We start from the raw sequence: 72,089 nt of genomic DNA, 5'->3' as shown, positions 1-72,089 counted from the left end.
ACCCTTTATATGTGCCTTCTTTCACACTTCCTCTTATAGGAGGTAGTACATTACTTGATAACTGGAATAGAACCACAGTGAGAAAACTGTGGAATGGAGCAGGACTGAACTTACACATATCTGAGGTATGAGAAATGCAATCCACGTCATATCACTTGGACATAACCAGGAAATTAGAGTTGGGAAATGAGGACTAGAAAAAGGAGAAAATAAGAAAGAACAAATTTGGTAAAGAAAGAGCCTCAAATGAGAGCATTTATTGATAATTTTTTTTAAAAGGAAAATATCATCTAGCATTAGTCCTAAATAAAATTTGTAAGAGTGCAAAGATAGTTTCCAGTATCCTTTGAGCTTGCATCGGTGTTACATCCTTTGAGCTTACACAGTTGTTTTGATTTTATTTTGCTTTGTTGTACTTAAATTTCTTTCAATATCTGTTCCAGGCAGCCAAGGATTTCAAGGCATTTCTGTCTATGAATAACTCACTCACTCTTTACCTCACCATTAAGTGATAGACAGTCCAGTCTACTTTCTTAAGTTTTGAGCCATGTTCTTGCATTTTCCCCTGTCCTCTAGCCAATAAGGTATGTGTGTCATTTTTTTTTATTGCAGGGCTCTCCTAGGTAATGTATTAGTTTATTAATTATGAATGCAAGCAAACTAATGGTCATGAGGCAAGGTAAGAGGTCATGTTGGTTAGCACTCTACACACATCTCTGCACTTACTTGCCTCACCATTAAAACAGTCAAATCTTATGGTACTGAGTAATAATATGAACATGTAGTTAGTAAGCAATTTATATTAGATCCTTAAAACAACCTGATGAGATAAGAGCAGTTATTACCTGCATAGTAAGATGAGGAAACTCAGGCTTAGCAAAATCAATGTCATCTGTCAAAACTACAGAGCTTATAAATGGCAGAGCTGTTTGAATGCAAATCCTGGGCTTCGAACCTTCGCATTATTATGTATTTCTATAAGGCATGTGGATTGGAATGCTTCCTGATATCTTTTCATGGATCAGTATGAACAAAGGAAGTTGAAAAAGAGTCCTTGTAAATAATTAGGGAAACATAGATTGAAATAAAATGAAGGTATGAATTTACTTTGGTATAGCAATGTATATTTATCACCTGGAAGAAAATATTACACATTATATTCTCCAAACCCATTTTGGCTATAGAATTTTCTTTATTAAATCATTTGTAGGGTTTGCTTCCCATGGAAGGCACTTTATGAATCATTGCACTGGGAAAAACTTCTGGAGTTTGCTCTAACCCTTCCATTCTGCAGTCTGATTTTTAATAGGCTGAAGAAGCTTACAATGTCACACTTCTTGGATAGCAATTGCATTTTAGTAAGCATGTAAATACTAGGTAATTATGTCAGTCAATGAAGCAAGGCCTGAAAATTTTGTGGTGGATAGGATTTCTGATGTTCTTGAAATCATAGAAATCCAATTCGTAGAGTTTACAGATAATTTACTTTGTAAAACATGTTAAACTAGTCATAGTTGTGGAATGTGAAAGCAGTATAAAACATGATCCTTACACTCAAAGAGATGCACCTGAAATTTTAAAATGCATGCATCTGAAATATGAATCCACATGCTATGAAATCACACATGATACAACTAATAAGTGGAGAAATGAATGAGGCTTTGACTATGAATGATTACTCCTTTATTTCACTTCATACTTTTTTCCTAAAGAAAAATTTCTAGCATTATATTTAGGTTTTATAATAATGTTCTACAATATTGTGTATTTTAGGAATCTGTTTCCCTTGTTGGGCTATTGTTCTTTCAAATATTTTTGCTTTTAGAGTAAGGGTGATTACATGCTGACCGTATTTGCAAGAAATAAAATCTGTGCTTGAATTTTCTTTGATCAGCTCATTTATGTAGGTAATAATCATGTAACTCACACATTTTAAGAAGTTTTCCTAAGCAAGAAAAATAGGTTTTAGGTAAGGAATCAATTTTACCTTGTTTTCCCTCCAAAGCAGGAGTTCTATTCATTATAACAATTGATTGGAAATTCATGAAAAATTTTCTCTTTTTTAAAAGTCATGATTTTTCCTCCATTTAATACAGTTCCAAAGCCTTAGTCAAGCACTAGAGCTTTTTCTATGATCTGGTTTTCAATTCCCACATCCCTATTTCATTTTCAAATTAATGCTCAGAATTCATCTTCTCATACCATGTTTCAGCTCCTCAGTCATTTGCTCTTCCTCATGCAGAGACAATGACACCCAGTCAGGCTGAATGTTCTTTGCCTGTGCTCTAAGTGTTTTTCATTGTATTTCTCAAGTCCAATCATTTCCAGGTGAAAGTGTTCACTATCCCCTAATTTAATCCTCAATGTCTTATAAAAAAGTCCACCATATAGTTATTTAACATAGTAGTCATATACTATGACTTATTGATGACAGAGTGTCTATTTAGTTTCACAAATTCTTTATCACCCAATAAGACTATTAGCTATATAGTGAATGCTACATAAATATTTTAAAAATATTGCACATACAATGAAAAGTCAGTAAGTTTTGTGTGGCTTGTTAAATGGAGCAATTTACTAGTATCATGAAGCCACAAAAGACTGGAAAACATTTATTCTTCATTTGTTAGTATTGTTAAATGAGTGTAATAAAACTAGTGATCTTTAAAAATTATTTCCACACCCTTTTCCTTCACAGATATGAGATGTAGAAATACTCATAATGACGTTGGGAGGTATTCATAAAACAGAAATAAATACTTTAATGGGTTCATTTGCTGGAGCCTGTGTTATTAGTGGATCTTTGATACCTTGTTTTATTTGGTATTTTTTGGTTTGTCTGTTAGCAATTTGATACCTACCTAAGTTATATACATTTGAGCTTTCCAAAGCAGGACTTCAATTAAAGAGAATGGTAAAAAAGAGATTTCATTGTTGCAGTCCTTTAATGTTTTATGAAGAGAATAGTTTTTCTAATATATGAAATTCTTAAAGAATATTCTCCCAAAGAGAAAAGTAAAATATAAACTTGCGTCTTTTGAATGCTTGTCAGGTAACATCCAACCTACAATGTATGCCTTCCAGAACTAATTAAGGGGACACATTGTTATTCATACAAACAGAACAAATACTTTGTGCAAGCTCACATTCAACGTGTGAAAATTCTGTCTGGACCAGCTGTCAATTTCTGGCCTCCCTTTTTTCCTTTGAAGACTATTCATAAACTAGAGATAAACACATTCCCTGCCTGCAATATAGGTGTACCTGCAAATGCTTAATGCATCAGGACATTTGGGAGATTATTTTAATGGATTTTTAACCAAATCATGTTTGACAGTCAATTTAACTACATTTAAGTTCCACTTTCACCTATGCAAAATCCAATGGGAAACAAGAATGTTCTTTTGTGAAAGGTTAGAGGAAGTTGATGATAAAAGGCTCTATTCAAAATAAAAAAAAAATAAGGCTCAATAAAAGAAACATGAGTTAATCAAATTGTCATGGTTGAAAAATACTCTTTCTTATACAAGTACCTGAGCCTAAGTCATGAAGACAGAGGAAGCTGCTCCTACACAGCTTGCATTTTACTCTCTAGCTAACCAGGGAACTCTTGAACCACTGTAGTGCAATTTTGCATAACAACAGTAAATAGAAGATGGTTTTTTTCTCTCTTTCTAGTGCAATGAAACATGGCTGGATTTTGACAAATTCTTCTTAGCTTCAGGAATAGTATTCTTGATTTTCCTTTGTACCCGCCTGAAGTAAGAGTCGAAGGACTTCTTTAGCTTGCTTCCATTCATTAAAACCTCATCCACTTCATACTAAGGTTCAAACAGAACCTTGTGTTGTGAACAGGGAAGGAGCTGACTCTTTCAAGAGTGAAAATTGTTATTGTAAAATGGTGCTTCCTTGGCAAGCTGACGCTGAGACAACAAGAAAAGCAGAAAACAAAGAGAAATGCAAAGAACTGTGGAGTGGGAACAATGCAGTTGTCTCCTTAACGCAAGGAAGATCTAAAAATATTTTATATTGCCTTAAAATATTAAGCAACAAATCTTCACTTTTGGATTGAGTAGCATCACTAATATTTTAATTTATTAGTTGAAGAAATTAAGGAGGTGTTTAAATCACTGAGAGAATATATAGGTATTTGGCCCAGATATAAATCAGGGATCAAAATCATCTTGTGCTTACTGATAACTTTAGAATTGTATGTGTCTATGAGTGTGCATGAATGCATGCGTGTTAATATCAATTTTTCTTATATTTTTCTAATATTATTAGGCAAAGGGATAATTGGAATGTATAACAACAAAATGCTTCTCAGATAAAATATTTTAGGTCTACTAAATAAAGAAATATGCATTGTTCTGATATTTACATGTATAACTTGTTCATGTGCATTTATTAATGTGAAATAATAATATAACACACGCATGAATTAAACTCAATATGTACCATCTTTTATGATAAAAGATTTAGGTACATTATTTGATTTATCTTATGTAATGGTTGTCATAGTTATTTTCACTTTGAACAAGAAGGAAAGATTTATGCCTAAGCTTTGTCTAAGGTCACACTTTCAGTGAGTAGCAGAAGCAAGACTCAGGCTTGAGATTTCCTGGCTCAGGGCTTTTGTACTTCCCCATTAATGCCTGCACGCAATGGACTAAACTTGACTCTTGTTTTGTTTCTTTTAGAAATTGTGCTACTTGTTAGAAAAAAAAATGCATTATCTCAGTATTACTTCTATAATGGTACAATAGGAAGAAATAGACAATGCTTTTCAGATTTCTCTCATGCTCATCCACTTTAGATCAGAATTTATAGCTCCTAAGGTTAAAAAGCTCTACACACGTGCATCTGTATTGCTTTCCAAATATGGACTAACAATGGATTTGCAGTGACCAAGCTTGTTCTCTCGGTCCAGGCCCTTCTTAAATTTTAAGATCCTCTCAGAACTTCTCCATGGGAGACCTTGCTAGCAACTATTCACAATTTAATCCATTTTCCTTTCCCCCAACAGAACCAAAATTTTGTTAGTTTATTTTGTACACAATATGTCTAGTTATCCATGGTCTTTGATGGTTTCTTCCCTTCTTGCTTTGGCCTGCACTAGCAGCTTTACCCTTGAGGCCTCTGTTCCCTGGGGAGTGCTGTTTCCCATTTCAAATTTGCATGAGGCTCTTCCCCTGTAAAATATGTTCCTCCCTCTGTAGTGGTGCAACTGAGGTCTTGCTGTTGCTATTTTGTTATTTCAGAGTTGCAGTGCATCAAAAATATGCTGTCAGTTCTCCACACATTCTATTTTATGGATCGTCTTATTTTCTAAAGACCTGAGAGACATTTAATAGAAAGAGTTTTTCATCTTTTCATCCTGAGCACACTCTCTCCAAGAGTTTAAATGTGACTTCATGATGACCTGGAAATGAGAGAAAAAAAAATCTTCTTTGGTCATCATTGCTTTTGGAAACATTTGAGTGCTTAGCTTTATTCCAATGTTTCTTTCCAGAAAGTTGCTTGATTTCAAAGCAACTTCCTGGTGAGAAGATTTCATATGTCCACTACTTATTCAGGTAAGTTTGAATTTCAGTGGTGGCTTCTAATAGTGATCAGGTTGAGATTTTTATGAGATTGACATTTGGAAAAACTATGACATATACTTTCATAAAAATAACACATCTGAATTTTTAACATTTTTCTGCACTTTAGAATTGCTGTGTGCAATTTATTTTTTGTAGACAGACAGCATTTAGCAAAAGATTTGGAAACTAGATTATGTTGACAACATTTCTCTCCCTGGATGAGATTATTCTGCAATCAGAATAACAGTAAAGAGAGAACTGCAAAATATTGTCATGTCTTATGGTACTTTTTGGGAAAGAATAGTGTGGTGTCAACAAACTAGGGTGAAAACTTGATTTTTTTTAAGTTCAGTCAACATCTGTATGTTCTTGCTTCCTCTTGTTGTTTGTACTTTTGTCTAGATTGGTTAATTTTGCATAAAGGATTCACACAGGCTGGGGGTGTAGCTCAATGTTAGAGAGCTTGCTTAGCGTGTACAGGACCTGGGTTCCAACCCCGGCAGCACCACAATTACTTAAAAAAGTAAAAAAAATAGCTGGGAATGGTGAGGCAACAAACCTTTCATATTTTTATGGAAATGTTTTAATTTTTGACATTACTGGTTTTGAAGGCTATTTGTTCTGGGTATACAATTCTAAACTTGCATTTTTTCCATTGCTTTAAAGATGTCGTTGCACAGTCTTCTAGCATCCACACTTCTTTGAAGAAATCAAGAGTTGGTTTTTATTTTATTTTTTTTCTAGTTTCTTGGAGGTTAACATACGCATTTTTCTTTGGTTATGATAGGCTGGTATATATTGCTCTTCATGGTGGTTCTGCTTGTGGCCTGCTGGTTCTTATAAATTTTAGATTTTAGTTTTTGTGTGATTTATTAATTCTGTCTTTATTTCCTCAAATAGGGTTTTTCTCCTACTTTCCCCTCTTCTCTCTTCTGTCTTGGACACCTCATTAGACTCTGGGAGCAGGCTCCTCTATCTCTCTTGGCTTTTTGGTATTGTTGCTGTTGTTTGTTTTGTTTTTGAAGTACCAGGAATTGAACCTAAAGCCTCATGCTTGCTAGGGAAGCAGTCTACCACTTGGACTACATGTTCAGCTTCTCTCCACCACAACACTTTTTAAAAAACTAATTTGCTTTTGAAATAAGAGTTTTGTTAAATTTTCCCAGACTTGCCTCAAACATGAAATCCCCCTGCCCCTGCCTTCTGAGTAGCTCCTATATGTTTCTTTTATTCTGGGTATACAATTCTAAACTTGTATTTTTTGCTCAAATTTAATAATACCATTTTCCATCATGACTTCATGACCGTTCTGCTGTTAAACTTATCAAATGAATTTTTTATTTTTGGTAATGAGGCTGGGGTTTGAACTCAGAGCTAGAGCCTCAAACTTGCCACTACATACTCTACCACTTGAGCCAAGTTCCCAGTCCAAAGTGAGTTCTTAATTTTGTATTCTTTTTTTTTACTTTCTAAAATATCCATTAATTTTTTATTGTTTCCCATATTGTCTTTCCTGAAATAATTACTTTTTGGAAGCTGTTGTCTCCTGCTAACTCCATTATTTGGAGTAATGCTTAGTCTATTTCTAGTATCTGTTTTATTTATTAATTTAAAGCACTTTTTCCTGAATTTTCACATACTTAGAAATTTCGAATGATACCGAGCATTTGATAGATATAAAGGATCTTGATTATGTTGTCACCCTCTCGTGAGTGTTAATCTTTTTTTGTCAGATATATAAATTATTTGTGGATCTCCTGGATACTAAGAAAGCCTACCTTCAGGTTTTATTAAAGTCAGCTATCCTTTAGAAGGCAATTACTTGTTCTTAATATTCAGTCTTTACATCTTCTAAGGGGTTCTTATCCCTTTGTGTGTTATTCTTGTGATTTCTTGGTGGGAGGCATAAACAGAAAGCTCAAGGCTTAATTGGAACTTTTTTTACTCTGAAATTCTCCAGTACTGCTTAGCCTCTGAGATCTGTGCTAAGCTTTCTAATAGCCCTGTGGCTTTTATTCATTATGCCTCCCCAATTCTCATTTTGTAGTTGAGTCCAAAGAAACATTTTGCCTATACTTTAGGGGCACTTATTCTGTAACTACTCTATGATTACTTTTCTCCAAATCTCAATCATCTAGGCAGCTCCATATTCTGATTTTTATATACTTTTCCCAGGTGACCTCTCTTTGGGCTCTATTTCCCTGCGCTGTGATGAAGAGATGTCAGCAGGGAGAAAGTCAGCATGGATGCAGAGGTCATTTTCTATGTGTCTCTTTTCTCAAAGACTGTATAGCCTTATATTAGCTGTTGCACAATGTCTGTAGGAGTTGTGTTGTATATCTGTTTTAGCTGTTATTATTTTTGCTGAGATGGTAAGTCTGACAGCCACGTGTCATTCACAGTCAGAATCAGAAGACTTCAACTCCTTCATTTTAAATACATTGTGTGTTTCAGTTCATAGCAGTTATTCTCTTTTAATTTTTTCCCTATTATTCTGACTTTAAATGGTGAAGATATTTAAAATTATTTTGGGTTGATTAATGTTACTTTGACTATGGTAGCCTTTTTTTTAGCTGGGATTTTTAGGAAGTCAGACTTCAGACAAGTATATTATTATTCTAAGATTAAGAAACCAAGGCTGTAGAAAATAATCATGCAGGACAACAGAATATGGAATGGTAAAAGCAAGATTCAAACATTTGTACTCATTTGTTTAGAGCATCCTGTTGCTGTTCTTTGATTAGCATACTGTTTGCTACCATTGTATTTTGAAAAGAGTTGCTACAAATTGAGACCAAAAGTTAAATTGAAAGTGAAAAAATAGCAAAGTTTAACAATTTAACATTTCATTCTTGAAAAACATTACCATTTAATAATTTTTTAGTCATATTAAAGCAACCAAACTGATAACTATTTTCATTTTTATTTTTTGCATGAGTTAATATATTTGACATGCACCTGGTGAGCTTAAAGATATAATTTACTAAATAGATCGTGTAAGAGGAAAGTCATGAGAATCATATGAGTTACCTTTTGGTAAAGAGACTGCATCCTTGCTTTTTCTAAGAAAAGAAATAATGTTTACTACTTGTTGGATATTAATTGTATTGGGGTTCTCAGGAAAAATATTTCAGTGTAGTGAGTATCAGAGTGTGAAAGCTTTACCTCAACTACTGTTATTGAAGAAGTTTAGACTCAGTTTGGTTAGCGTGCTTGATATTTTAGAATCAAAGTTCAGCAAGTTTGCCTTTTCAAGTACACAAGAAAGTTCTAAATGCTTAAACTCTGCAACCCTGGGGAAGTTGAGATAATGAATCAAATATTATATAAACCAAAAAATGTAGCTATAACATATTAACATGCTTAAAATGTTTGGTCACTCTATTAGCAACAATGTTTTAATTAGATAATACTATACATTCTCTTTCACTTATCAAATTAGCAAACATTTTCCATGGGATAAAAGTAGTCACTGTTTGGCTGGCAGAGTGGCTCAAGTGATAGAGCACCTGCCTAGCAAGTGTGAAGCCTTGAGTTCAAATCCCAGTAGCACCAAAAATAATTCATTGTTAGCAGATTTCAAGAACACAGAGCTGTAACTTGAGGATTCTAGTGGGTGGGAATGTGAAACTCATTGGGAAACATTTTGCAAATTTTTCATCTTTTTGGATTTAGTTATGAAAATTATGAAACTTCATTATTAAAGATAATATACTTCCAGAAACATAATTATAAACTTCATATGATTATTTATAAAAGCAAAACTTTGCAGATAACCTAACTTCTTAACAATGGAAGACTGGTTAAGCTGGGTGCAGTGGCTCACTTCTGCATTCTCAGTTACTCAGGGGGCAGAGATTGAGATGATCATGGTTACAGGCCAGTGGGGCAAAAAGTTAGTGAGACCCATCTCAACCAATACAGTAGGTGTGGTGTTCATGCCTGTCATCCCAGCCACTTGGGAGGCATAAGTAAGAGTACTGCAGTTCAGGGTGGTCTGGGCAAAATCTCAAGATTCTATTTGAAAGATCACCTAATTAAAAAGCACTATCCTCTACTGGGCTTAAGTGGGTGGAATGCTTCTTTAACAAATGCTAAGCCCTGAGTTCAAACCCCAGTAGTGTCAAAAAAAGAAAAAAAGGCAGGTTAATTAAAATCATGAATAACAAACTGTTCAACAAAATATTGTGTTGTCATTTTAAATGGATTTTCTTTAAAAATGTAAGAATGGAATTTATTAAGGTAATATCAGTTATATGACTGTGGTGAAGAATATACAAGTACACATGAAATATACTAATGATGTCTTTCTTCAATTGATAATGTTGCAAGTGATTTTAAAATGTTCTTTATACTCATATCTTCTAAATTTTCAACACATATTACTTTAATAATCAGGAAAATAATATCATTATATATGTTAATTTGCATTGATTCTTGAGATGGAGGCTGGCTACTGTCATCAAAACCATTTTCTCTTCTTTCTTTGAAAAATGAAAGGAGGTATTTTCCACAAATGCTGTCCCTCTGGTAGGCAGATCCAACAAGAAAGTGGGCCTGTAATCCTCTATGCTCCTTCCTCTTGTGCAAACTGATGAAGCTAAGTCATCAAGGTTTGAATATCCAGGACCCCAAAATGCTCTAAATCTTGACTTGGGGAGACCCACCAGGAGAAGTGAATTTTGAGTACATGAGAGATGAACATTTATCTTATTTGAGCCATCATGCATCTTATAATTTGTGTATTACAACAGCTATTATATTTTTAAAAACCTCTTGCTGCCTCAATTATCTCATTATAATATGAAGATGACAATAATACTAACTCAAAAGATTATTTTGAAGAACACACACCTCGTTACTCCTCCATAACCCTTAAATACTATTATTAACTTATGTACTACTTTATATCACTTTCTGCCATTATGGGTATTGGGATAATGTTTGGATCTATTATGTGAGAAAGTAATTTCCTTAGGGTTGAAACATTGACATTAACAGCAACTTGTTTATTGAGGAATTCACAAACCCAAAACAAAGTCATCAATTTTCAAAAAATAAGAGACATTTAATACCCATACATCTCAATTATCATATAGTATTTTAGAATTTCTCTTAAAATGAGGGTTTTATTTATTTATTTATTTATTTTTTGGTGTTACTGGGGCTTGAACTCAGGGCCTTCACCTTGAGCCACTCCATCAACTCGATTTTTGTGAGGGGTTTTCCAAGATAGTCTTATGAACTATTTGCCTGGGCTGGTTTTAAACCACGATCCTCCTGATCTCTGCCTCCGGAGTAGCTAGGATTACAGGCATAAGCCATTGGTGCCCAGGAAGATATATTTTGGCAGGTTACCAAAATTATATTTAACTATTTTTTGGAGGAATTTTTCAGTAAATTTTGGGCAGAGTGGCTTACATAAAAGGTGAAAATAAGATAAGTGAGCATTGTATTTGATGTTTTCCTCAGAAGATTCAAATGCACAAGAGTAAACCTTGTGATTTCCAGGTATAAATCACGAAGACAAAAGTATTGGAAAAAAGTGAGTTTATGGAAGAAAATCTATTAATCCACTTAAAATATGATCTGGATACATTAAGCAATTGTGTCTTCCATCCTTGAATTATATCTGCTGGAGCCATTGGAAGTTGGCCATATACAGTTAAATTTGGGGCATTATTTTTGTCCAGGAAATATACATTAATGTTGTGGAAGACCTCCTAGTTGGAATGATTCAGGGGTGCTTTTCTAAGAAAGTATCATTTAATTCACATAGAAAAGGCTAGCATACTTCTAATACCCCTTTTGGCTAGGTAACAATATGTATATAATAAGAGGCAAGGTTGGAAGGCTCTGGGTAATATAACTAAAAAAAATGGAAGAAATCTGATTTTAAATGCAAAAGGAAATTTGCAGAAATTTACAAAAAATAGATTGAACTCTAAAGATTTAAGAATGGATTAAATGAAATAGGTCCGTGCCATGCTAACCTTGGAGCAGAAGACTTGGAATGTGATTTATTCATCACTAAAATCTTTGACAGTCCTGGCACTATAATTTATCAGAAAAAAATGGCTATAGAGAGGCAAAATTTGAGAGTTGCTAGGAATAAATTCTCTCTCTCACACACATACAAAATAATCCTTTTATAGTGCTTAAGCTTCATCCAGCAAAAGGCTATGCTTTGAGTCTTTAATATTTTCATAATAAAGGAGTGTCTGACAGACTTGTGGTGGAATTCTAGCAATTTCTTTGTCTGTTATATTTGACTAACTATACCCAACTCCTCAGCTTTGAATGGAGATTAGAAACTGCAGTGAGCATAAGGTACCAAATATCACTCTTAGAAATTAATTGTCTTTCAACAAATTGAGGGAACTTCAGTATTTCATTATTTGAATGATATTTTCCAGCTCACTAATGGATAGAATGGTGTCCTTCTTGATCTTAATGTGAGAGTGACAATAAAAGCTAGTGTATAGAGGAAAGTGAATAGTGTATAGTGTATAGAGAAAAAATGTATATGTATAAAGGAAAAAGGAAATATATATATATATCTATATATTTATGGGCAACTTTTGGAATTTCACAATAGAATTTTTCTTTAAGTCTGATATAATGATTCCCTTATTGAAAATTGGTTACTGTTATAAAATGGAAAAGATGCTGAAATATACATTTACATAGAAATAGAACAATGGGAGAAAATGTAGCAAAATACTATGTAAAGTATAATTATAAGCAAGGAATTATATTCTTTGCATTTTCTTGTTTCTGAAAAAAGCTTTTATTGCTTTTGCAGAAAGCAAGCAAAATAAGACAGTGGATGAAGGGTGAGTTTTCAACAGTGAATGTCAGAACAGCCACCAGGAGGTGATCTGACCTAACAAGAGTGTTTGCAGTAATAGTTTCTAAATTGCAAGAATAAAAATTCACTAAGTAGACATTGGTCAAAGAGCAGGTCTATGGCACTTGCTTTTCATGTGTTTTTATGTATTTTATGTATTTAGTAGACATGAAATCATACTGAAAGAATTCAAGATGTTCACAGCTCAGTATCATTGATTAGCTTGAAGCAAAAAGTCCACTAGATTTGAAAGAAAATTGAAAAAAGTTGAATTAGACCTCATGATATTATTCTTTTTCTGCTTTACAACTTGATGGCTCAATTGAATTTGACTTTGAACTTACCTTGCATTCTCACATAACATTTTGGTGGCTAGAAGTTCCACCAACCAGCACCCAGAATTGCTGACACATGATGCCATTATTGGTACCACCGTCACACTTCTCAATACAGGCTTGGAAAAAGCTGATCAACCAAATATGCTAATGTGAATTTTCTAGAACATCAGCAGAACAGACATCTGAAAATGAAGCATTGCATTTGAACTATGAGCTTCTTTGATTTAATAATATGTACATCAAAATAGTAAGCTACCACGGCAAGGTGATTATGAGCAATTAACACATCCCATGTTACCCTTGAGTTAAGCATGCACCATATATGAGTGAAGTATTCTAGGAGTGATTATACAAATTCTCTTGCTTTTTGTTTTTCTAGTGATGTACTGCTTTTCAAGTTCATCAACATATAAAGAAGATAAACTTCATAGCCTACCTTATAGCTCACACTTTTGAAATATGTAAAATCAGTTGGAAAAGGTGAGTATACTTGCTTGATTCGGTCTATTATCTACTCACGAATCACTTACTAAGTCAAAATTTAATGTTTCTCTCATTATCATGTCAAGGAAGCTATTGCAAGACAATTTTTGTGAGTTTCTCTTGTTTTTGCACATCTTGTGTAAAAAGGTGCTGCCTGTCTTCATTCTAGACTCTTTTCGGGGAGTTTTTATAGCAAGATGGCTTGGTAGGTAAAATGCCTTCTTTGGAGGAGAGAGCAGGTTTGCTTTCAGTCCAGTGTAATAAAGATAATGTATCTCTAGGGGTGAATGTGCGGCAGGTTTCCCTGCTACCTATGATAACATATTTTCTGAGCTTGATAATTTCCTCTACTGCATGAAATCCACTGAAAACTTTCAACTGGTTCACTCTGTGTTAAACCTATGAGACTTAAGAAACAAGAACAGACACAAAAAGAAGCTCGCATTGCTTGTTTTGTCAGGGTCTTTTTCCAGTATCCAATAAGTGACAGAGAATCACTGTGAGAATGTGCATAAAGGAAACAGTGAAAGAATGACAAAGAGACAGAAGGAAAAACCATGAGTGAGATTAGACATTGAATGCTCTCCTTTTTTCCTTCTATGGTTAAACTTTTAACATTCTGACAATAAATTAAAATGTAAATGACTCTTTGCTAAACATCATTCAGAGCAAAAGTTTAAGTGGATTCTTTCCAACCAATAACTTTCTACATTTGATGTTTGCTGACTTACATACACGAATTGTATCTGAAGTTTTCCCAGGAGAAGCACTTTTTGGATAATAGGTTAGAACACACATTGGAGTGTTTGGTTGGACATGAGAAATGAGAAGCCATTTCTAAGGATAAGGAATAGGGGAAACAGTGCTTAGGAATTAGTTAGAAAAAAAAGCATGGTTAATTGACTGGAAGAAGTAGATGATTTGACAAGGACCGAAATAAAAGACTAGAGAAGTTATGTGGAAGGAGTAAATGTAATATTTGGAAAAAATCAAAGTTTGATGAACTTTGATGCTGTTGGCATTAGAGATGGATTTTTTAAAAATTCATAACATCAAAGAGAATCTAGCTATAGGAAGGGAAGACATTAAAGAAAGCATTACAATCATTGATTGATGAGCACATAAATAAGGAAAGTCCAAAGGCTGGAATGATACATTTTGAGGAGAGAGAATGCTTCTTTTTCTTACATAGTTCACACAGAATTTTTCCAAAAGTTGGGATTATTCACATACTACCTGTTTTAGTTTCCCATGGCTGCTGTAACAAATAGCCACAAACTTTGTGACTCTAAACAATACAAATTGTGTCTGCAAGGCTGTGTTCTTTTAGGAGGCCATAGGAAAAAACCCATTCTTTGTGTACACAGATTCTGGTGACTCTGGTATTCCTGGACCACATTTCTGCCTGCGTCTTCATGTGTCTTGTCTTCTGTATGTCTCTCTCTAATCCTCCTCTGCCTTCCTCTTATGAGGATTCATATAATGCCCTTTCTGCAGGCCACAGATAACCCAAAACAATTCCTTCATCTAAAAACCTTTTTTTTACTACGTCTGAAAAAATTTTCCACATAAGATAACACATGTTGCAAGGATTAGAGTGCAATATATTTATTAGCATTTAGAAATTATGCAGAATAATTGGTTTCATTATGACTTTTTTATACATGCATATAATACACTTTGTTCATATTCACCTCTCATGTTACCCTCTCCTGTATCTTCTTTCCTGACTCAATCCCCTTTTTCTTCTGTATTAGTCTTCTTTTTACTTTTATATATTCCACACCCCATATTCCACATTTAAGAGAAAACATGTGATACTTGTTTTCTGAATCTGGTTTATTTTACTGGAACTCCAGCTTCATCCATTTTCTTAGAAACATCATAATTTCATTCTTCTTTATGGTTCATTTATCCACTGGCAGGCACCTATCCTGATTCCACAGTTTGGCTATTGTGAATAATGCTGCAATAAACGTGAGTGTGCTAATGTCTCATTGTGTTCTGACTTTGATTTTTTTGTATATATACACAGGAGTGGTATAGCTAAATCATAAAATAATTCTATTTTTATTATTTTTTTAAGAACTTCCACTATGATTTTCATGTGGCTCCACTAATTTACGTCACCTAGCAAGAGTGTGTAAGGATTCCTTTCCACTCCACATTATACTCAGCATTTGTTGGCTTTTATTTTCTTGATGATAGCTATTCTGACTATCAGGGTGAGATGGAATCTCAATGTAGCTTTGATTTGCATTGCTCTGATTGCTAAAAATGTTGAACTTTTTTCATGTATTATTGGGCCATTTGTACAACTTCTTTTGAAGGGTCTGTTCAGTCACTTGCCTAGTTAATGACTGGAAGGCAGTTATGCTCACTAGTACAACACCAGCACACCCAGTTAATGACTAAATTATTTATTCTTTTGATGCTACATTATTTTGTGTTCTTCGTAGATCTATCCTAGATATGAATCCCCAGTTAGAAAAATAGCTGGCAAAGATTTTCTCTAATTCTATATGCTACCTCTTCACTTTGGTTTCCAACACTGATCAGAAGCTTTTGAACTTGGTATAATCCCTTTTGTCAATTTTTGCTATTATTTCTTGAGCTATTGGAACCCTATTCAGAAAAATCATCATCTATGACTATATGTTGAAGTATTTCCTCTAGTAGTTTTGTAGGTTCAAATCTTACATTAAGGTCTTTTATGATCCACTGTTTTTGAAGCCTAACATTGAGCTGACTATACTGTCCAAGGGTAAGAAGTCAAGGGGAGAGTTGAGGATTAGTTAACCAATCATTCCTGTGTCCAATAAGCAGAGACACTGAGAGAGCAATGCACCTGTTTTCAGTTTGTACAATAGTCATTATTAGAATAGAAGACATTTGGAAGAAAATTAGAAAAGCTGATAAAAAATACTAGAATTTTGTAAGGTAAGGTTTCACCTAAAAGCCAACCTGAAAGAAATTATTTGGTTCTGAAGAGACAATGGATTCCAAAGGAATCCAGTTCATAGAAGATTATAATGAACACTAATTTTCTAAAAAGTCTTTAAGAAAGACAAGAATTTCTTCAGTTTTAACCATTTTCGCACAAAGTAACCTAAATTATTTCCTTTTAAAATATGAACTTTATTGTCTTTATATTCCCCACATGAATATACTTAACTCATTGGTTATTTTTTATAACATTTTTTATTGTCATGCTGGGTGGGGGTACATTGTGGCATTTATAAAGTTCTTACAATATATCAAATATATCATACTTTAATTCACCCCCTCCACCATTCTGCTTCATCTCCCCCTCCCCCATTCATGGAATAGTTTCAACAGATAATCATTTTTCCATTTACATGCATGTGAACACAGAGTTGTACCATATTCACCCTCCTTCACCATTTCCCCACCTCCTCCCCATTCCCACTGTCACCGGCCCCCTCTTTCCCCACAGGACCTGTTCTTCTCTCCTGTTCTTTGTATAAGAAAAGAAGAAGAAAAAATGACATTTTTGGTTGTTTAAGATAGCTACACAAGTGTTTTCCTTGTGGTACTTCCATGTTTACATGCATTTTCGCCAATTTGGTTCATCTCCTCTCTTTTTCTTCTTTATACCTTAGTTCTTTTCTTATGGTGGTTTCAACTGGTTTAAAATTCCATATTCATTCTTATATAAAGAAACTTATTGATTTTTAAGGAAACATCTTTGAATAAAACATATTTAGGGTAAGTATCTGTAGCAATTCATTCCTTCTTGAGTTAATATAGAGGCCCTTAATGTGCAGAACCACGAAAAGCAGTAGAAATATACTTCTCAGTTTTCTAGAAACTGCTCATGGCTTAAAATCAAGAGGACTAGATTTAGAGTCACAGAAAAACAATGTAATTGACTATATCACTAGTTGTGGTTTTGTGCAAGTCATGGAGCTTCTTTGAGCTTCAGTCTTCTTTATGTAGTAGGGATTATATCAACGTCAAAAAGGCCCTTTCAATGAAATAGAATTATATAATGAAAACACTAAACATGGTACCCCAAAACATAAACATATCCTATTCCATTTGTTTAGGGAGAAATGCCTTATGTAACAAAAAGTAGAAACACCCAGAATGACCAGTCAAGGCAAGAATGTTACAAATGGCAATCTAATGTAGCTCTCTTCTGCATTTTTTTCCAAAGGTTAAAAATATCAGTTATTTCAAAGTATATTTAGTGGATGTTAATATGTCCTTTTCCCATCTACAGAGCGGCACCATGGTAATTCTGCACTATGGCAATGCAGGTGGTGCATGAATTGCCTTGTCTGGCCTATAGTCAAGTAATCAAGATATTCAATTAAGGCTAATAGAACATAGGTCTAGATTATAGATACTACTTCAAGGCCTAACTACTAAAATCTTTCACAAAATATTCTGTGCAGTATTTGTTCTCTTACTACTTAGTTGATGTAGAAGAATCAATAGAAGTCTCTGAGGCTCTCAGTAGAGGTTAAAAAACTACAGTTTGTCAGCCAAATCCATCTGGCCACCTTATTTTGTAAATGTTTTATTAGATTTAAATTTGGGATTTTATTGAAGATGTATTTTTATGAGGTTTAATTGGAATAGACTCATGCTCACTCAATAATGCTGGTTTCTTGCTACAATGGCGATTTGTACAGTTTGACTAAGACTGCTTGACCCACATAAATTAAAATACTATCTGGCGTTTTATAGAAAACTTGTTGACCTTTCTCCAAGGAGTAACAGACCTGCAAGCTGGAAGAAGTCTAGGTCACTAAACAATTGCATGGAACAGAGCTGCCTCTGTCTACTTTCCAGCAGCCCTGGTGCTGACTCATGTTGGATTCAATGCAGCTGGCATTGACATTGATACAGAAACGTGCTGGTGATATGATGGTGCTCTAACAAAACCTAAACTTAGTTATGGTGCTGCAAGTTGGACACAAACTGATATCAAAGATTGGCAAAATGTGTTATACTGTGCCAAGATATTTGCTAAAAAGCATTTCCTAAATTAACTTTGAAATCAGATCACATTCCTCCTTGAATGGACAGTTTCTATGAGAAGTAAGTAAAATAATCAGAATATAAATATGTGTTGGCTCCTATTAGCCGACAAGTACAGAAAACAAGTGAGCTCAGACATGATTGTGCCAATTTGTGAGCAGATAGGAAAGGAAAAAAAGTCCAAAAATTTAGTCTTTCAGAATCATAGACGTTTCTGTACCATAGATATTAAGGACTGTAGTTTCTAAAAACAGTAGAATCACACACATGTAAAACTAAAGGTATACATTTTGAGTTTTGTGAATCCTTCAGTCTCTGCTGCAACTACTCAATTCTGCCTTCATACCTAATAGTGAAACAATGTACATACTAAATCCACACAACTTTATTTGTGCAAAACAGCAGCTGACTAAAACTAGTCACTTTCTTTTGCTTGTTACAAATGTGGGCAGATAAGTTCCCAATACTGTTATGAGTAGGTTTCACTTAGATTTGTATTCAGAAGGATGAATGTGTTATCAAAGAGAACTCTGAGAGCTGTTTAAGCTTCAATACATTTCAGCCACTCTCCTGTTAGCTCTTACAAGTGGCTTTGGTAAATTACTTTGCAGGGTCAGTGGCAGAAACTGACAGGCTGAAAATGATTCATCTGAAAGTATGCATAGACAAGGATTGTCACTGGAATTAGGACAAAAAAACTATCCCTAGAATTCGTTGCAGAAATAGAACATTGTCAAATATGTATCTAGAAGGTGCCAAACTTCAGAACAAAAACTGAATACTTTAGTTAAATATTTGGCATTGCCATGACAAAAAAAGCACTGTACTGAAAAAACACTGTAATTCTCCTATCATAAACCAAAAGTTGGATAAGTAAGGCTACCAGATGGTGTAATGTCATTTCTGTATTGAGCTACCGACTAAACTAAAAGTTTATGTATGAAAGAAACAGCTTATACATCTGTTGGTTCATTTCCATTCAGTTTGGGCACGTTGTTTTATTAAAACTACTATGCCAAAATTATTTTAACATCACATATATACAGTAAAGTGCAATAATATTAAGCATGCAACCAGATCAGCTCTATTCAAATAAAGATAATCACTAACTTCCAGAAGTGCTCATATGGATCCTTTTGTGTCACTACTTCCCTAAGATAATCATGATTCTGATTTTTTTCTCCATCAATCAATTTGTCTGAATTTTTACTTTTAAAAACTAGAACCCTAAGTTATACAGTCTTTGTTATTTGGCTTCTCATATGAGAGATACCACCCATGTTATTGTATATAGCACTGGTCATTATTTTTATTTATGTATCTTAAAACTTATGGTGAAACATACATAACCTGAAATCTATCCTCAAATGTAAGTGTACAAGTGGTATTACTACATATATGCACATTGCTATTTAGAAGATGCCTAAAAAATTTTCATCTTTCTTTTTTGTTGAACATATCTCCCATTTGTCCCTCCCACCAGCTTACTTTCTACCGACAGTCTCCATTATATTTTCTGTTTCTGTGGTTTGACTACTTGAGATATCTGACATAACTATAATCATGCAGTATTGGCATTTCACTTACCTTTATCACCTCAGGTTCATCTGCATATTAGCACATGACATGATTTCCTTCTTTCTATGGGTAAATAATATTCTCTTGTTATGTATATTTCACATTTTTTTCTTTCTTTATCTATCAATAGATATTGTTTTTGTTTGTCTTGGCAATTGTGAGTATCCCTGCAATGAAAAGAGAAATGCAACTTATCCTTTTGAGATCCTGATTTCAATTCTTTTCGATAAAGATCCAAATATCTTTTAGAAAAATCTTGATAATTCTGTTTTTTTTTCTTCTGTACTGGAGGTTGAACCCAGGACCTCCCACATGCTAGGTAAGTGATTTACCACTTGAATCACATTCCTGTTTTTGATTTTTTGAGGAACCTCTGTACTGTTTTCCTTAGTGCCTACACCATTGTACATTCTCATCAATAGTGCACAGGTTCCAATTTCTCCATATCCTTGCTACCACTTACTATTTTCTGTTATTCTGATAACAGCCATTCTAACAAGTACAAGATGATAGCTCACTTTGGGCAGTAACTCCTTATTAAGCACGTGGTTTGTAAATGTTTTCTCCCATCCTATAATTTGTCTTTTCAATTTTCTGGTTGTTTTCTTTGCTGTGCAGACACCTTTTAATTTAATATAGTCAAAATGCTCTATCTTTATTTTTGTTGCCTTTACATTGATGTCACATTCAGTAAATCATTGCCAAGACCAATGCTATGATGTTTCCTCTGTATGTCTTCTTCTAAGCATTTTGGCATTTTAATCCTTATGTTTAAATTTCTAATCTATATTTGCTTGATTTTTGTTTGTAGTAGAACATAGGAGCCCAATTCTACTGTTTTTACTTCACCAACATCATTTATTGAAGGGATTTTCCTTTCTCCATTGTGTGGCATTGTTGCCTTTGTGAAAAATCTTTTGATAACATATGGGTGGGTTTATTCCTAGGCTCTTTATTGTCTTTTTTCATTACTTTTATGACTGCATTCATGCCAGTGCTAAACTGTTTTGGTACTGTTTCTTTGTCGTATGTTTTGAGTTAGTAAGTAAAAAGCTCCCTTTTCTTAAGATAATTTTAAATATTTAGGACTTTGTTGTGGTTGCTCCAAATGAATTTTAATAATTGTAAACCTTTCAATCTATGAATATTTAGTATATTTCCCTTTGTTTTTGTTTTTGTTTTTTTTCAACAGTGCTTTGCAATTTTTAGCATACAAGTCTTTGGCCACATTGGTTAAGCATAAGTATTTTTGTTCTCTGTTTGTTACCGTTCAATTGAAGTACATACTTTTTAATACTTCCACTTTCAGTCTACGTGTTTCCTTAAAGCAAAAGTGAGTACTTGTACACAACACATACAAGGCTTTTTTTCTGCTACTCTGTTCAGCAACTCTATTTCTTTCATTCAATAATTTAACTTATTTACAATGAGATAATTACTCATATGGAAGTTCTTGTTATTGCCACTTTACTGTGTTCTGTCTTGTAGACTTTTTTGTCCTTTTTCATTTTACTGTCTTTATTTTTTTCTTTTATTATTCGTATGTGCATACAAGGCTTGGGTCATTTCTCCCCCATGCCCCCACCCCCTCCCTTACCTCCCACTCCGCCCCCTCTCTCTCCTCCCCACCCCCTCAATACCTAGTAGAAACTATTTTGCCCTTATTTCTAATTTTGTTGTAGAGAGAGTATAAGCAATAATAGGAAGGAACAAGGATTTTTGCTGGTTGAGATAAGGACAGCTATACAGGGCATTGACTCACATTGATTTCCTGTGCATGTGTGTTACCTTCTAGGTTAATTCTTTTTGATCTCACCTTTTTTCTAGTTCCTGGTCCTCTTTTCCTATTGGCCTCAGTTGCTTTTAAGGTATCTGCTTTAGTTTCTCTGTGTTAAGGGCAACAAATGCTAGCTAATTTTTTAGGTGTCTTACCTATCCTCACCCCTCCCTTGTGTGCTCTCGCTTTTATCATGTACTCAAAGTCCAATCCCATTGTTGTGTTTGCCCTTGATCTAATGTCCACATATGAGGGAGAACATATGATTTTTGGTCTTTTGGGCCAGGGAACCTCACTCAGAATGATGTTCTCCAATTCCATCCATTTACCAGCGAATGATAACATTTCGTTCTTCTTCATGGCTGCATAAAATTCCATTGTGTATAGATACCATATTTTCTTAATCCTTTCGTCAGTGGTGGGGCATCTTGGCTGTTTCCATAACTTGGCTATTGTGAATAGTGCCACAATAAACATGGGTGTGCAGGTGCCTCTGGAGTAACCTGTGTCACAGAATTTTGGGTATATCCCCAAGAGTGGTATTGCTGGATCAAATGGTATATCAATGTCTAGCTTTTTAAGTAGCCTCCAAATTTTTTTCCAGAGTGGTTGTACTAGTTTACATTCCCACCAACAGTGTATGAGGGTTCCTTTTTCCCCGCATCCTCGCCAACAGCTGTTGTTGGTGGTGTTGCTGATGATGGCTATTCTAACAGGGGTGAGATGGAATATTAACATGGTTTTAATTTGCATTTCCTTCATTGCTAGAGATGGTGAGCATTTTTTCATGTGTTTTTTGGCCATTTGAATTTCTTCTTTTGAGAAAGTTCTGTTTAGTTCACTTGCCCATTTCTTTATTGGTTCATTAGTTTTGGGAGAATTTAGTTTTTTAAGTTCCCTATATATTCTGGTTATCAGTCCTTTGTCTGAAGTATAGTTGGCAAATATTTTCTCCCACTCTGTGGGTGTTTTCTTCAGTTTAGAGACCATTTCTTTTGATGAACAGAAGCTTTTTAGCTTTATGAAGTCCCATTTATCAATGCTATCTCTTAGTTGCTGTGCTGCTGGGGTTTCATTGAGAAAGTTCTTACCTATACCTACTAACTCCAGAGTATTTCCTACTCTTTCCTGTATCAACTTTAGAGTTTGTGGTCTGATATTAAGATCCTTGATCCATTTTGAGTTAATCTTGGTATAGGGTAATATACATGGATCTAGTTTCAGTTTTTGCAGACTGCTAACCAGTTTTCCCAGCAGTTTTTGTTGAAGACGCTGCTATTTCTCCATCATCTATTTTTAGCTCCTTTGTCAAAAACAAGTTGGTTATAGTTGTGTGGCTTCATATCTGGGTCCTCTATTCTGTTCCACTGGTCTTCATGTCTGTTTTTGTGCCAGTACCATGCTGTTTTTATTGTTATTGCTTTGTAATATAGTTTGAAGTCAGGTATTGTGATACCTCCTGCATTGTTCTTTTGACTGAGTATTGCCTTGGCTATTCATGTTCTCTTGTGTTTCCATATAAATTTCACAGTAGATTTTTCAATCTCTTTAATGAATGTCATTGGAATTTTGATGGGAATTGCATTAAACATGTAGATTACTTTTGGGAGTATCGACATTTTTACTATGTTGATTCTACCAATCCATGAGCATGGGAGATCTCTCCACTTTCTATAGTCTTCCTCAATCTCTTTCTTCAGAAGTGTATAGTTTTCCTTGTAGAGGTCTTTCACATCTTTTGTTAGGTTTACACCTAGGTATTTGATTTTGTTTGAGGCTATTGTAAATGGAATTGTTTTCATACATTGTTTTTCCATTTGCTCATTGTTAGTGTATAGAAATGCTAATGATTTTTCTATGTTGATTTTATATCCTGCTACCTTGCTATAGCTATTGATGATGTCTAGAAGCTTCTGAGTAGATTTTTTTTTAGGTCTTTAAGGTATAGGATCATGTCGTCTGCAAATAGGGATATTTTGACAGTTTCTTTACTTATTTATATTCCTTTTATTCCTTCTTCTTGCCTAATTGCTCTGGCTAGGAATTCCAGTACTATGTTGAATAGGAGTGGAGATAGTGGGCATCCTTGTCTGGTTCCTGATTTTAGAGGGAATGGTTTCAGTTTTTCTCCATTAAGTATAATGCTGGCTGTAGGTTTGTTATATATAGCTCTTATAATGGTGGGGTACTTTCCTTCTATTCCTAGTTTTCTTAGAGCTTTTATCATGAAATGATGTTGGATCTTATCAAAGGCTTTTTCTGCATTTATTGAGATGATCAAGTGGTTTTTGTCTTGCTTCTGTTAATGTGGTTTATTACATTTATGGATTTTCATTTGTTGAACTACCCCTGCATCCCTGGGATGAAGCCTACTTGGTCGTGGTGAATAATCTTTTGGATGTGTTGTTGAATTCGGTTTGCCATTATTTTGTTGAGGATTTTTGCATCAATGTTCATTAAGGAGATTGGCCTTTAGTTCTCCTTTTTGGAGGTATCTTTGCCTGGTTTTGGGATAAATGTAATACTGGCTTCATAAAATGTGTTTGGCAGTTTTCCTTCCCTTTCTATTTCATGAAACAGTTTAAGGAGGGTTGGTATCAATTTTTCTTTAAAGGTCTGATAGAATTCAGCAGAGAATCCATCAGGTCCTGGACTTTTCTTTTTGGGGAGACTCTTGATTGCTGCTTCAATTTCATTTTGTGTTATAGGTCTATTCAGGTGATTAATTTCCTCTTGGTTCAGTTTTGGATGATCATATGTATCTAGAAATCTGTCCATTTCTTTTAGATTTTCATATTTATTTGAATATAGGTTCTCAAAGTAGTCTCTGATGATTTCCTGGACTTCCATGGTGTTTATTGTTATCTCCCCTTTTGCATTCCTGATTCTACTAATTTGGGTTTTTTCTCTCCTCATTTTACTCAGGTTTGCCAGAGGTCTATCAATCTTTTTTATTTTTTCAAAGAACCAACTTTTTGTTTCATTAATTCTTTGTATGGTTTTTTTTGGTTTCTATTTCGTTGATTTCAGCTCTTATTTTTATTATTTCTCTCCTTCTATTTGTTTTGTGATTTGCTTGTTCTTGTTTTTCTAGGAGTTTGAGATGTATCATTAGGTCATTGATTTGGGATCTTTCAGTCTTTTTAATATATGCACTCATGGCTATAAACTTTCCTCTCTGGACTGCCTTAGCTGTGTCCCATAGGTTCTGGTAGGTTGTGTTTTCATTTTCATTGACTTCCAGGAACTTTTTAATTTCCTCTTTATTTCATCAATGATCCATTCTTCATTAAGTAATGAGTTATTTAGTTTCCAGCTGTTTGCATGTTTTTTGTGTTTACTTTTGTTGTTGAGTTCTACTTTTACTGCATTGTGATCAGATAGTATGCATGGTATAATTTCTGTTTTCTTATATTTGCTGAGACTTGCTTTGTGCCCTAGGATATGATCTATTTTGGAGAAGGTTCCATGGGCTGCTGAGAAGAATGTATATTGTGTATCGGAATGTTCTGTAGACATCTCCTAGGTCCATTTGATCTATTGCATATTTTAGATCTTGGATTTCTTTATTGATTTTTTGTTTGGATGACCTATCTATTGATGATAATGGGGTGTTAAAGTTTCCCACAACCACTGTGTTGGTGTTTATATATGCTTTTAGGTCTTTCAGGGTATGTTTGATGAAATTGGGTGCGTTGACATTGGGTGCATACAGATTGATGATTATTATTTCCTTTTGGTCTATTTCCCCTTTTATTAATATGGAATGTCCTTCTTCATCTCGTTTGATCAATGTAGGTTTGAAGTCTACTTTGTCAGAGATAAGTATTGCTACTCTTGCCTGTTTTGGGGGGCCACTCCTTGGTAAATCTTCTTCCAGCCTTTCATCCTAAGCCTATGCTTATTTCTTTCAGTGAGATGGGTCTCCTGTAAGCAACAAATTCTTGGATCTTTCTTTTTAATCCATTTCATCAAGAAGTGCCTTTTGATGGGTGAATTAAGTCCGTTAACATTAAGCGTTAGTAGTGATAGGTATGTGGAGATTCCTGTCATTTAGTTGTCTTAGTTGTTTGAAGGTTTGATTGTGTGTACCTAAGTTGAGGTTACTCTCTACTGTCTTGCTTTTTCTTATCCTGTGGTTTGGTGCTGCCTGTCTTTTCATGGTTAAGTTGGGTTTCACTTTCTGTTTGCAGAATCCCTTGCAGAATCTTTTGTAGTGGTGGCTTTGTGGTCACATATTGTTTTAGTTTCTGCTTATCATGGAAGACTTTTATTGTTCCATCTATTTTGAATGATAGCTTTGCTGGGTAGAGTATCCTGGGGTTGAAGTTATTTTCATTCAGTGCCCAGAAGATCTCACCCCATGCTCTTCTTGCTTTTAATGTTTCTGTTGAGAAGTCTGCTGTGATTTTGATGGGTTTACCTTTGTATGTTACTTGCTTTTTCTCTCTTACAGCCTTCAATATTCTTTCCTTAGTTTCTGAACTTGTTGTTTTAATGATGATATGTCGTGGAGTAGTTCTATTTTGATCTGGTCTGTTTGGTGTCCTGGAGGCCTCTTGCATCTGTATGGGAATATCTTTCTCTAGATTTGGGAAATTTTCCGTTATTATTTTGTTGAATAGATTACGCATTCCCTTCGCTTGCTCCTCTTCTCCTTCGATGCCCATGATTCTCAAGTTTGGTCTTTTGATGGAGTCAGTGAGTTCTTGCATTTTCTTTTCAACAGGTCTTGAGTTGTTTAATTAATAGTTCTTCAGTTTTTCCTTTAATTACCATTTCATCTTCAAGTTCTGAGATTCTGTCTTCTGTTTGTTCTATTCTGCTGGATTGGCCTTACATTTTGTTTTGCAGTTCTGTTTCATTCTTTTTTCTGAGGTTTTCCATATCCTGGCTGTTTTCCTCTTTAATGTTGTCTATTTTTGTCCTGAGTTCATTTATCTGTTTATTCATTGTGTTCTCTCTTTCACTTTGGTGTTTATACAGTGCTTCTATGGTTTCCTTTATTTCTTCTTTTACTTTTTCAAATTCTCTATTTTTCTTGTCTTGGAATTTCTTCAGTGTCTCCTGTACATTTTGGTTGACCCTATCCAGTATCATCTCTATAAAATTCTCATTGAGTACTTGTAGTATGTCTTCTTTTAAATTATTCTTGTGGGCTTCATTGGGTCCTTTGGCATAGTTTATCTTCATTTTGTTGGAGTCTCGATCTGAGTACCTGTTTTCTTCATTACCCTCTGGTTTCTGTACTAATTTTTTGCTGTGGGGTAACTGGTTTCCCTGTTTTTTCTGTCTTCCCATCATTGTGTTTGGTGTTGTTACTGTCCCTGTATTGTGTGCAATTAAGTATTTTCTAGCTTGTAATAATAACAATGGTAATATTTAGAATGGAAGGGTGAGCTGAGATGGAAATCAAGAAGTTAAAGAAAAGGGGAAAACAAGTACACAGACAAGAGGGAGAAAGCAGAACAAGGTTGCAGACAAGAAAGTTTCAAAGGTATAAACAGGGAGCATTAGTGTACTAACTGACCGTGAGCTGAACAGACATTAGAGGGACAGAGATAGGATTGAAAATCAAAAATAAAAAAAAATTAAGATAGGAATAAAAATAAAAAATAAGTAAATGAAAGAAATATCTATATATTAAAATGAATTAAAATAAAATGGAAAATAGAAAATAAAAAAAACAAAAACAAAAAACCCTCCAAGTTTAAATGCAATGAAGTTTCCATCTTAATAATTTGGGTGTCCGTCTCAGTCTCCAGTTCTGGAGACGGTGCCTCAGATGTTGTTCTGTAGTTGTCTCATCAAAGGGGACGCATAAAGTAGAACAAAACTATACACACACACACAAACACACACAAAAAACCCCACCTAGTGTCCCAAGTTCAAATGCAATACAGTTTCAGTAAGTTTTTCCGCTTGCAGGTGTAATTCTATTGTTCTCTCATCAAAGGCAGGGAGAAAAAGAAAAAAAAGAGTCTGGAGGCAGTTTTGAGAATGGTATCTGCAGTTGTGGCTTTCCTGCCCGCTGCTGTCAGCCTGCTGTTGCTGGAGGCATTGTTTATGCAGATCTCTGGGGTGAGCTTAGCACTCACCTGGTCCCTCAGGCTTTGTTTGTTCAGAGTTCTCTTGTGCAGGAGCCTCTGCTACAGGCTTTCCCCTTTCCAAGCACTGGGAAAGGTGACACTGCATGCGTGTTGTCAGGCCTGCATGTTTATTTATATTTCATGTGGGAGGTGGGTCTTCCCCCCTCTCCTGTGAAGTTTTCCTCCCATTGCCACTTTCACAAGCTTTTCTGCTCCTGATTACTGGGTGGTGCTGCTGCTCCTCCCAGCCGCCATGTTTGTTTACAGTTTACGTGGGAAGTGGGTTTTCCCTCCTCTCCTGTGGAGTTTTCCTCCCTCCGCCACTCTCACAAGCTTCCCTGCTCCTGGTTGCTGGGTGCGCACCCAGCCCTCGCTCCCGCCAGAGCCTCTCCGGCCCACCTGGCTTGTTTATTTACAGTCCCGGGAAGGATTCCCTTCCCCCATTCTTCAGCACTCAGGGCGCCCCACCCTCTTTCCAGCGTGTCTTTATTGCTCTTATTGCTTATTACTCAATTTCTCTTTTTTCCCCGGGTGGAGGTCAGTCTGTCCACGGGGCTATGCTGCTCTGGCCCAGGCTTGTCTGTGGGAGTACCGCATACCATGAAGCTCACCTGGTCCATGTCTTCCCAAGCCCTCTGGGCGCCGGTGACTGGTGGCTCGGGGGCCCTCCTTGTTTCTCCATTTAACGTGAAGTGGAGATTCTCTGCGCCAGCTGGAGGTGTGGAGGGGTCAAAGTTTTGCCTTTTCTCAGTGATTATGCCTGTAAAGTGTGTCTCTGGCATCTCTCCAAGATTTCACTATAGGAAGCTCGCTTTCTGCTTCCTCCCTCTAGCTGCCATCATGGAATCCCACCACTTTTACTGTCTTTATTGATTTTTTTTTTGTTATGACACGATTTTGCTTGTTTTTTGTCTTCTTTTGTGTATTTCTAAAGGTGATTTCTTTGTGGTTATCATAAGGTTTACACAAAACATCTTATAGTTATAAGAATTCATTTTAAGCTTGTAATAATTTAACTTCAACCACATACAAGAATTACTACATTATTACTTTCCTACCACATGTGCTTTATGATGTTGATAAAATACAATTATAGCCATAATATCATTTTGGTCAGCAATGACCTCATATAGGATGGTTGCTCCATCTTAGTGATGTCATAGTCAGTGTAACAGGGCAAAACCTTACTCACATATTTGTGGTAATATAATGTAAATAAACCAGCTTTGCTGCCAGTCATATAGAGCATAGAAAATTTATGTACATGATACTTGATAGTGATAATAGATGTTTATGTGACCAGTTTATTATTTACTAAAGTATACTTTTTATTGCCTTTTTATAGAGTATGCCTTCAATTTATTTATTTTTATTATTATGCTGATGGGGGTACATTGTTGCATTTACAAAGGTTCTTACAAAGTATCAAATATATCACACTTGAATTCTCCCCTGCTCTCTTCTTCCCTATATCCTGTCCCATATCATTTTTGCACTTACATACATGTGTATACATTGTTTGTATCATATTCTTCCTACTACCCTTTTCCCTGCCACCTCCCTCCTCCCACCAGTACCAACCCTCCCCCTTCAGACCTCCTATTCTCCGATCTTGTAGAAAAAACATAAAAGATAAAACAAGAAACATGCCATTTATGTTTGGGATAAACATAGCTACACAGGGCATTCCCTTGTGTAGGTTCCATGCATATATGTATTACAACCCCAGTTGATTTGCCTCTTCCAGTCCTCTTCACTCTTCCCTAGTCCTCTTCACATGGTGGCCCTTGCCAGTTTAAAATTTCTATATTCATTCCTTTACAGTGAGCACATCAACCTCATTCAAGTTTTTAGTTTTCTTTTCTTGCTCTATCCCTCCTTTGCACAGCCTCTCCTTAGTGTGACCTATGTCCCATAATATTGCTGCATTTGTTTTGGGTCTACAATCTGCATATGAGGGAGAACATGTGGCTTTTGGTCTTCTGAGCCTGGTTAACGTCCCTTAAGATGATGTTCTCCAGCTCCATCCATTTATCTGTGAATGACAAAATGTCATTCTTCTTTGTGGCTGAGTAAAATTCCATTCTTTATAAACACATTTATTAATCCATTCATCAGTAGTGGGACATCTTGGCTGTTACCATAGCTTAGCTATTGTGAATAGTGCTGCAATAAACATAGGTGTGCAGGTGTCTTTGCTGTAACCTGACTCACATTCTTTCAGGTAAATCCCTAGGAGTGGTATTGTGGATTGTATGGCAGACTTATTTCTAGTTTTTAAGGAGCCTCCATATTGTTTTCCTTAATGGTTGTACTAGCTTACATTCCCACCAGCAGTGTATGAGGGTTTCTTTTTTCCTGCATCCTCACCAACATTTGTTGTTGGTGGTGTTTTTGATGGTAGCAATTCTAACAGGAGTGAGATAGAATCTTAGTGTGGTTTTGAGTTGCATTTCCTTTATGGCCAGGGATAGTGAGCATTTTTTCATGTGTTTTTTAGCCATTTGGACTTCTTCCTTTGAAAATGTTCTGTTCAGTTCAATTGCCCATTTCTTTATTGGTTCATTGATTTGGGGGGAGTTTAGTTTTTTGAGTTATGTATAACCTGTATATTCTGGTTATCAGTCCTTTGTCTGATATATAGCTAGCAAAGATTTTTCTCCCATTCTGTGGGTGACTTCTTCAATTCAGAGATCATTTCTTTTGTTGTGCAGAAGTTTTAAATTTTCATTTAGTCCCATTTGTCCATCCTTTCTCTTTGTTGCTGAGCTGCTTGACTTCTACTTAGGAAGTCCTTGCCTATACCTATTACTTCCAGTGTTTTCTCTGCTATTTCCTGTACTAGGTTCAAGGTTTCAGGTCTGATTTTATGGTCCTTAATCCACTTCAAATTGATACTTGTGCAAGATGACAAACATAGATTTAGTTTCAGCTTTCTGCAGGTAGATAGCCACTTTTCCCAGCAACATTTGTTGAAGAGGCTGTCTTTTCTCCATTGTATTTTTTAGCACCTTTGTCAAAAATTAGGTGGGTATAGTTGTGTGCATTCATATCTGGGTCTTCTGTTCCACTGGTCTTCATGGCTGTTTTTGTGCCAGTGCTATGATGTTTTTATATTTTTTTGTATTTATGATTTTATTAGTCAAGAAAACAGATCAAGCAGGATCAGAAGTTACACATCCCAACACAGATTTCTTGACTTCCAAGGTCCCAAAATGGACACATAAATACAGTTGACATTTTGTCAAAACAAGATATCTACAATATATTTTTGCTGTGAATATGCACATAAATTGCATCTATCATATGGTGCCAATGGTCATTTTGAACTCTGAAATTACCTATCTAAGGAGAACTGTTATCAATACTTATGCTCTTCTAATTTATGGGAATACATAAAAGCATAGCTATATTCTGGATGTGACCCTGTCTCAGGATCAACAAAGTGATTCTCTGGGGAGAAGTCAATTTACCATGATTTCTAAGTCATTTTAAACATTGAATAAAAGTAACTATGTATAATCAAGTGTGTCTTAATGTACTTAGGGAATTTCACTACAGGTATTATTATTATTTTTACAAATAAATCCTTTAACTCTGACACCTATACAAATGCTATTTAACATGATTACACTCAACTATTTCATTGGTGGTAATGTTTAAGATACCTGGAACATTTATAAATTTCTCAATGTATACTAAAAGTTTTTATTTTTCTTTTTGTATTTCCTGTATACCTTTTTTCTTTTTTTCTTTTATGTTTTATACATTTATTCATATGTGTATACATTGTTTGGGCCATATCTACTCACTGCCTCCTGCCCGTTCCCCTTTTCCCTGCCCACCTCACTTCCAGGCAGAACCTGTACTGCTGTCTTCTCCAATTTTATTGAAGAGAAAACATAAGAGATAATAAGAAAGACACAGCATTTTTGCTAGTTTGAGATAAAGGTGGATATACTGAGAGATTCCTAACATTGCTTCCATGTACATATGTATTACAACCTGAATGGGTTCATCTCTACCAGACCTCTTCACTACTTCCCAGTCACCTTCCCATAGTGGCCTCTGACAGTTTAAGATTACTATATTAGCTCCTCTACAGTGGGCACATGACACAATTTCAAGATTTAGGTTTCCTACCCTTTCCCTATTCCTCCTGTATGCATTCTCCCCTTAGTGTGTGACCCATGTCCAATAATATTACTGCATTTGTTTTAGGTCTATAATCCACATATAAGGGAGAATGTATGATTTTAGTCTTCTGAGCCTGGCTAAGTTTGCTTAAGATGATGTCCAGTTCCATCCATTTACTTGCAAATGACAAAATTTCACTCTTCTTTATAGTTGAGTAAAATTCCATTATGTATGAATATCATATTTTCTTAATCCATTCATCAGTAATGGGGCATGTTGGCTGCCTCCATAACTTTGCTGTTGTGAATAGTGCTGCAATAAACATGGGTGTGCAAGTGCCTTTGGAATAACCTGAGTCACATTCCTTTGGTATATCCCCAAGAGTGGTATTGCAGGATCATATGGGAGATCTATGTTTACTTTTTTTAAAGAAGCCTCCATATTGTTTTCCAGAGTGGTTGTACTAGCTTTCATTCCCACCAGCAGCATATGAGGGTTCATTTACCGCCGCTTCCTTGCCAACATTCATTGTTGCTGGTGTTTTTGATGATAGCTATTCTAACAAGAGTGAGGTGGAATCTTAGTGTGGTTTTTGATTTGCATTTCCTTTATCATTAGGGATGGTGAACATTTTTTCATGTGTTTTTTGGCCATTTGAATTTCTTACTTTGGAAAGGTTCTGTTTAGTTCAGTTTCCCATTTCTTTATTGGATCATTGATTTTGGGAGAGTTGTTTGAGCTCCCTGTATATTCTTGTTACAAGTCCTTTGTCTGATGTATAGCCAGCAAATATTTTCTCCTGCTCTGTGGTTGGTCACTTCAGTTTAGAGATCATTTCTTTTGTTGTACATAAGCTGTTTAATTTCATATTGTCCAAACTTTCTCTTAGTTGCTGGGATGCTGGAGCTCTAATGAGGAAGTCCTTGCCTATACCTGCTTTTTCTTGTACTAACTTCAGAGTTGTGGGTCTGATATTAAGGTCCTTGATCCATTTCGACTTGATACTGGTACATGTGATAGGCATGGAGCTAGTTTCAGTTTTCTGCAGGAAGATAACCACTTTTCCCAGCAACATTTGTTGAAGAGGCTGTCTATTCTCCATCATATGTTTTTGGTGCCTTTGTCAAAAACAAGATGGGCAGAGCTGTGTGGATTCATATCTGGATCCTCTATTCTGTTCCACTTGTTTTCATGTCTGTTTTTGTGCCAGTCCCATGCTGTTTTTATTGCTATGGCTCTGTAATGTAGTTTGAAGTCGGGTATTGTGATACCTCCAGCATTGCTCTTTTTGCTGAGTATTGCCTTAGCTATTCATGGTCTCTTGTATTTCCAAATGAACTTTAGGGTAGATTTTTCAATCTCTGTGATGAATGTCATTGGGAGTTTAATGGGAATTGTGTTGAACATGTAGATTGTATATAGCCATTTTTACTATGTTGATTCTACCAATCCATGAGCATGGGAGACCTTTCCATCTTCTGTAGCCTTCCTCAATCTCTTTCTTCAGAAGTTTGTAGTTCTTGTAGAGGACATTCATATCCTTTGTTAAGTTTACTCCTAGTTATTTGATTTTTTTTGATGCTATTATAAATGGAATTGTTTTCATATATTCTTTCTCAATTTGTTCATTGCTGGTGTATAGAAAGACTACTGATTTTGTAATTTGATTTTATATCTTTCTACATTGCTGTAGCTATTTATGGCATCTAGGAGTTTTTGGGTCTTTGAGGTATAGGATCATGTTCTCTACAAATGGGGATAATTTGTCAGTTTCTTTATATTCTTTTTATTACTGCTTCTTGCTTTATTGCTCTGGGTAGGAATTCCAGGGCTATTTTGAATAGGAGTGGAGAGAGTGGGCACCCTGTCTCATTCCTGATTTTAGGGGAAATGATTTCAGTTTTTCATCATTATGTATGATGTTGGCTATAGGTTTGTCATCTACAGCTTTTATAATGTTGGGGTACATTCCTCCTATTCCTAGTTTTCTTAGAGCTTTTATCATGAAGTAGTGTTGAATATTATCAAAGGCTTTTTCTGCATCTATTGAGAGATAAAGTGGTTTTTGTCTTTGCTTCTATTAATGTGCTGTATTTCATTTATTGACTTGACTATGTTGAACCATCGCTGCATCCCTGCGGTGAAACTGACTTCATTGTTGTGAATGATCTTTCTGCTATGCTGTTGGATTCAGTTTGCCCTTATTTTATTGAGGATTTTTGCACTAATGTTCATTAAGGAGATTGACGTGTAGTTCTCCTTTTTGGATGTGTCTTTGTTCTGTTTTAGGCTGTGTGTAATACTGGCTCCATAGAATGGGTTAAGCAGTGTTTCTTCCCTTTCTATTTTGTGGAAAACTTTAAGAAGAGTTGGTATTAGTTCTTCTTTAAAGGTCTGATTGAATTCAGCAGAGAATCTGTCAGGTCCTGGACTTTTGTTTTTTTTTTTGGAGACTCTTTATTGTTGCTTTGATTTCTTTTCCTGTTACAGATTCTGTAAGGTGGTTAATATGCTCTTGGTTTAGTTTTGAATTGTCCTAAGTATGTAGAAATTTGTCCATTTCTTCAAGATTTTCAAATTTGTTTGCATATAGGTTCTCAAAGTAGTCTCTGATGATTCCCTGGATTTCTGTAGTGTTTGTTGTTATCTCCCGTTTTGCATTTCTGAGTTTACTGATTTGCATCTTTTCCTTCCTCATTTTAGTCAGATATGCCAGGGGTTTATCAATGTTGTTTATTTCTTCAAAGAACCATCTTTTTGTTTTGTTCATTCTTTATGTGGTTTTTTTGGACTCTATTTCATTAATTTCAGCCCTTAGTTTTATTATTTCTTTCCTTCTGCTTGATTTGGGTTTTGCTTGTTCTTGTTTTTCTAGCAGTTTGAGATGTAGCATTAGGTCATTTATTTGAGAGCTTCCCCTTTAATATATGCACTTATACCTATAAATATTTCCCTTAGGACTGCCTTTACTGTGTCCCATAGGTTCTGGTAGGTGGTGTTATCATTTTCATGAAATGCAGGAACCTTTTAATTTCCTCCTTTATCTCATCTAAGACAACTGTTCATTGAGCAATGTGTTACTCAGCTTCCAATTGTTTGCTTATTTTCTGCTGTTGTTTTTGTTGTTGAGTTCTAGTTTTAATGCATTGTGATCAGATATTATGCATGAGATTATTTCCATTTTCTTATATTTGCTGAGGCTTGCTTTGTGTCCTAAGAAATGATATATTTTGGAGAAAGTTCCATAGGCTGCTAAGAAGAATGTATATTGTGCTGATGTTGGATGAAATATTGTGTAGACATCAGTTAGGTCTATTTGATCTATGGTGTAATTTCGTTCTAGAATTTCTTTATTAATTTTTTGTTTGAATGACCTATCTATTGGTGATTCGGGGTTATTAAAGTCTCCCACTTCTACTGTGTTGGAGTCTATATGTGCTTTTAAGTCCTTTAGAATATGTTTGATGAAATTGGATGCACTGATATTGGGTGTATACAGGTTGATAACTGTTATTTCCTTCTTTAAGAGTAAATAGTAATATTATATACTATATAATAGTATATAGAAATATTTATCTTATTTGATCAATGTAAGTTTGAAATCTACTTTGTCAGATATAAGTATTGCTACTCCTGCCTGTTTTTGGGGGGCATTGGCTTGGTAAATCTTCTTCCAGCCTTTCACCCTAAGCCAGTGTTTGTTTGTGTGAATGAGATGGGTCTCCTGTAAACAACAGATTATTGGATCTTCCTTTTAATCCCATTTGACAAATGGTGTCTTTTGATGGGGGAGTGAGTCCATTGACATTCAGTGTTAATATTGATGGGTATGTGGTGATTCCTACCATTTAGTTTTTTTGTTGTTTAAGGGTTTGATTGTATGCAGCTGAATCAATGCTACTCTCTGATTTCTTGTGTTTCCTTCTCCTGTGGTTTGATACTTCCCATCCTCTCATGGTTTTGTGGTCATATATTGTCTTAATTTCTGCTTAGCATGGAAGATTTTTATTGCTCCATCTATTTTGAATGATATTTTTGTTAGGTAGAGTATCCTAAGGTTGAAATTATTTTCATTCAGTGCCTGAAATACCTCACTCTATGTCCTTGGTTTTAAGGTTTTTTTTGAGAAATCTGCTGTGATTTTGATGGGTTTACCTTTAAAATCATTTCTATTTTGTCTTTGAGTTCTGACATTCTGTCTTCCACTTGTTCTAGTCTGCTGGGGTGGCCTTCCACTGTGTGTTGCATTTCTGTTTGATTCTTTTTTCTGAGGTTTTCCATATCTTTGGTAACCTCCTCTTTAATATATTTTATTTTCACCTTTAATTCTTTTATCTCTACAGTGTCCTCTGTTTCACGTTGGTGTTTATTTAGGGTACCTCTGAGTTATTTTTTTCTGTGTCTTCTCATATTCTTTATTTTTGGTGTCTCAAATTTCTTAAGTGTGTCTTGTACATTTTAGTCAACCATGTCTAGTATCTTCTCCATGAAATTCTCAGTGATTTCTTGCAAGATTTCTTCTTTGAGGATGTTTTTGTGGGCATTGCTAGGTTCCTTAGTGCTGTTTATCATTGTTTTGTTGGGATCAGGAACTGGGTACCTGTTTTCTTAATTTCCCTCTGTATCTTGAATTGAAATTTTTTTGAGGAGCATGGTTTCTATCACTTCTTCTTCTCTCCATTGCTCCACTTGCTGCTGTGTAACTATATTCTTGATAGGCTACTTGGTGGTTTTAGTCACCTGTTTTCTTTCCCTTGCTTTAATTTTTGTGCTGTTACTGTCTTGGTTGTTAGCTAGGTTGGTGTGCTATTTCTTTCCCTGGCCTGGAAGAGTAATTTAGGAACAATTAATTCACAGGTTCAATGCCCAACCAGTTGTTTATATATTATATAGAAGACTCCTTAGTGGTATTATCTACACACAGTGGGAGTTGGTGAGGGTTAACATTTGTTAAACTAACTATAGAAATTTGGGAAATTTGTTAGGGTGGCACTAAAAGGGGAGGGATTAAGTGGGGCCAGTGTGTGGGGGAAGCAATGTGGGGACTGCTAGGTTTGTGGCCCTTGTGTGTGTTTGGGTGTATTTCTGTTGTTGTAGTGTAGGGTGCTGGTGTCAGGGATTGCAAGGGGTTGGGGTTGTGTAAAGTTGGTACAGTAGGTTGGTCAGCAGGTGGTGAATGTGTAGGAGGGAGGGGTAGTGTGGTGTCATGTTGGGGAAAGATGGGAGGGGGAGGTGAAGACAGAGGGAGAGGTGAATGAGAAGGGTCAGAAAGAGTAGTTGGGAAGATGAATAGTGGATTTTAGCACAGGAGAAGGGAGAGTGGAGGGGGTAAGAGTAGAGATGAGAAGATGGTGATGGTGAGGTTGATAGTACAGAAAGAAAAAAAGAAAACAGGAATTTATAAAAGCAATAAAAATCCCAGAATAATATAACAAACAAAACAACAACAACAACAAAAACAGTAAAAAAAAAAAAAAAAAAAACCACCAGGTTTAGGAACAATAGAATTTTAATCTTAGTTTAAGTTCTGGAGTTACTCCTCCAGTATCCAGTCCTGGTACTGGCATATAAGCAGAAGTTCTGATGTGGCCTCACCAGGTGATTGGCTTGAGAGTAGTGTTTTGTTTTTCTGTCTACAAGTTTAATTGAAATTGTTAGATGAGGTAGGTTTGCTAGGTCATGTAGGGTGGTTGGAGCTATTGTTTTCCTCAGCTGACAGCTGTGCTATCCTTCAGCTGCAGTTGTTTGGTCAGATCCTCCACCAGTGAGGTGGGGCAGTTCAATTTTGAGTGCTGCCTTCTGGCTCAGGATATTAGCTCTGCAATCCACTACCTCCCCAGCTTTGGGGAATGGCTTGTTGCCTGATCACTCTCAGCCTTTGCTGCCTTTCCTGTGTTTATTTACTGAAAGTTCAGTGCTGAGAGTTCAGGTCTTCGCCCCACCCCCTTTTTTGGGGCAGATTCATCGTTCTGCTGTCTGTGTTTGATTACAGTTTGCTGTTTGTTTTTCAGTTTTGTGGGGCAGTTCAGTTTTGGATACTGCTCCCTGGCTCAGGAGATCATTTCTGTGATCCACTACCTTCCTTGCTTCTGGGAGTGGCTTGTTACCCACCTGCTCTTAGCCTTTGCTGCCTTTCCTGTGTTTATTTACTGAGAGTTTGGCACTGAATTTAGCTCTGGTGCAGGTTCAACATTCCACCCAACACCTCCGCTGTCTGTGTTTGGTTACAGTTCACTGTTTGTTTTTCAGATTTGTTAGGGGGGATCAGTCTGCCTAGGGGCTGTGCTGGTGTATGTTTCCAGGGGTGGATAAGGGAATCCCACATGGTATGTGCTTCTCACCTGTTCATTCAGTCAATTGGCACACAGGCAGCTTTGGAGCTGGTGGCGGTATTGGTGGGCAGAAATGGCACCAAGTTTTCTCAGTGCATCATGGCATGGAGAGACTTTCCACAGACTGGAGGATCAGGATGTTGTTGAGTTTGATTCTAGATGATGCTCTATTTCTGCTTGATGGAGGAAGGAGAAGGAGAGAAAAAAAAGGAAAAATTGCCTTTGGAGAGGAGGGTTTCCCTGGGGCTCAAATCTGCCTTGCTGGCTGTGCTGCAGGTCGTAGTATTAGTCCCAATTAAAGGCTCATTTGAGCCTTTAAATTATTTTCTGCACCTAATGTGATGGCATTTATTATTTTGGCTAGAAGCAGTCAAAATTACCCAAGTGTGATTCCAACATCTCAGGGAGGTTTTTGGAGTCACAGAGCTTAGGCTTTCTGCTTCTGTACCCTAGTGACCATCTTGGATCCCCATGCTGTTTTTATTGTTATGACTCTGTAATATAGTTAGAAGTTGGGTATTGTAAAACCTCTAGCATTGCTCTTTTTGCTGAGTATTGCCTTAGCTACTCACGGTCTTTTGTGTTTCCAAATAAACTTTAGGATAGATTTTTCAATCTCTGTGATGAATGTCATTGGGATTTTGGTTGGAATTGCATTGAACATGTAGATTACTTTTGGTAGTACAGCCATTTTTACTATGTTGATTATGCCAATCCATGAGCATGGGAGATCTTTCCATCTTCTGTAATCTTTGATTTCTTTCTTCACTGGTTTATAGTTTTCTTTGTAGAGGCCATTTACATCCTTTGTTAAGTGTATTCCTAGGTATTTGATTTTTTTTTGATGCTATTGTAAGTGGAATTGTTTTCCTATATTCTTTCTCAATTTTTTTATTGTTGGTGTATACAAAAGCTACCAATTTTTGTAAGTTGATTTTGTATCCTGCTACTTTGCCAAAGCTCTTTATGGTGTGTAGGAGTTTTTTGGCCAAGTTTCTTTGTATCTTTTAGGTTTAGGATCATGTCATCTGCAAATAGGGATATTTTGACCTCTTCTTTACCTATTTGTATTCCTTTTATTTTTCTTCCTGTCTTATTGCTTTGGCTAGGAATTCTAACACCATGTTGAATAGGAGTGGAGAGAGTGGGCACCCTAGTCTACTTCTTGACTTTAGGGGAAATGGTTTGTTTTTCCCCATAAAGTATGATGTTGTCTATAGGTTTATCATATATATCCTTTATTATGTTGATGTACATTCCTTCTATTCCTAGTTTCATTAGAGATTTTATCATGAAATAGTGTTGAATTTTATTGAAGGCTTTTTCTGCATTTATTGAGATGATCAGGTGGTTTTTGTCTTTGCTTCTGTTAATATGCTGCATTACATTTAATGATTTGCATATGGTGAATCATCCCTGTATCCCTAAGATGAAACCAACTTGGTAATGATCTTTATATGTTGTTGGATTCAGTTTACCATTATTTTATTGAGGATTTTTGCATCAACGTTCATTAAGGAGATTGGCTTGCAGTTCTCTTTTTTTGGATGTGTCTTTGTCCAGTAGATTGGTGACTATGTGACCAGTTTATTGTTTACTAAAGTATACTTTTTAAAGGAATGATCAAGGTCACAATAAGCAAAGGCCCATGTCACAAAACCCAATGAGTATAAAACCAAGTTCAAACTCATTGTTTCCATGTTTGGAATAAAGGTGATATGGCCATTTATCTAGGAAAAGTTTAGATCAGATTCTACATCTTAGTCTAGAAGGTATAAATACATACAGGATGAAGACTGCCATTTTGACCTTCTCTTCTCCCAGCCACTGTGTGTTGGGTTTGCTCCTCTCTCCCTTTCTATTTCTCCTTTCTACTTGCTACCCTTGCTACACTTTCCAAAAAAATATACTTTTTATTGTCGTTTATAGGGTACTCTTAATTATTAAAAACAAAAATTATTAAAGGGCAGGCATCAGTGGCTTACATCTATAATTTCAGCTACTTGGATGGCTGAGATTGGGAAGATCATGGTTCCAGGACAGCCTTGCCAAAAAATTTTACAAGACTCCATCTCAACATTAAAAATCTGGATATGGTGCTGCATGCCTTTCATCCCAGGTATGGTGGGAAGCTTACAAAAGGAGGATATCTGTCCATGTTGACAAAGAAATGAGAACCTATTTTTAAATTAAAGCAAAAAAGGCTGTGGATGTGGTTCAAGCACTAGAGCACCTTCCTAGTAAGCACAAAGCCCTGAGTTCAAGCCCCAGTACCACCAAGAAAAAAAAAATAAAAAAACATGATGCTGTGCTATCATGTGCAGCCTGGTGAATCTCCTGTTTACTGCATGTGTTAATTGCAACCAGAGATCACGTGTAGTGATTGACTTACATCACAGTGTGAAAACTGTGATGTTCACATAATGGTAAAATTTCCTAAACACATTTCTCTGAACATGTTCCAAGGTTAAGTGACACAGACTATGCATCTTTTTATAAATTGTGTCTCTATTAACATATTTTATAATTATAGCTATTTTTATACTTTTTGCTTTTAATTTTATACTAGAATTGATAGTTGTTTATTTGCCTCTACTAAACTATTACAGAATTATATATTTTTCTATCTATCTACCTTTACCATTTATTTATTTTTATTAGTTTGACAGTATTGGTAGTTGAACATGTATTTTGCACTGCTAGTGCTCTACCACTTGACCCATGATTACAGTCCTTTTTTGCTTTACTTATTTTTCATATAGGTTCTCATGCTTTTTGACTGGTAACAGCCTGTATCACAATCCTCTCACATATTTAGTATTATTACAGGTATGAGCTACCACACTTGGCTTTTTTGATTGAGATGAGATCTCAGTAACTTTTTGCCCTAGATTGCCTTGAATTGTGACTCTCCTGATTTCTACCTCCCAACAGCTGAGATCACAGTCATATACTACCATAATAGGTGTACCATTGGATTTTATACTTTCATACTTTTTGTTACTATCTAGAGAATACTTTGTTTGTAACTTGAGGGGCTTCCCTTAGCATTTCTTGAAATGTACTTCTACTGGTATTGAATTCCATCAGGTTTTATTTTTCTAGGAATGTATTTTTTTGAAGGACACTTTGCTGAATATAGTATTCTTGTTGGTCAAGTTTTTATTTTATTTTATTTTTTCTTTATTCCTTTTGGCACTACTACTTCTATGCACTGTAATGTTTCTGCTGAAAAATCTTTTGAAGGCTTTCTATTTTCCTTTGTATGTGATGGTTACTTATTTTTGCTGTTTTCAAAATTATGGTTTTGTTCTTTCAGTTTTGAAACTTTGATTACAATGTGTCTTGGTGTGAACTTCTTTGCATTCATCCCTACTTGGAAGGTCAAAATATACAGTTAAAAGTATCAACCCATCAAAGAGATAGAGCAATTTTAAGTACAATCAACATTGGAACATTTAAATATACAAAGTAAGAAGTAACAAAATCAAAGGAAGAATACACACAATAGGTAGTAATAAAATAAGTATATGGTAATATAATACAATTAAGGGATTTCAGTACTTCTTTTTCAACAATGGATCAATCCTCTTGACAGAAAATCAATATAGAAATGGTATATTTGAAAAGTACTATAGGTCAAGTCAGTCTAATATTCATGTATAGAATATTCCATGCAATGGCAGCAGAACACACATTTTTTTTTCAAAGCACATGGAGAACACTCCTCAGGATCATATGTTACACAATAATTCAAGTCTTAAAAAATTTAAGAAGATTGGAGCTGATGGCATAGCTCGTGTTAGAGCTAGCAAGTGCAAGGTCCTGAGTTCAAACCCAAGTTCTACACACATACACAGAAAAAAAGATCAAGAAAACTGAAATTGAATGTCTTTCTTCCTAGCATAATGGTATGAAACTAGAATCCAATAATAATAGGAATACTGGAGAAGTCACAAATATGTGAAAAATACACAGTGCCTCCTTGAACAACTAATGGGCCAAAGATGAAATCAAGAGGGAAGTTATTTAAAATCTTGGAAGAGCAGAACTGGATTTCATTGGGTCTTGTAAATGTGGACATCTTTTTCTTTCCCAGATTTGAGAGGCTTTTGAACATTGTTTATTCAAATAAGCTTCCTACTTCCTTGACTTTCCTCCTGGGAATTCTCACCCTCTGCATTTTTCAGCTTTGCCATGTCCTGTTGGTTCCTTATGCTTTCTATATTCCTTTATCACAGACTCTCTTTTCTGCTTGGTTAAGTATGCTGAGCACCTCTAGGCAGACTTTGATTCCTTTTTAATTGCTAAAATGTCTACGTGGTTCTTCTTTTTATCTTTTCTATCTCTGCTGATATTGTTCATATATGTTCATGCATCATTTTCCTGAGTTTTTCACTATCTTTATGATGGTGAATTTAACTTATTTGCCAGGTAATTCATAAATCTCCATTTCTTCTAGATTGGATTCTAGAAATTTCTTTTATTATTTTTATTGAGATGTGTTTTCCTGTTTCTTTACATGCCTTATAACTTTCTATTGGGCATTTGTAAAAAGCAACAATTTCTCCCTTTTTTTTCAGAATTGCTTAGTTCAGGGAAAGACTTTCACTAATCATCCTGGGAAGGGCATCTAGGGGCCTCTCAGACCTTTTTCTGTGGCCGTGTCTTCATTGAACTAGTACATGTAATTTCTCTATTATAAGTACATGACAGCCCCGCCTCCCCATCCTGGAGCTCATATTCTCTTCCTCCCTTTAGTGTCTGTCTTTACTACTACTGTTCTCTGGAGCACTTAAAAACTGCCCTTTTGTGATCAGTGGCTCCAGATTCTAAAGGATGTTCAGTTCTGCTAGTAATCTGATTTGGGCAAGAATAAAATTAGTCCCTTAGAAATTCATCCAAATAGGTAAAATATTGCCTGCTTGCTCCAGTTCTTCCCATCCCCCAGGGAGAAGCTGTTAATTGGAGGCTCTCCCTTGCTCATTCTGCGGTCTGAGGGGCTGTATTAATGTGGTTGGGTTTCATGCTTTCTTGGCATTCAGGATCATAACTAGTTTCTGGAATTCATATAATGAATTCCGTATAAGGGGTCCATATATGGTTGAGTTTGTGACTTGATTTGTGGATAGAAACTCTAGCTCTTCCTAATCCATCATGTTGACACAAATTTGTAATAATTTATTTTTCTTATTGCCGTACAGTGTTTCATTATATAATTGTACAAAAGTTTATTTATCAATTTAATTTTTTCCAGAAGACAGAGGGACTGAGATGACAATATTAACAACTTACAATTTTAATTTCCATTTCTCTTGTTATTAATGGGCTTGAACATCTTTCTACATGTTTAAGATAAAATTATGTTTTTTCTATGAGCTGTCAGCTCATGTACCATTTTTATTGTGTATTAATATTTTTACAATTAAGAAATTAGTATTTGTGGTAAGTTATATCTCTTACCTTTTAAAAGCTTCTTTTAACTTTATTTATGCTAGATATTTTCCAGACTTTAAAAAGTATTTAATCAATTTTATATGATTTTTGGTGTTTATATTTATAAAAGCAATCTATATTGCAATGATAAACATTACAAAATGAAAACTTTCTTACATTTTAATCCAGAATATTTGTGGTTTCATTCTTTTGATTTGAATCTAGATCCATACAGAATTTACCTGGCTTCAAGAAATGAGACAGAGCCAGGTGCCAGTGGCTCATGCCTATTATCCTAGCTACTCAGGAGGCAGAGATCAACAGGATTGTGGTTCAAAGTCAGCCTGGGCAAATAGTTTGTGAGACCCTATCTCAAAAAACCCTTCACAAAAATAAGGCTGGTGGAGTGGTTCAAGGTGAAGGCCCTGAGTTCAAACACCAGTACCACAAAAAAGAAAAAAAAAAGTGAGACATGTTTCATTAATTTTTTTCCAAATGGAAGTTGTTTGGTCAATACACTACTTATGAACAAATACATCATCCTAGCTGCTTTGCATCTTATCTTCACCTTAATTAAACATTATGGAATTTACTTCTGGACAGCATGTTCTGTTTCATTTCATGGCTTTGCCATGTTCTCCACATTGGTAATTAGTGATTGATTATTAATGAAGTTTTAATGTCTGGTAGCACTAGTGCTCCCATATTATTCCTCTAATTTTTTTCTGGCTAATCTTTCTTATTTCCTTTCACATATATTCAGAGTCAGTTTGTCTAGGTAAAGTAAATATCCTAAAGGCATTTTAATTTTAATTCTAATAAAGTGATAAATCACAAATTGAGAAGAATACTGACATTGCTATGATTATGCTCCCTTCTATCAGAGAAACATGGTGTACTTTTTCATTTCTTAAGTCTTGTGCTCATTACTGCTTTAACATTTTTCTCAGATCTTGTTCCTTTCCATAATAGGAAATATATTTATTTCTATAAATATTTTCTGTTGTTAAACCCCCAAGTGGTTGATATGTATGTTGAGAAAGGCTAAGGATTTCCTATTGAATTAATCTTGCTTCCAGACAATACTAAATTCTGTTTTTATTTATAGTAGTCTTTCAGAATTTGGGGGTTTCTGACTTTATGCTAGATTTTTCACACAAAATTTTTGAATTTCGAAGTTGTATGACTTATTTTGCCTTCAACATATTCATATTTCATGTAAATGATTATAATTCATCTCTTCCTTTCCAATTGTTATACAAATGCTTTATTTCTCATATCTAATTGTTTTGTTTGGCATCTGTAGTTGAAATCATACCATATAAAAATTACAACTCCTTAAAGATTATTCTTGGATCTATTCAATAGAAACTTAAAGTTTTGTCTATTGCAGAAAGCAGGCTGAAAAAAAATAGGAATAAAATAATGAAGTAGAAAAAAAAACCTAAATAAATATAGAAATAAACTTAAAAGTTAGTGTTTATTACAATATAATTATTAAAATATCAGTAGCAAACTCTTATATTAGACTTACTATATGGTAGGCATATCTCGTATATTGTGAAAATTAGTAACCCATTAAATCCTATCAAAAACCATCATAGGTAAGTAACTAATAATCATCCTTTTACAATTGAAGAAACTTAAGATCAGAGAGAGTAAATAAATTGCTCCATATTGAACAGTCAGTAAGAGGTAGCTATTGATTTCAAATCAAAACAATCTAAGTCTATAATCTTTGTGTCTTAAAACTATGCTGTATTGCTATTCAAATTTATATATTTTGTTACCTCTAAATAAAGAAAATGTTATGATAATTCATGTATTGTTTTATATAGGAATTGCAAAGAGATTTTTAAACATAAAATATTTAATGAGAATGCTTTTTACAATGAATCCTATGAAGGGTACCATCTATTCATAATGGAATGGTTGTATTTGAAAATACAATGTGAATTCAGAAGCCCTGATGAAGGTGTCAGGGACCAATTCTAACAAAATTCTAACAGTTGTGTGTCATTTGTGTTCTTTTCCACATTAATTAGTTGTAGTTGAAGACTTAATTTATTCTTACTCCATGAAAGTTTTCACCTTCAAAAAAAAAGAACTCTTTTGAAATGCTGGATCTGTCTATTCTCAAGTCATTGGCCTGTCCTAGCACCAAGAAGAACTTAACTTGAAGTTCCCAGCTAGGTAATGGAGATACAGACTGTTCATGAAACACTGTTTTTCTCTGGAGTTCTATGGCCTTTTGGTAATGCTATTGTGCCTTTAAATTCAAATTTCATGGTGACCTTTTAAAGACAAAAATAGTTCTTTGTCATCTTTTCCTTCTTTCTTCTTTTGTCACACTTTCATGTTCAGCTGCTTCTGTGCATCTTTTAAATCTCCAGAGAAATCACCTCTGTACCATAGCCTAGAGCAAACACTGCTGGAGGAGGCTGAGGTGGGCGTAAGGAATGCAACATTTTCTGCAAAGACTGTGAATGTGTACAACTTAAGCAGCTACAAAATTGCTACATGTAGCATCAGGAGAACTGAAAAGAATATGAGATGACTTTGGTCTAAAAATAAAAATAATTTTAAATTCTCTGAGCACTTTGAGAATAAAATGAACAAAACCTATATTGTAAATACCCATCTAAAGTGAAAATACTGTTCATTATTGAGTCATATTTATTTTGAGATTTTTATTCCTTAGGACAGAGTACTATATTTTATCATCCCTTCTTTTTACCATTTTCTGTTTTCTTATTTCCTTTTTCATTCCTGTACCTTTACATTTTGAATCCTGAGACTATAGAAATTAACTGAATGTCTGCCATATGCATTATATAAAATTTTAGGGTAGTATAAAGTCTCAGAGCATTTTTTAAAGCAATTTTTTTCATAGAAAATTTTAGTTTCTTATGAAAATGCCTTTCACTTAAAACAAGAACACAATAAGCTCAACATACAATCCTATTACCTTTTATTACATATTATAGAAATTTAGGAAGAAAAATTGTGTATCCAAAAATACTTTTTTCTTAACAAATACATCTGAACAAGATGTTTCAATAGTTTTAAATAGTGTGAAATATTGTTTTGGGGGAATACACACATATATAGTTGTGGCTTGACAGCTTTTGAGGCAAGTGGTTAGCATTAGTGTAATTTTGAAATATTTTTTCCTGTGATCTATATCTAGTAGGAAACTGAAAAATACCTTATTCAACCCACATACCTAGGCAACAAATACAAATTACTGAAAATGCAAAAATAGAGATGATATGTGGAAAGGTCCAAGATGGCAACTGGGTCAGCCACAAACTGCTTGAGATCTGTGAACCAGTGACTTTGCTGAGACACTGGAGTCACACTTGGCTGAAGTAAAGCACCAGGGAGAGCTGAAACATCAGCACTCTGAACCCCTAACTCGTGGAAGGCTCCTCTACACCATGATTCACTAACAGAATAGCTGGCTGCATGCCAAGCCCCACTCCATAGGCCGTGGAGCTGCTGCTCGGCAGGCCGTAGGATCTCTGATACTCTGGCCCCTGCTCTTCAGCCCCCACCAGGCCTGCACTCCACAGGCCTGATGGATCTCCCCCAAACTCCCACCCCTCAGGACCACCAAGCCTATGATCTACAGGCCTGTACAGTATCTGCTGGGCTCACCCTAAACAGGCCCACTGGATATCCACTGGCCTGCATACCTCAGGCCTGCCAGGCCGGCGATCTACAGGTCTGCATGATCTCCACCAGGCCTGTGCCACTCAGTCCTGCCAAGCTAGTGCTCCACAGGCCAGCCCAATCTCCACTCTGCTGGCACTGTGTCCCTCAGGCACACCAGGCACACACTCCACAGGCCCACCAGGTGGCCTCAATGACAGGCCTCCGCTTGCAGGCCTGTGGGGCCTGCCCACCTGCCACCCACCAAAGAAGGGCTCCAAACTTGCCTAGGAGATACAGACAGGTCTAAATACTAAAGTAGTAACATCAGAACTAAAAAGACTGAAATTCCACTGTTCCTGAACCAGTGATTTTTTTTCTTTCTTTCTTTTTTTTTTTTTTTTGCCTTCCTTTAAAGGTTTGGCTGTCTGGTTTGCTCTTTGACTGTCCACCATCTCTCCCTGCTGTTTTCTGTTTTCCTTGGTTCTCTCTTTTTTTTTTTCTATTTCTCTTTTTTAGCCTTCTTCATTAGTTTTGTTAGTTTCACTATTGTAACTCAGCTAACACTAATTTATACATAGTCAAGGGACAGATATGGTACCAAGTGGAAATATGGGAAGACAAAAAAGGGATGGAAATCATACCCCCCCCACAAAATAAATTAGTACAGGATTCATAAGGAAATGAAAAATAAAACAGATACCCAGATCCAGACTCCAGCAAAACAAAGATGAACTATGCCAAAGAACCCAATAAAGCCCACAAGAACACTGTGAAAGAAGAAATCACTGAGAAATTCATGGAGATGTTACTAGACAAGCTCAACCAAAAGTACAAGAGGCACTCAAAAAATTCCAAGAGGACAAAATAAAGAATATGAGAAAACACAAAAACAAATAAATGAAATCATAGGAGCCCTAAATAAAAAACAAAATGAAACAGAGAACACCATAAGTAGAGAGATAAATGAATTAAGGGTAACAATTGACAACATTAAAAAGGAAGTGACCCACAATAAGGAAAACCTCAGAAACAAGAATGAAACAGAAATACAAAACAAATTGGAAGGCCATTCCAACAGAATAGAACAACAGAAGACAGAATCTCAGAACTTGAAGATGAAATGGTAATTAAAGGAAAAACCAAGGAACTATTAGTCAAACGACTCAAGACCTGTGAAAGGAATATGCAAGAACTCACTGACTCCATTAAAAGACCAAACCTGAGAATCATGGGCATTGAAGAAGGAGAAGAGGTGTAAGCAAAAGGAATGTGTAATATATTTAACAAATAATAACAGAAAATTTCCCAAATCTAGAGAAAACTATGCCCATCCAGATACAGGAAGCCTCCAGAACACCAAATAGACTTGACCAAAATAGAACTATCCCATGAAACATTATCATTAAAACAACAAGCACAGAGACTAGAGAAAGAATATTGAAGGCTATAAGAGAGAAAAACAAATAACATACAAAGGTAAACCCATCAAAATCACAACAGATTTCTCCATGGAATCCTTTAAAGCAAGAAGAGCAGGATTGAGGTCTTCTGGGCACTAGATGAAAATAACTTCAAACCTAGGATACTCTACCCAGCAACTCTATCATTCAAAATAGATGGAGCAATAAAAGTCGTCCGTGAAAAGCAGAAACTAAAACAATATATGACCACCAAGACACCACTACAAAAGATTCTCCAAGGAATTCTACACACAGAAAATGAAAGCAAACAAAACCATAATAAGGCATGCAGCACCAAACCACAGGAGAAGAAAAGACAAGAAAGTAAAGAGTAACATTGATTCAGCTACACACAATCAAACCCTTAAAAACAATTGGCAAACTGTATTAAAAAAAAAGATCCAACAATCTGCTGCCTACAGGAGACCCACCTCACCGACAGATATAAGCACTGGCTGAGAGTGAAAGGCTGGAAGATATATCAAGCCAATGGCCCCTGTAAATAGGCAGGGGTAGCAATACTTATCTTGGATAAAGGAGACTTCAAACTTACATTGATCAAATGAGATAAAGAAGGACACTCTATACTAATAAAAGGGGAAATACACCAAAAGGAAATAACAATTATCAGCACCCAATGTCAATGCACCCAATTTCATCAAACATACTCTGAAGGACATAAAAACATATATAAACTCCAACACAGTGATAGTGGGAGATCTTGATACCCCCCCATCACCAATAGATAGGTCATCCAAGCAAAAAAATCAATAAAGAAATTCTAGAACTAAATCACATCATAGATCAAATGGACCTAGCTGACATCTACAGAGTATTTCATCCAACTGCTGCACAATATACATGCTTCTCAGGAGCCCATGGAACCTTTTCCAAAATTGATTATATCTTAGGGGCACAAAGCAAATCTCAGCAAATATAAGAAAATAGAAATAATACCATGCATTCTATTTGATCACAATTCATTAAAACTAGAACTAAACAACAAAAACAGCAGTAAAAAACATGCAAACAATTGGAAACTGAGTAACACATTGCTCAATGATCAATGGGTCATTGATGAAATAAAAAAGGAAATTAAAAGGTTCCTGGAAGTCAATGAAAATGAAAACATGACCTACCAGAACTTATGAGACACAGCAAAGGCTGTCCTAAGAGGAAAGTTTATAGCCAGGAGTGTATATATTAAAAGGTCAGAAAGATCTCAAATCAATGACCTAACACTACAGCTCAAACTCCCAGAAAAAGAAGATAAGGAAACCCTAAAACAAGCAGATGGAGAGAAATAATTAAAATAATGACTGAAATCAAAGAAACAGAAACAAAAAAACAAACAAAACCATACAGAGAATTAATGAAACAAAAAGCTGGTTCTTTGAAAAAATAAATAAGATTGACAGACCCCTAGCAAACCTGACTAAAATGAGGGAAGAAAAAACTCAAATCAGTAAAATCAGAAATGCAAAACGGGGGATAACAGCAAACACCCATGGAAATCAAGGAAATCATCAGAGACTACTTTGAGAGCCTATACTTGAATAAATTTAAAAATCTTGAAGAAATTGACAGATTTCTACATACTTACAACCATCCAAAACTGAACCAGAGAATATTAATAACCTGAATAGATTTATAACACAGAACGAAATTGAAGCAGCAATTGAATCTCCCCAAAAAACAAAGTCCAGGACCTGATGAATTCACTGCTGAATTTTATCAGATGTTTAAAGTAGAACTAATACCACCCTCCTTAAACTGTTCCATGAAATAGAAAAGGAAGGAACACTGCCTAACTCATTTCATGAAACCAATATTACTCTCATCCCCAAACCAGACAAAGACACCCCCCCAAAAAGAGCTTTATAGGCCAAATTCCTCAATGAATATCGATGCAAAAATTCTTAATAAAATAATGGCAAACCAAATCCAACAACACATCAGAAAGATCATACACCACAACCAAGTTGGCTTTATCCCACGGATGCAGGGGTGGTTCAACATATGCAAATCTATAAATGTAATACACACATTAATAGAAGAAAGACAAAAACCACTTGATCATCTCAATAGATGCAGAAAAAGCCTTCAACAAGATCCAACACCACTTCATGTTAAAAGCTCTAAGAAAACTGGGAATAGAAGCAATGTACATCTATATTATTATATATATATATTTTATATATATATTATATATATATATTTTTTTATATTTATATATAAATATAAATATATATTATATTTATATATTATTTATTTATTATATATATATAATATTTATTATATATATATATTTATTATATATAATATATTTATTTATTATATATATATTTATTATATATATATATTTTATTATATATATATAACATATATGATAAATTTATTTATTATATATATATATTTTATTATATATTTATTATATATATATATTTATATATATATATTTTTTATTTATATATATATATATTTTTATTATATAAAAATTTATTATATATATATATTTATATATATATTTATTTATTTATTTATATATATATATATATAAATTTATTATATATATATATTTTTATTATATATATATATTATATATGATAAATCTATGGACAACATCATACTTTATGGGGAAAAAAAACACATGTCCCCTAAAGTCAGAAAGGAGACTAGGGTGCCCACTCTCTCCATTCCTATTCAACATGGTGTTAGAATTCCTAGCCAAAGCAATAAGGCAGGAAGAAAAATAAAAGGAGTACAAATAGGTAAAGAAGAGGTAAAAATATCCCTATTTGCAGATGACATGATCCTATACCTAAAAGATACAAAGAAACTCCATCAAAAAACTCCTACACACCATAAAGAGCTTTCACAAAGTAGCAGGATAAAAAATCAACCTACAAAAATCATTAGCTTTTCTATACACCAACAATGAACAAACTGAGAAGGAATATATGGAAACAATTCCATTTACAATAGCCTCAAAAAAAAAAAATCAAACACCCAGGAGTAAACTTAACAATAGATATGAATGATCCATACAAGGAGAATTCCAAGCCCCTAAAGAAAGAGATTGAGGAAAACTATAGAAGATAGAAAAATCTCCCGTGCACATGGAGTACTAGAATCAACATAGTAAAAATGGCTACACTACCAAAAGGAATCTACATGTTTAATGCAATTCCCATCAAAATCTCAATGACTTTCATCACAGAGATTGAAAAATCTACCCTAAAGTTCATTTGGAAACAAAAGAGACCATGAATACCCAAGGCAATACTCAACAAGAAGAGCAATGCTGGAGGTATCACAATACCTGATTTCAAACTATATTACAAAGCAATAGCAATAAAAACAGCATGGTACTGGCACAAAAACAGACATGACGACCACTAGAACAGAATAGAGGACCTGGATACAAATCCACACATCTATACCCATCTTATTTTTGACAAAGGGACCAAAAATATATGATGGAGAAAAGACAGCCTCTTCAATAAATGTTGCTGGGAAAAGTGGTTATCCATGTGCAAGAAACTGAAACTAGATCCATGTCTATCACCCTCTACTAGTATCAACTCAAAATGGTCAAGGACCTTAATATCAGACCTGAAACTCTGAAGTTACTAAAGGAAGGAACAGGAAACACTCTGGAACTAATAGGTATAGGCGAGGACTTCCCCAATAGAACCCCAGAAGCCCAGCAACTAAGAGAAAGGATGGACAAATCGGACTTCATAAAATTAAAAAAGCTTCTGCAGAACAAAAGAAATTGTCTCTAAACTAAAGAGACCACCCACAGAGTGGGAGAAAATATTTGCTAGCTATACATCAAAGGACTGATAAGCAGAATATACAGGGAACTTAAAAAACTAAACTCTCCCAAAATCAATGATCCAATTAACAATTGGGCAACTGAACTAAACAGAACTTTCTCAAAAGAAAAAATTCAAATGGCCAAAAAACACATGAAAAAATGCACCATCTCTAGTCATAAAGGAAATGCAAATCAAAACCACACTAAGATTCCACCTCACCCCTGTTAGAATAGCCATCACCAAAAATACCACCAACAACAAGTGTTGGCAAGGATGTGGGGAAAAAGGAACCCTCATACACTGCTGGTGGGAACGCAAGCTGGTGCAACCACTCTGGAAAAAAATTTGGAAGCTTCTTATAAATCTAAACATGGATTTGCCATATGATTCAGCAATCCCACTCCTGGGGATATACCCAAAGGTATGTGACACAGGTTACTCCAAGGGCACCTGCCCACCCATGTTTATTACAGCACTATTCACAATAGCCAATGGAAACAACCAAGATGCCTCACTACTGATGCATGGATCAGAAAATGCATTTATACATAATGGAATTTTAGTCAGCTGTGATGAAGAATGAAATCTTATCATTTGCAAGTAAATGGATGGAACTGGAGAACATCATTCTGAGCGAGGTTAGCCAGACTCAGAAGACCAGAAATCATTTGTTCTCCCTCATATGTGGTCTTTAGATCTAGGGCAAATACAACAATGTTGTTGGAGTTTGGTTACATGACAAGGGAGGAACACATATGGGAGGTATGGGGTTAGATAGAAAACCCAAAATATGAAAGCATTTGTTGTCCCCACTCCAGAGGAACTAATACAGAAATCTTAAAGTGACAGAGGTCAACATGAGAAGGGGATCAGGAACCAGTGTTAAGATCAGTTAGAGATGAATCAACCTAGGTTGTAACACATTTGTACATGAAAACAATGCTAGGAATCTCTCTGTATAGCTGTCCTTATCTCAACTAGCAAAAATGCTATGTCTTTCTCCTTATTGCTTATTTCTACTCTTCAATCGAACTGGAGAAAAGCGCAGAACAGATTCTGACTGGAAGAGGGGGGCGGGGAGAAAGGTTGGGGGTGGGGGGGGAGGGAGAAGAAATGACCCAAACAATGTACTCACATGTGAATAAATGAATAATAAAAAAATGCATAAATAAATGAACACTAAATGAGAAAAAACTTTCAAATTTATGACAGAATTTTCTTAGGCAACTAAGAAGTTTAGGAGGATATTAACTAAAATGTTAATAGTATTTATTTCTGAGTATAGAATTCATGGTGATTGTAATATCTTTTTTTTCCTACTTTTCCAGAAGTATGTTCTCATTTTTTTTATAGAGAAATTCTACTGTTTTTTTTAGGGGATGCACACATTCTGTCTCTCTCTCTCTCTCTCTCTCTCTCTCTCTGTTTCAACTCTGCAACCTAGAATGCCATTGCTGAACTTGAAAGCCAAAAGAAGAAATTATTTCAACAAATTAATATTTACTGAATACCTATTAAATGCTAGGCACTGTTCTAAGTGTTCTAAGCAAACAAAACAGAGTAAATCTCTCATTTCATTTGTGTTGACAGGCTGGAATTCAATAACATACTTGGTCACAGATGAGAATATAAGGCAGATTGGAAATGATAAACCAGAAGGGGATAGAGTGGACAGTGGGTACAGCAAGATGTTCTCTACATGTGGAGGTCAGTCAGGACGCTGCACCAATATTCGGATGAATTTTGGAGAGAACTGTGTAGCCCTTTATTCATGTGTGCACATGTATGTGCAAGACAACAGTATGGTTACATTAGATTGAGCAAGAAAGAGTATGGAAAAAGATGACTTAAAGAAGGCTCAGATTCTGTAGTGATATAGGCAGACATTTTCTAAGTTTGATAGGTAAGTGAGAAGAATGAATTGTGGAAAATTGTCTGAGTGTAAGAGTAGATGTAAATAATGATGGTAGGAGGGTACTCCAATGGGTGGCGATTATACAGGCAGTAGTGGTGATGGTAGTGAGATGTGGTGAGATTTCAGGTTGATATTTTTCATAAGGAATATTCCTGGTTAGCGGATCCATGAGCACTTCCCTTGTTTAAAACATTTAAAATTTAATATTGCTATTCTCATTTTCCAAGCTTACTGGTCTCTCTAGAATGTCATGTAAATGAAAGGTCAAATGGAAGAATTTAATCTAGGTGATGTACACCGTAGAAACAGCTGGAATCATTTGTTCTTGTGTGTACACCGGGGCTCAAACTCAGGACCTTACACATGCTAACCAAGTGCTCTACCACTGAGCTACATCTCCAGCAGGCAATCATTCTAATTAGAAACTGTTTTTCCAGCTGATAGCTTGGATCATGGTAATTATACAGAGCATAGTCTGAGATAAATATAAATGTTAAGGTGGAACTGAATCACTGTTTTTTAGTCTGGAACTTAGCCGTAGTGGAATGATGCTTCTATAAAGGTTTATATTTCCCTTGAAATAAATGATTGATTGATGAAGTATAATTATCTATTCTAAATGGACAGATATTCTCTGAATTGTTAATGAAATAGATTCTTAAAATAGGGTAAAAGTTCTCAAAGAGATAAGCTTTTATGTGGAATTTTACAGGACGGCAGCTGATTTTTTGTCTCCATCAGTCTTAAATGAGTCTTTTGGTTAAAACAGGTTAATCATAAAGTAGACGAAATGAAGTTTGAAGATCAGTACAATATCATTTCTTCCATAGGAGGTATAAAACATTTTTCATTCTTTTCCCCCTCGCCAAGATTTTTAAGTTTATTGCTGTTTTGTGTGTACATTATCAGTATGAACTTACCACTCTACTTTCATTTCAGAAAAAAGAACTGTGTTTGAGTGAATATTTACAAAGCAGAAATTAAGGTGACTCATGTGCTTGTTTGCATTTTCCTCAAGAGAAAAATTATCAAGAGCTTGGCTGTCTTTTTTAGTGTCTGCTTTTTGCTCCCATGATGATTATCATAGGAAATGGTATATGTAATCTGCATTCAAATTGTTTGTATGTATGGTTCAGAACTTCAGAATGATAATCTCAAATGCAAATCAAAATGAATGATTTGGTATCCAAAAAAGTTCTTTGCATAAAAGTAAAAGGACTACCAACTCCATAAAGTAGCTCCATTTTTCCATTATAAAAATAGTAATGGCCACACATTTCAGAACTTCTTTCATTTATCTTGTATTTATGTACAATAATTTTTGAGAATAAATGGAGGGTTTTTTCTTTCTTTCTTTTTTCTTCTTCTTCTTCTTTTTTATTTTTTGTTAAGTGACCCTGCAATTAAATAGTTTAGTGAAATAGAGTTTTGTCACCATATAATAGATCTTTATCCAGAAAGAAGAGAGACAAAGGCAAGGCATTTGTCAGAAAATAACCATCAAGGTGAGTAAGAAGTCATTCTTGAACAGCATGTTTTCACTTTGGGACCACCTTCCACTCCCTCTTCCTTTGGCTTTTTCTGTATAGCAGTCATGATTTATGACTGCAGTCTGCTTTATTGTCTCAGGTGGCAGAAAAAGCTCCATCTGATTCAATCCGATTGGCTCATTTAACACTTTTTCCAGCCATACTACAGTGAATATACATTTTGTCAAATCAATTAGCAAAAATTTCTGCAAGAGACTGTGTGGATTGTTGACAGGTAGCAGCATTAATTCTGCATTTGCTTTCTTGCTTTACAGACATTTCTTCCATCAATTATCAAAGTTTGATAGTTTCAACAACCATTGAATGTTATTTGATATCAGGGAGAGATGACTTCACTTTTCATCGTAATCATGGGGATTTCACTAGATTGTATAAAGTTGAGTGTGAGAGTTATTGTTGCAATGGCAGCAACTATAATGATTTTTTGTTACTTGTTTTTACATATTTTTCTAGTTGCAATCATATGCTCTGTGCTGACCTGGTAAAATCATGAGTAATAAACTCGTGTCCACATTCTATATGAATTCTACCTATTCACTCTCATTTTGTGTAAGCTATGACAAACTAAATGCTTTTCAAACCAGACTTTTAAACTTATAAAAAAAAATTCTTCCCATAAAGTTATTTTTCCCTTGGTTCTATGGATTAACTCCTGAGTTTTTCACAGGTGTAAACTCCAGTGGATATTACTCACTTAGCTTAACTACAGAGAAAACACAAAACATATAATATGACTTTTCAGGTACACATTAGTAAACCTCACAATGGAGGCTTTTACTGGGCTAATGGCACCAAAAGACTACATTCCAACCCTTGTTTCTGGAGACAAGCCAGCAAAAAGATTCATTCATTCTCCTTATATGCATAGGTACATAGAGGTTTTTCTACTTTAGCATTCTTTAGATAGTAATAGCATTCAGGAATGTCAAAAAAGAGAGAGAGCATTACGAAGATGACTCAAATACCAGCTATCATCAAGGAATACATTGCAGAAATATAAACAAAAGAAACATTTTTAATAAAATGAGGGTGGCCAAGTGAGTTCATTTATCCATTAAATTCATTTGTACTATCTTAAGCTATTTCCAATAGAGTCCAATACTGTGAATCTATTCATTTTAAGTATATTTTAATGTTCAGAATTTCAAAATCTGAGATGGTTTTTCAGATAATAGAAAATGATAAAAAAAATACCAGAAAAATGATGAAAAAACAATCATTTGTCATGTCTAAGTGAGACCAGTTGAATTCCACGTCCAATTTCACCAGACCATGGGCATGCATCAAATACTCTATATGCATAATCTCAATATTATATTCCACAGTGGCAAAAACACACAAGAGAACATTAGATAAATTCTGATCATGACACTCCAATTTCTAGTTGTGCCTGATATAAAATAAGCCCTTGGAAATAGTTGTTGACTTTATGCCTGAATAAAGAAGTAAATAAATTAAATAAAGATTATAATAAAGTAAATCAATTCATAGATTCTAGCTTGGGTATGTGTATATATATATGTACATTTACCACCTGTGTTGTTCACATGCAAATATTTCTCCTTTTCTTTTAATCAGCTAGTAATGCTGGCATGAATTGTTCAAAGATGTTTTTACTATTTCCCATAGTTCATATGCTATGTTGATGGGTCAATGAAAGAGCAACATGAAAAACAGTCCAGTTCTTCAACAGATAGTGTTACTTGAGTCAAAACATTTTCTATGGCCACATATAAATATAATTTTTTAAAAATCCAAGTATTAAATTTAAATTACTTTAAGTTATCTAACATTGTGGCTTATCTACAATCTACATTTGTGTAGATAATTAAGAGTTGACATTTTATCTTCGTGATTATAGTTTGAATACAAAAATGAGATTATTTTTAAATAATGAATTGGATACTACCCTTTTTTGTTCAATGTGATGAAATCAATGTAATTTGATTCACAAGCTATTATATAACTGTAGCATTTCTGTATTGTCAGAAAGCAAGTTCAAAGATTATCTAGGAAGGACAAAGCATAAAATAAAAAGATTAATAGGTAATGGCTTTTATTATTATGCTATTTAAATTCCTTCAAGTAAGTTGTATATATTTTAAACAACTTTATTATGTTAGTTTTGGAAGGAATGTTGCTGATCAGTTTACCTGATGTCTACATTTACCTTGTAGACATATCAGCTAATAGTCAACATATCACTATTTCTGAAAGTGAAGTATCAGCATAGAGTATTATAATTCAAAATCTTTTTAATAACTTTTTAGACTTTTTAAATTCATTATAGAATGCTATTTGAGAAAAGCATGGGTTGTTTAAAAATTGATACTGATAAAAGTAAATAAGTTGCATTTTTGTGGTTGTGGTGCTCTGTGCTTTCCTTTCTTGCTCCCAAATGAAAAGATAAAGGAAGGGGCATGTTAGGTGGGAGTTCTCCCTAGGGATCATTTGTAAAATGAGAATATTCAAACTAACTTATAATGAATTTTTTTCTCAGTAATAAGATATGCTTTCTTTGGTGAAGGGGTTAAAATGCTTTAGTTTTGGAGTTGCTTAGGCTTCATTTATTTTCTTCTCTTTGCTCTCTTCCACTTTCCTTAATCTTTCCTATGTTGTGTGATGCCTTTTATATAGAAAGAAAATCAAGAGCTGAATTTGTCTATTTTTCATTATTATTACAAAATATTTGAGGCTATATAAGTTTGTAAAGAAAAGATATATTTACAAAATATTTGAGGCTATATAAGTTTGTAAAGAAAAACCTCATATCTCTAGAGGTTCAAAGGCATGGTTCTGCCATCAGCTCATCTGTGGTGACAGTCTCAGGAAAGAAGATGCCTCAACAGCAGGAATGTGTGTGGAAATGAGACATTACACTGCCAGACAGGAAGCCAGAGAATAATTTAGGGGTGAGGATCAGGCTTTTATAACAACTTGCTCTTGTGAAAACTAACTCAGGGATCCTACAAAAGCTATTTTAATCTCTTCCAAAGGGAGCTTCCCAATGAACTGAGGACCTCTTATTAGGTCTCCAGTCTTAACGATTCTACCATCTCTCATATCACCATACTGAGGACCAAGTGCCCAATTTGTGAACCTTGGGGGACAAACTCAATATCCAAACCACAGCAGGAGCCCAGATACTTTACCATCTTTTCAATCTACCCCAATCCTTTCATAGAAGTTAATCACTTCCATTTCTTCTTAAGTGTAGTTATTGTCTGTTTGTTCAAAGGACAATTTAATTAAATAAGCAATTTCACTGACGAAGATGTACTCTAAAATATTTGTTGAATGATAAAAATATGTCCATATTTTCTGTCTTTAATCAACCACATAGGATGCTTTGCTTTGTCAAGCAAATCTCTGCTCAGCTATAATGTTGTCCTACTTTATTAGAGGGGAAGAAGTCCGTGTTGTGAATGCACTGCTAGGAGCTATGTAAATCCATTGCTTGTAACTAAGAGCAGCAGAGTCGATATCATTTGCATCATGTCCTTAAAAAGGGGAAAAACACTAAGGAGAATATGAGTTCAAGGCAGCTTTCTGTACATATTTCTTTAACTACTTAAAAATTAAATAATTTAGAATATATTTTAACTTGGGGGTTGGAATAAAAAAAACTAAAGCAGGTGTTTTCATGTATATGGAGATTTTTACTATAGATGAGTGAAATGGTTCAACACCTCCTCTTCTCACCTATTGGGAACACAGAAGCATAAATTATCCTGATGTTAAAGTTCAGGTAATCAGGAGTCAAATACTTAAAATGAACCAGCCATAACATATGTTGATCGCCCATGACCTATAGTATTCAGACTATTTAAAATCATATAATATATATTTGTTCTTTTTATGTGCCAGGCACTGCTCTAAATTCTTACAGAAATTAATTATTCACATAAGCCTTATAAAATAAATATTATCATCACTGTCTCACAGAGGAGGGAACTGATACTTAGAGCAGTAAACTAACTTGTACAAATTCCTCAAGGGACAGGTACTTATGGAGGAACTACATTGAAACTCAAGCACTGAGTTCAGAGTCCGAGCTCCTAGCCATCTACTGTGGCTACTTATTTGGCCAAGGAAACAGAACATTCAGTCCAATAGCAACCAGCATCTTTTACTTTGTACTGAAGGTTTTAAGGCCTTTTTTCCCCTTCTCTTCCCTCCTGTAGGGTACATCCTTAGGAAGTAAAGATTTATGAAAAAACACACTTTACTATCCAGAACACTACAACAAACAGATCAGGATTGTTGTGGTGGACATTATAACAGTCGTTATCACTTCAGGCAGCTGTAACAAAAATAAAAGAGACTTGGTAGCTTAAGTGATAGAAGTTATTTCTTACAGTTGTGGAGATTCCGACCAAGGTGTCAGAAGGTCTGGTGCCTGGCAGGGGCTGCTTCCTGGTTTGCAGAGTCAGTCTTGTGTTCTGTCTTTACATGGCAGTGAACAGATAGAGCAAGACAAAGCAAATTTGTGTGTTTTTATGAGGGCAGTAATCCCATTCGTGAAGGCTCTGTCCTCATGGCCATTCCCTCCCCAAAGCTCCACCTCCTGATATCATCACATTATGGAGATTAAGCTTTTAACATATGAATTTTCAGGGGACACAAACATTCAATCTTTAGTAATAACCTCTGTTAAGATTTCTTCTTGAGATCCAACTTGACTTCTCTGGGTCTTCCTGAAGAGGAAAGATAAGTATAAGTGTAGCTGAAATACCATCTAAGAAATGCATCTTGCTTCTTTTGTAAGTACCTCATATTGAGATATTTTGTGTTAATTCAGATGAACCATGCTACTTTTAAATCACTAAATTCAGTCCATTAGCCTTCTACATTTGTGTTTATCTTATGTCACATATTACACTGATGTGAACACAGAAGCAAATTGACAGTTTAAATGACTATGATCTGATGGGATTCGAGGAGGGTAGTTTAGATCAAAGCTTAACAAATATGGGGAATTTAGGAGTAGCTTAGAGAGTTTATTAATACAGATTTTTGGGACCTAGTAGTTCTTGATTTAGTAAAGCTGGGCTGAATCTCCAGAATGTGCATTTCAGGCAGGGCTAAAATTGCTTTCTATGGATTATGTTATGAGAAACACTGGCCTGGATGATATTCAAGGGTTGCTATGATGATGGCACTTTTTGTTTTAAAGGAGAATAGAGAACATACATACCTCTTTATAGCTGAGCTTTGGCCTAGATATCTTCCCATCTTTTTTTTTTTTTTTTTTTTTTTTTGTAGATATTGGTTCTGTATGCCATTTAGTGTTCTTAAGGATTTTTCCCCTGAGATTATGTTATTGCACATCTTTAATCAGATCTCAAATAGACTCTGGTTTCCTCATAGAAGATGTGCTTCCTTATAGGCACACACTGTACTACACAATAATTGCTAAAATACAGGCTGCTAATATTTATTTGCAGTAAGAAATTCTAGGGTTTTGTGCCCAGAAGGCTTCTATTCCTTGCCTGATAAGTTAGCATACCATCTGGCTTCATCCCTGGGACTCAATAGGTTCTTAAAAACTATCACTATCAAATGAAAGGGCAGATGACTGAATAATGTTAAACATCACTATTAAACTGCTTTTTAGTCCTTTCCTACACTGCTAGGCCATATAAGAAAGCTATTTCTCATATACTAATTTTGTGTACTTTCTTGGCTAAGTGGTACTATATTTTGCTTTGGTGAAGTTGAATATTGCTGAGGAGCTTCATCTGAGCAAGGAGTATATTTATGATATACTGAGGAAAAAAACTGTGTTTAGCAAAGTGTTAAAAATGCCTTTTCCTATTAGCTAAGCTTTGTCAAAGAGTTTGAATTAGACAATTTTTCACATTTAAGAATGCATTGTAATCTCACTTTATGCTTCTTTTGAACTTTCTGCAATTGCTTTATAAGCATTATCTTGTTTTTTCTTACAACACCATTTGAGGTGTGTGACCAAGTAGTGTTATCCACATTGTACAGGCACATAGAAGTTAATTGACTGTCTTCAGGTCATGGAGAAGCAGAGAGACAGCAATAAAAGAAACATTAGCCTGCTTTTTAAGACTGTGAGCACAGTGGCTGCCACAGAACTCCTAACCCTGTTCTACCACCTATGCAAATTACCATCTATCCCAGAGATATCCTGCAGGAACTTGGGCCTTTTGAAAGATGTTTGCACTGATTACAGTAGGTCCAACTTAGGGTGGATAAAAGCATCCTGTTGTTTCTTACTTGTGACTTGCATAAAGAAAAGACATTGGGAGGGGGGAGTAAAAAAGATTCAAGCAATTCCGAAATTACAGAGAAGTTATTTTAAAATTTTCTACAATTTTGGTTTAAAATTTTACTTGTACTATTTTAGGCATTTTACTATTCTGTCTTCCCTTGCAACAACAGAGTATCTGAGGCTGGATCATTTGGAAAGAAAAGAGCTTTAGGTAGCTCACAGCTTTGAGGGTTGGGCCCTTAGCTATACAGCACACCATGGCAGATGACATCATAGTGGGGGCATATGCAAGAGGGAGAGATCACCTGGTGACACAGGAAGCCAGAAAGAGAGTCAGAGATCAGGCTCACTCTTCAGTAATACCTCACTCTTGCAGGAGCTAGCTGGCATCCCAGGAAAACTACTGTAATCCCTCTGAGGACACCACCTGCAATGACCTAATGACTTCCCACTACACCCCACTGCTAAAAGTTTCCACCACCTCTGCACTGCCACACTGAAGACCCAGTCCCCAGCACAAGAATCCATAGTGGACAAGCCACATCTGAAATAGAGTGGTCACTGAGGCTTATGCACAAATACTCATTTCTTTTATAATGTGCCTTGAATATTGTCGGGAGGCAGCCTACAGTCTGCTATAGATCTCTTGTACTTCTACTGTCTTGCTAAGTATGTCAAAACTCACAGTTTCTGATCATTTGTTCACCCTGGACACTTATCTGGATTGTATATGCAGCTGGTAATTCTGAAAAGTAAGGTAATGTTCGACAAGAATGAATCACACAGCCTTAAAAAATACTCAGTCTCTCTTTGGACAAAGAATAAGTGTGCTTACTATTTGCTATGAAAAGTGTAAGTTTTCTGATACCCAGAGTTCTTCAACTGCACTGCAATCTCTGTCTTCATAGCTATCCCTTTGGACCAACTCCAATACCTCCTGCACCAACCCCATGGATGGTGGTGCAGGAGTAATCATCAGAAATGTGCTGTTGCTCTTGCTGTGCTTAATAAAGTTCTTTGTCTCTGATTCAGAAGTCTGATGTCTTCTGTCAGCAGCCATGGATCAGTGACAGGCTAGATCTATATTTTAGTGGAAATTCTACTGCTTCTAGCTCTGTAAAATGTATTTGAAATGTAAAATGTATTTAAGTAGAGCAAAATTTCTACAGCTATACTTAGTTTCTTCCCAGTAGATCTTTCCTAAAATTTAGAATTTTTTTTCATGGAGAAAGTTTCATTTCAGCCACATTATGCTGCCGAATGAACTAAATAAGGCTCTGCTCAAGAAGAAGAAAATCAACATACAATAAGTATGTTAAGTCCAAGAGAATTGGTCCAGGAACCAGGAAGACATATTTTCTGCCTCTTGTGACACTTTTATGTGATATCTTGTAGCAGCAATACTGGGGTTTCTGTGTCTCAGGCAGCAGTCACAAATGTAAGTGTCTAGCACTATCTACAGCAGCTAAAGATGAAATCAGAGCTGGGCTGAGGTGATATGGACCACACTAACCACAGCATTTGTTTCAGTAAGACACCACTGTAAAGCACTGGTCTTCTGCTATTAAGAACATTCTGAGAGCAAGGATTATGTAGTATTGATCCCCTATTCCTCTGCAACAGCAGTCATGATGACTTCAACTTAGAGGTGTTTATTGAATGCTTGTCAAATAAATGACACCAAAGGCCTTGTTTTAAAAGGTAGTGTGCTATAGGCTAGAATGAATCTGCTTGGGTTCATATCTCAACTCTACCACTTAGTAGAAGCACACTTGAGAAATTTATTTAATCTCCGTGCTAGTTTCTGCATCTATAAAGACAATATAATAATAGTATCCACCTCGACAAGCTGTAAATCTTAGCATTCAGCAAATACTCAATGGTCATTGGCTGTCATTGGCACAAGACATTAGAACCCCATAAAAACTCCATTTCTAAAATATTCAAAAAACTATGCCTATTTATTTATCCTAAATTATTTATAGTAAATGTTTGTCTAAATTTAGAATTATATTGTAGTAAATTGAGACCATATTTTTAGTCATAAACCTAAATTCATCATATACTACAAAACTCAACTTTATGCTTAGTTATTTTAAATATGAACATAGACTCTCTTATAGGCTATATGAAATTTAAATATTAAGTGAGATGTTCATCTCTTATAATAGTTATTACCCATTCTTTGGCAATGTGCAAATCTTCTCATTCTTTTATGTAAACACTTCCTCCGCATTCAACACCTTGCCCAACAGCACAGTTAATTCTGACTCAAAATCAACACAAGCTGTCAATTTGAAATGCACAACATCTGGTTGCTTCCATAATTACCATTCGTGGAGGTGAAAGTGGTGTATTTCATTTGGAAAATGTGTCATTGGGTCCTGTCTGTGTACCACACAGTCATTCCTGAGGAAGTTGCTTTCAAATTTTTCTTATTCCTACTTAAATTTTGAGGTCTTCTAAAGAAAACTTTACTCCTAGATTGTGACTGTCACTTTACCCCTCATGTAGTTGTTTCATTTACAACACTCTTAAAAAGTGTAATATCTTGCTGTAATATCTACAATCAACACAGATAATGTTACATTACCCAAATTGCTGGAAATCCATTATGCCCTATATATGGAGTAAATGAGCAGCAAATCTACACAGCTGCTGCTAACTACTCTTTTAGACTTCCCTGTAGTTAAGTAATGAATCTTTATCAACTTCCTGCATAATTTACTCCTAAATGCATTAAATTGAATGTAAAGGGAAGTTTTACAAAATGAAGACAAACCAGTTCTGGGAGTTGGTGATAATCTTAAAACTTCCATAATGTTCTTCTTCTCAAAAACCATACAAGAATGATTCAGTTTCACTCTTCTGGTCTGGGCTTTAAGTAATAGAATAACATTAGTTTTGAGAATAAAGCTTAAGATCAAAACAACAGCAACAAATTTGTAGTTACAGTCACGAGCATAAAAATCAGCTGACTATAAGTAAGAGAGCAGAAGCTTCTGTAATTAGAACACATAGGAGTTGCTCATACTGATTTTGTTTTATTAAATGTTCATGTTAGGGTTGGGTATGATAGAAAATGACTGCAATCCCAGCTACTCAAGAGGTAAAGACAGGAGGATCTCTTGAGTTCCAGGCCAGCCTGTACAAAATTAGGAAGAATCAGCCTCAAAAATAAACAAACAAAATGGCTGAGGGTATGGCTTGAGTATTAGAGCACTTGCCTAGTAAATGCAAGGCCTTAGGTTCAATTCCCCATGACACACACACACACACAAAGGTACTTAAAAAATATCTGTTGTAACAAAAGAGAAAAAAATCAAATTTGTGTGATCATTGAAATAATAAAAGTAATCACCTTGAATGAGGATCTGGTGATAGGCCAAACATTATAAAAATTCATCTCTGCAGTTATTCCCATTTTCATTGCTCCATTTTTGAAAGCTCTTTGCTCTGTTGACTTCTAATGATAATGTTCATGTTATTCAGAATTCACAGTTAGGAGCAGTAGGCGTGAAAATGTTTTGGTGATATTTTGTTATTTACTGATTTTTTAAAAAAATGATGCTACATCAACCCAATTGATATATATTCCTTAGATTGCTGGCTAGCTAGTGACAGAACAAAAAGAGTGAAACCCTAATCCAATTCCTTTTTTAATTTTTTTAAAATCAATTTTTCAACTAACAGGCAGGAGCATCAAATCAAATTCTTTCCAGAAAATTCTGGCAGCGTATCATAAGCTCTCAGACAACCCTAACACCCTTGAGCTCTGTTTTCATCAAAGTGATGAATAACTAAAAATATAGAATGGGCAATAATTAAACATGGCATCCCTCACACAGTTGATATTAGTATTTAAAGAGGCTTTCTGAGGGTATAGCTATTTCATGAAAAGGTAGAATGTGTCTCCATTACCATTCTAGGTATTTTGACCAATCCACAAAGGATACATTTGAGAAGGCAAGCTACTCAGTTCCTCTCAATTCGTAACTATCAGAAAGACAACACTCAAGGTTATTGAAGTAACTAACAGTTACTTGTACAGTTTTACAAGAAAGGGTTACAGCTGTGTTTCAAAAAATAAAAACAACTATTCACACTTTTTAAAAAAGTACAGGTCTTCATCCTCAATAAGTGCAACCCTTATCTTTAGTGAAAATTGATTTACTCTCTTTGTGAGAGATGAGGATTAATGAGTCAAATATTGAGTTTTAAAGACACCACAGCAGTATAATTAAATCTTTCTAAAAGAGAATAGAAACCATTGTCCATTACTGCCTATTCTCTTGTCTAAATTGAATTTTATTTTCATACTATCACATGAATCATTAGAATGTAATATTGCAACAAAATTTAGTTTATCACTTATCAAACTCTGTTGCAATTTTTTGTTTTTTGACTATATTTTCCAAGCTCTTTGAGATAAGGTTGATAATTACCTCCAGTGTCTAGCACAACAGTGGGCAAAGAATAGAAGCTGCTCAAACTATTTTGTTTAATAAAATCATCTGTAGTAGTTATTTTAGAAAATATAAAAAGAAATGCATCATATAAAATATCTTAAGAGATCAGCTTTCCTTCCTTATCAGTGTTGTCTGATTTTATGGTAACTTCTATTTCTTTGTAATGTACATTTTTGAAAGCAGCAAGTTTCTGCTTAAGTTGAAAAATGTCCTTAACCCTCACTCAATAGAAAAATTTAGCTTAGCAATTCACTTGTTTTCACTTACCAAGAATAGATATGCAAATTTATCATATAGAGTGAAAACAAGTATTCTGACTTAGTAAACAGAACAAGATATAATTGTGTGTTCTTAAGAAAAAAACAAGAAATTAATAAATGCTAGACTTTACATTCTTCTAGTTTTTTGACCTTTTGATTAAAGCAATAAAATGCCTTTTCCAGTCCTTTAGCTATCAGACCAAAATGGTATATGTCACACACAAACACTTGGTGATCTTTATAGACAATATAACACACCATAAAAGTGGTTGTCCTACAAATGGATTAAGAAATGTGGTATCTATACACAATGGAATTTTATGCAGCCATGAAGAAGAAGGAAATCTTATCATTCACAAGTAAATGGATGGAACTGGAGAACATCATTCTGAACGAGGTTAGCTTGGCCCAAAAGACCAAAAATCATATGTTCTCCCTCATATGCAGACTTTAGATCAAGGGCAAACACAACAATGGGATTGGACTTTGAGCACATGATAAAAGCGAGAGCACACAAAGGAGGGGTGAGGATAGGTAAGACACCTAAAAAACTAGCTAGCATTTGTTGCCCTTAACGCAGAGAGACTAAAGCAGATACCTTAAAAGCAACTGAGGCCAACAGGAAAAGGGGACCAGGAACTAGAGAAAAGGTTAGATCAAAAAGAATTAACCTAGAAGGTAACACACATGCATAGGAAATTAATGTGAGTCAACTCCCTGTTTGGTTATCCTTATCTCAACCAGCAAAAACACTTGTTCCTTCCTATTATTGCTTATACTCTCTCTACAACAGAATTAGAAATAAGGGCAAAATAGTTTCTGCTGGGTATTGTGGGGGTGGGGGGGAGAGGGAGGGGGCAGAGTGGGTGGTAAGGGAGGGGGTGGGGGCAGGGGGGAGAAATGAACCAAGCCTTGTATGCACATATGAATAATACAATTTAAAAAAAAAAAAAGTGGTTGTCCTATGATGAAACAACAGAACAATAACTGGCCTTTTAAAGAAGGCATAGCCTAAGGAGATTATATTCTCAAGAATATTTATTTTCTTAACATAATTTAACTAATAAAAGTTCTAATACCCCCCTCCCCATATGTAAGTTACTTTTGTGCAAACCAATTCATTTGGCTTTGGTTACCAGCATCTTCGAACTGAATCCTGACATTAGCCAAATGTATTTATTTGTAAAGGGGAACTAGTGAAGGAGTTTAATTGCAGTGAATTTTATTTTATTTATTTATTTGAATTTTAATAGATACCTTTTTTTAATTCATATGTGCATACAATGTTTGGGTCATTTCTCCCCTCTTATCTACTCTGCCTCCTCCCTCCCCCCACCACCCCCTCGCTGCTAGGCAGAAACTATTTTGCCCTTATCTCTAATTTTGTTGAAGAGAAAGTATAAGCTATATTAGGAAGGACCGAGGGTTTTTGCTAGTTAAGATAAGGATGTTTATACAGGGAATTGACTTGCATTGCTTTCCTGTACATATGTTACTTTCTAAATTAATTCTTCTGAACTAACCTTTTCTTTAGTTCCTGGTCCCCTTGTCCTATTGGCCTCTGTAACTTTAAAGTATTTGCATTAGTTTCTCTGCATTGAGGGTAACAAATGTTATCTAGTTTTTTGGGTGTCCTACCTATCCTCATACTTCTCTTGTGTGCTCTCACTTTATCATGTGATCAAAGTCTAATCCCCTTGTTGTGTTTGCCCTTGATCTAATGTCCGCATATGAGGGAGAACATATGATTTTTGGTCTTTTGGGCCAAGCTAACCTCGTTCAGAATGATGTTCTCCAGTTTCATCCATTTACTTGTGAATGATAAGATTTCCTTCTTCTTCATGGCTGCATAAAATTCCATTGTGTATAAATACCACATTTTCTTAATCCATTTATCAGTAGTGGGGCATCTTGGCTGTTTCCATAACTTTACTATTGTAAATAGCGCTGCAATAAACATGGGTGTGCAGGTGCCTCTGGAGTAACCTGAGTCACATTATTTTGGGTATATCCCCAAGAGTGGTATTGCTGGATCATATGTAAGATCTATGTTTAGATTTTTAAGAAGCCTCCAAACTTTTTTCTGGAGTGGTTGTTCTAGTTTGTATTCCCACCAGCAGTGTAAAAGGGTTCCTTTTTCCCAACACCTCACCAACACCTGTTGTTAGTGGTGTTGCTGTTGATGGCTATTCTAACAGGGGTGAGGTGGAATCTTAGTGTGGTTTTAATTTGCATTTCCTTTATGTCTAGAGATGGTGAGCATTTTTTCATGTGTTTTTTTGGCCATTTGAATTTCTTCTTTTGAGAAAGTTCTGTTTAGTTCACTTGCCCATTTCTTTACGGGTTCATTAATTTTGGGAGAATTTAGTTTTTTGAGTTCCCTATATATTCTGGTTATCAGTCCTTTGTCTGATGTGTAGCAGGCAAATATTTTCTCCCACTCTGTGGGTGGTCTCTTCAGTTTAGAGACCATTTCTTTTATTGAGCAGAGCTTTTTAGTTTTACAAAGTCCCATTTATCTATGCTATCTCTTAGTTGCTGAGCTGCTGGGGTTCTATGAATTTTTTTTTTGAAACAAACACAAAAATAAAATGTCCAAATTTGCTTGTTTAAAAGAAAAATGGAAGGTTTTGACGAAAAGTCATTAGCATTAATAGGCAATTTTCAATCCCTAATTTGAAATCTCTATTTGAATTAATCAAACAATAAGAAATGGTAAGAGAAGTGGGATGGAAGTCAGAAAACATCTCTGCTACTAACTAGGTGGCTTCAGGCAAGTTCCTTAATTTTTTTGATCCACACCAAGGACTGCTGATTCTTGTTTGGTGAATGTTTCTTTGTCCTTCATCCATATTATTACGTACTGACAAATGCTCTCACTGGCTTTAATCCATTCTTTTTCTATCTCCACAAACTCCTCCCCTTGTCCCTTCTAGTGCTGTTTATCATACAGAACAATTTAAGTTCTCCCAAGGAGACCATTACCATAGGATGCAGGCTAAATTTCACCTAGGCTGGCAAGTGCCTTCATCACCTGGTCTCTGCCTACTCCTTAATACTTCTGTCTATCAGTCCACATATACAGCAAGTCATCACCTCACACAAAATCACTGGCATTAGGTACCATTTCTTTTATGCCTTGTCACCTGATGTTTCCTGTTTTCATAATTCTCCTTTGCCATTTACCTCACTAAATTATTCTACATCCTTCAAGACTCCAATTTGAAGCCACTCTTGTGTGAAGTCTCCTTTGAACCCATTCAAGGTAGTCATATAAGTGATAAGCTGAAGTTGCTCATATTTCTCTGTCTTCACAGTTTTCTGGATGTCATTTTATTGTTATTCTTCATGAATACACTGTTAATAATGTTTGATCAGTTGTCTCCCTTAATAGATTCTGAGATTTTTTATCTTTTTATTCTGTCTACATCCTCTGAATTTGTGATTCAATGTAGCCTTAAATATGTGTTATGCCAATCAACAAATGGAATATGTTATCCACTTTTGTAATGTGGGGAGCTTTGAGGACATGACAGCAGCCTATGATTGTGTTTCTTATAGTCTGAATAACCTAAAATTGTATACATATGTGCATACATACCTATGAGCTCAGGAAAACGCTCATAGTTGTATTATGTTTACAAACAAATCTAACACTTAAAGAATGCATCTAGCTTCAAAATTGGGTTACTTTATTTTATGAATTAGCCACAAAGTGCTAGCATAAAGTGATTTCCACAGCAGACCTTGCCTACTAACAATCAAGAAGGCACCAAAGTCATCTCTGGCTCTTTATTCTTGGATCAGATCTTTTCCTTGCCACTTTATGAGTTGTGGTAGGCAAAAGCAGTAGCAATACTGTACTTTTTGAGTCTTCAAAAATATTATAATCACACTTGTGCTACAAAGAGATTTGAGCAGACAGATAGACCAAAAAAAAAAAAAAAAAAACCAAAACAAAGACTTGTCTTATGATGGTGAGACTAAAGTTTCTAACTGTATTCATAATTTCCTACCTGTCCCTAACATTTTGTATACCCCAACAGAATATTGTCAACCAGCTCTTAGTATGTATGATACTATTACACAATTTATGGTTACACTGAGCCACACACTGGCATCCAACTTGGAAAAATCACTGGTTTCTGTTTGATGAGAAAAAGTTTCTTCTCTAACTCTTAAATATTTTCTTCATTATCTTATCTTAGTAGTGGGGCTTTTATTAACAAATTCATCAATTTATATTTCATAAATGCATGTTTTTCAAAAAGTACATTTCTAGATGCAATTAAAAACTCTATTTTGGAGCTCATTTTATTCTAATAAATTCAAATAAGTCATAATTCACTCCATGTTTGTGCTATAATCCTGTTTACCAGAATTTCTTTAGAGTCTTGTGGCAGCTTATCATATATGAATGTAGACTCAATTATAAAATAGGAATTAAATTAAAAATACTAATCATAATCTTTGTGAGGGAACACAATTTATCATTCAATTGCAGCCAGAGAATTCTCTTGGAAAAAGGACTTGAATATAGTGTGTTGGAAACTTAAATGTTAACTGTGTTATATTGAAAATGTAATGCCATGATTTATAGTGGTACTAGGACATTGTAAAGAAAAACATCATATTTACTGTAGTTTATTGTTATGGAAATGCAGGCTAAGTTTACATTTTGACATCATGTACTGTACAGTAGATTAGCTCTCCTATTTTGTGAGCTGCTCCCAGAGGTCCTTAATTAGTACAGGATCTCAGTGTATGGATTACTCTTGGACTTAGAGTGAGAGGCAAAATAGATGTTTGGAATATTATACATTCTTACTACATTCATAAATTCCTTTCTCTCTCTGTCTCGGCAGTATTAGAATTTGAACTCAGAGCCTTGCACTTGCTAGGGAAGGTGCTCTACCACTTGAGCCACACCTCTATCACCTCTTGTTTATTTTTCAGATAAAGTCTGGTGATCAAGGCTGGCCTCAGACTGTCAGACTGTGATCCTCCTGTGATCTTCTTACCTATGCCTCCCATGTAGCAGGGAGATAGGCATGTGCCATCATGTCTAGCTGATTTGTTGAGATGGGGTCTTGTTAAC

The sequence above is a fragment of the Castor canadensis genome, chromosome 5, assembly GCF_047511655.1.
Source record: "Castor canadensis chromosome 5, mCasCan1.hap1v2, whole genome shotgun sequence".
In the NCBI taxonomy this organism is placed as follows: domain Eukaryota; kingdom Metazoa; phylum Chordata; class Mammalia; order Rodentia; family Castoridae; genus Castor; species Castor canadensis.
Note: the sequence above shows the minus strand (reverse complement) of the source record.